General features: G+C 42.5%; 3 protein-coding genes and 1 long non-coding RNA gene across 14 annotated transcripts; all 4 read left to right on the top strand.

Moving 5' to 3' along the window:
• The first annotated feature begins 18,320 nt into the window (after positions 1 to 18,320).
• LOC118398018 (transmembrane protein 106B-like) lies at positions 18,321 to 31,228 on the top strand. Of its 4 annotated transcripts, none has more exons than XM_035792957.2 (8): positions 18,321 to 18,467; positions 22,193 to 22,417; positions 25,008 to 25,071; positions 25,215 to 25,374; positions 25,668 to 25,808; positions 28,048 to 28,097; positions 28,705 to 28,758; positions 29,070 to 31,228. In XM_035792957.2, exons 2-8 carry the CDS (start codon positions 22,234 to 22,236, stop codon positions 29,215 to 29,217), a joined length of 801 nt encoding a protein of 266 aa, XP_035648850.1. In that variant the 5' UTR covers positions 18,321 to 18,467; positions 22,193 to 22,233; the 3' UTR covers positions 29,218 to 31,228. The 4 variants fall into 4 exon arrangements, with proteins under 4 accessions (XP_035648850.1, XP_035648852.1, XP_035648853.1 ...); XM_035792959.2 differs by having other exon boundaries at positions 18,337 to 18,467; positions 22,226 to 22,417; XM_035792960.2 differs by lacking the exon at positions 18,321 to 18,467 and adding an exon at positions 18,482 to 19,570 and having other exon boundaries at positions 22,226 to 22,417.
• A 9,739-nt stretch (positions 31,229 to 40,967) lies between these two features.
• LOC118398017 (scinderin-like) lies at positions 40,968 to 60,043 on the top strand. The gene is made up of 16 exons (XM_035792956.2): positions 40,968 to 41,283; positions 44,459 to 44,613; positions 46,934 to 47,095; positions 47,720 to 47,869; positions 48,065 to 48,157; positions 48,363 to 48,495; positions 48,623 to 48,711; positions 48,883 to 49,098; positions 49,366 to 49,487; positions 49,600 to 49,690; positions 54,917 to 55,087; positions 55,331 to 55,508; positions 55,848 to 55,966; positions 56,092 to 56,169; positions 56,265 to 56,325; positions 57,731 to 60,043. The coding sequence occupies exons 1-16, from the start codon at positions 41,091 to 41,093 to the stop codon at positions 57,898 to 57,900; spliced, it is 2,181 nt and encodes a 726-aa protein (XP_035648849.1). The 5' UTR covers positions 40,968 to 41,090; the 3' UTR covers positions 57,901 to 60,043.
• On the top strand, positions 49,759 to 52,209 carry LOC127909327 (uncharacterized). Of its 8 annotated transcripts, none has more exons than XR_008070786.1 (8): positions 49,759 to 49,997; positions 50,236 to 50,413; positions 50,580 to 50,757; positions 50,867 to 50,955; positions 51,015 to 51,192; positions 51,282 to 51,459; positions 51,540 to 51,628; positions 51,712 to 52,209. It is a non-coding gene; the product is annotated as an uncharacterized LOC127909327 (long non-coding RNA). The 8 variants fall into 8 exon arrangements; XR_008070784.1 differs by having other exon boundaries at positions 50,491 to 50,757; XR_008070791.1 differs by lacking the exon at positions 50,236 to 50,413.
• A 3,751-nt stretch (positions 60,044 to 63,794) lies between the features above and the next one.
• Positions 63,795 to 67,105, top strand: LOC118398016 (ADP-ribosylation factor-like protein 4A). The gene is made up of 2 exons (XM_035792955.2): positions 63,795 to 63,970; positions 64,764 to 67,105. Exon 2 carries the CDS (start codon positions 64,873 to 64,875, stop codon positions 65,479 to 65,481), a length of 609 nt encoding a protein of 202 aa, XP_035648848.1. The 5' UTR covers positions 63,795 to 63,970; positions 64,764 to 64,872; the 3' UTR covers positions 65,482 to 67,105.
• Positions 67,106 to 71,827: the final 4,722 nt, after the last annotated feature.

Below are 71,827 nucleotides of genomic sequence, written 5' to 3'. Positions count from 1 at the left end.
GTTTCACTATTAGGGTATTGACATGTGGGTGTTTGGGTTAGGGCATGGGGGTAACAGGGCTGGGGTGTGTGGGTCACTGGGTTCAAGTGTGTGGGAAAGTGGGCTGAGTTATATAGATATTGGGGCTGAGGAATAGAGGTATATACGCAGAGCACTGTATGTTCCCATCGGTTGCAATTTTGACCGAGAATAAAATGTGCTTTATTTACATACTTATATTTATGAAAGCAACATGTTCGGGTTACGAATGGCACAGTATTTGCATAGTGGCATGTCTGGGGAAAATGTGGGAACGAATGAGTTAACAGAGGTGGCTCAGTGCCTAGGCTTTAGCTCAGCATGCAAACACAGTCTTACGCAAGAGAAGCAGGTTCAAACCTACACTGCCGTGTTCTCTGTAGGGTTGTACTGGGCGTACTGCAAGTGCAAAGATTTGACTTGAAGACACTGAGAGGAGAACGGGACTTCAGAGAATGTAGCCACTCACCATGCAAGGAAATTGATTGCATTCAGTTTAATGGCGAGGAGAGAGTGCCCAAGACAAATGACAGTAATTACTTTGGGTGGAGATATCAGCCATCTGATCAATTGAAATGTAAAATGAGGTCGTCCCGGTCAGAGGTGGGAGCTAATGCTAATTTGATTTACATCACATTTGGAACCCCAGAGTGCTTTTTGATAGGGCCACAATGACAGTTTACAGCTGCATTAGCCAACCACAACCTTTGGAGGGTAATGATTTTCTCAGTTCACCACCTGTGACGTCAATTCTACAGGGAATTGTGGGTAGTGGGGCGCTGGGTGGTCGGCTCATTTCCCATGTGACCCGTGGTGCTGATAGGAGAGACGGTGAACGGCAGCTCAATTATTAACACCACTTTATTCCCATGAGCCTTTGCAGGTCGTTCATTATCATCAATTTCACCCTCCTTATGTTAGAAACAAAATGATGACAACTGTCCTGTTTATGTAAATCTTTTATATGCCTGACCATAGAATTATGCACTAAATGTGAAGTGTTGGGTTTAGTCTTCTGTTTAATTAACAATGTCATCAAATGATCCAAAATCATCAGCTAAAACTGAACAACTGCATTACATGTCCTCCCTCTGTTACAGTGTGGTATGAGGGGTAATGTAAAAGGTATGAGGGGTAATGTAAAAGGTATGAGGGGTAATGTAAAAGGTATGAGGGGTAATGTAAAAGGTATGAGGGGTAATGTAAAAAGGTATGAGGGATAATGACTTCTTTCTCTCTCCTTCACTACTTTCACACTCTTTTACTCCATACTCTCTCTATTATGTCTGATCTAATAAGGTGGAAATGAAATCATATTTGGGCAATTTCACGCCAAGACAGTCCAAAAATATTTGTGGGTATCTTAGATTGTTCTAGGACTTTTCACAAACGATATTGTGATGAAGGATGTTTGACATGCCTTTTAAATTAGATTCAAAAATATGTATGTTTTTCAATCATGATGAAAGTGTCCATTTTAGACCAATACAATACATGCCTCCTGAAAGACCCTATGATCTGTTAACCGTACATGATACAGACAACATCTTGGTGTCATTATACTCCTAATAGTGATAAAAACTTCCTTTTTAATTTTGTACAAAATAAAATTGGGCCTAAAATAGCCACTTTCCCCCACTTTGGATTTTCAAGAAAGAAATTGTGATACAAATACAAAAAGCATGTCAAGCATACTTCCTCCCAATTAAGTTTCTATGTGAGAATTGCCAGAACAATCTGAGACATATTTTCGTCTGTCCTGGTGTGGAATTGCCCATTTTTCCATTGTTATTCCCATCAGTTTTCAATTGGCCCTGTCTGGAGACAGAAAGCCCGGCCTTACCAGATCAGTTCATATTTGTCTAAGCTAAACACGTTAAAGCACAGCGATTATTCAACCAGCCAAGATTGGATTGGGCAGCGCCCAATCATTTATTTAATTTTCATTTCAATTCCAAAAGTAAAAAATAAGCATTATCAGCATATCCTGATTTCCTGATTAGCACCATAATGTATGACTGATACGGTTATGAGAAGTGTCCTGAGAAGCCTTGATAACCCACAGTTTCAGTGTGATTTGGCTTAGGGCGTAAATCCTTCTGAGACATTCAGAGAAATGTTTCTGATTTAATAGAGGGCAGAACAGGGAGTGAGAACCTACTCTTCACTGGGTTAATCTTCAAATATTTTACCCCAGGTTTTTCCATTTTGATATTAATTCTCATAACAAATCAGAGGCCCTCATCACAATAGCGATGCCGGAGCTATTTAATGGGCGTGTGTGTGTGTCTGTTTTGGTGTCTGTGTCTGCTTCTGTCTGTATCCTTTATGACCTTTGTTGATGAGAGAGATGACTGGAGTCTCAGTCTCTCTGGTGATGTCATTATGGCCTGCCGTACAATGGCATCCTGGTCTCTTCAGTCCTTCTATAAACTACACATCCCAAAGGAAGTAGACAACAAAAGGAGTGGCCGTCACCCTCTGCCACCATGGCGACCATCTTATTCACAGCAGCATGGCACACGCACACACTCTGATGGAGCATGACAGACAGAGAGAGAAGGTCTGACAATCATTAACCTCTCCCAGCTGCTAATTACCACAACCACTATATACTTGTTATAGGAGGGGAGAAGAGGGGAAGTCAGACAAAGAAGAACTGAGCACTTGGGTAGTTAGTCCAACCTGAGCTCAAAAAGCACAGCTCACACGCACAGAGACAAAAACATGTGTACACTCTTATACACTCACACACAGAGACACAAACACACGGGCAAACCTTCCTCTGCTTCTCTCCCCTCCCCCACCATAAGGAGGGCCATTGTGTCCCTCTCTTGTGAAGGTGAGAAAATATCTGCTGCTGTGTGCATTTTCAGGTCGGGTCCACCGTTCGCTCTCCAAGGTACTGATTATACCAACCTGCTCCATCTTTATACAATCACTGCAGTTTATACAGGGAACAGCAACATCATTATATCCATTAGGTCCTTTACAATCACTGTAGCACTTTATATAGGGAACAACATTGTTAACTCCATCTTCAGCCAATACACATTCACTATCATTTTGTAAGAGGCCTGTTATGTGCCTGAGGCCAATTTAATTGATGTGTTCATCAGCAGTAATGAATAGCACCCACCCTTCTCTGATTGGAACTCTACAGTCGCTTCTCAGTGGAAATAGCGTATATCACATCCTCCATGACATCATGATGACTTGCGGCCAAACAGAACATAGCTTTTCATATGTTGTGACCAAAGATGTAGAGATAATGTACTTATTACTATTATTACTTCTATGCTAAATTGTTGTCCTCACTGCCTTGTCACTACTGAGCCATGTCACGGTAGGACACAAACCACACAGACACACTGGGGATTAGACTGTTCTTATCTCCCCTGGCCTCATCTGACTGCTGGTGGACACACACACGCTTCAACACTGTCATCACTGAGAGAGAAACAGAATATGAGATTTGGAAACACTGCTTTGCCAACCCAGCATATACAGAATCATCCAAGTGCATCAACTACTGGACAGGACTCCTCTTTCCTCCCCTATCAGGGCTCTACAGTGTGATCATTCTATTTGCATATGTGCCTAAATACCTTACTGTGCGACCTGGCATTTTTATTTAGGATACACTGAGTGCAGATGCATGAATGTCATGCTTTTACCATTACTACAAAGAAAACAGCTTGTACAACCATCCCAGATTTTGCTGTGAAGAGACATCATGTTTTTGGTCACAGGTCCAGGAATGGCTGAAAAATGCAATATTTACCTGGAGCTAACTCTTCAAATAGCTGGGTGATTTGAAAAGTCATAGTTAATCGAGCAACATTATAATAATACTCTTAGCAATTTAAAAAAAAAAGTGCAATCTGTATAAACTGAGAATAGAAAGGTTCTGAAGTTTCGTGTGACAAATATATGGCAATTAGAAATCCAAACTGGATGGTATTCAGAGATAGATGAGAGGGGTTGAGAGTAGCTGAACAGTAGGACAAAAAATATTGAATAAAGATGACTAATGTAAAATATACTGTCTGTAAAATGTATATAGTAGGCGTCTACTTCCAGCTTTTGCATAATTATTGTTGTCCATTAGTTTACTTCAATTAGGGGAGGGGTGTTAGGGTTATGAGTAAATAATAAAGGAGTAAAATATACAGTACCAGTCAAAGGTTTGGACACACCTACTCATTGCTTTATCTTGGCCAGGTTGCAGTTGTAAATGAGAACTTGTTCTCAACTAGCTTACCTGGTAAGCTAGTTGGGTTTTTTCTTTAATTTGACTATTTTCTGCATTGTAGAATAATGAAAATATCAAAACTATGAAATAACACATATGGAATAATGTAGAAACAAAAAAAAGTGTTAAACAAATCAAAACATATTATATATATTATATTATTCAAAGTAGCCACCCTTTGCCTTGATGACAGCTTGCACACTCTTGGCATTCTCTCAACCAGCTTCACCTGGAAGGCTTTTCCAATCATCACGATTGAGTTTCCATATATGCTAAGCACTTGTTGGCTGATTTTCCTTCACTCTGCGGTCCAATTCATCCCAAACATTCTCAATTGGGTTGAGGTTGGGTGATTGTGGAGGCCAGGTCATCTGATGCAGCACTCCATCACTCTACTTCTTGGTCAAATAGCCCTTACACAGCCTGGAGGTGTGTTGGGTCATTGTCCTGTTGAAAAACAAATGATAGTCCCACTAAGCGTAAACCACATGGGATGGCGTTTCGCTACAGAATGCTGTGGTAGCCATGCTGGTTAAGTGTGCCTTGAGTTTAATAAATCACTGAAAGTGTCACCAACAAAGCACCCACAAACTATCACACCTCCTCCTCCACGCTTCACGGTGGGAACCACACATGCAGTGATCATCCGTTCACCTACTCTGTGTCTCACAAAGACACGGCGTTTGGAACCAAAAATCTCAAATTTGGACTCATCAGACCAAAGGACAGATTTCCACCTGTCTAATGTTCTTTGCTCGTGTTTCTTGGCCCAATCAAGTCTCTTCTTCTTATTGGTGTCCTTTCGTTATGGTTTCTTTGTAGCAATTCGACCCTGAAGGCCTGATTCATGCAGTCTCCTCTGAACAGTTGATGTTGAGATGTGTCTGTTACTTGAACTGAAGTATGTATTTGGGCCGCAATACCTGAGGCTGGTAACTCTAATGAACTTATCCTCTGCAGCAGAGGTAACTCTCTTCCTTTCCTGTGGCAGTCCTCGTGAGAGACAGTTTCATCATAGCGCTTGATGGTTTTTGCGACTGCACTTGAAGAACTTTCAAAGTTCTTGACTGACCTTCATGTCTTAAAGTAATGGACTTTCGTTTCTCTTTGCTTATTTGAGCTGTTCATGCCATAATATGGACTTGGTCTTTTACCAAATAGGGCTATCTTCTGTATTCCACCACTACCTTGTCACAAACCAACTGATTAGCAGAAATGCATTAAGAAGGAAAGAAATTCCACAAATGGAAACAAGGCATACATGTTAATATAATAATAATAATATATGCCATTTATCAGACGCTTTTATCCAAAGCGACTTACAGTCATGTGTGCATACATTCTACGTATGGGTGGTCCCGGGGATCGAACCCACTACCCTGGCGTTACAAGCGCCATGCTCTACCAACTGAGCTACAGAAGGACCACATGTTAATTGAAATGCATTCCAGGTGACTACCTCATGAAGCTGGTTGAGAGAATGCCAAGAGTGTGCAAAGCTGACATCAAGGCGAATGGTGGTACTTTGAAGAATCTCAAATTAAAATACAGTTGAAGTCGGAAGTTTACATACACTTAGGTTGGAGTCATTAAAACTAGTTTTTCAACCACTCCACAAATTTCTTGTTAACAAACTATAGTTTTGGCAAGTCGGTTAGGAAATCTACTTTATGCATGACAAAAGAAATTGTTCCAACAATTGTTTACAGACAGAGTATTTCACTTATAATTTACCATCACAATTCCAGTGGGTGAGAAGTGTACATACACTAAGTTGACTGTGCCTTTAAACAGCTTGGAAAATTAAAGGAAATGATGTCATGGCTTTAAAAGCTTCTGATAAGCTTTTTGACATAATTTGAGTCAATTGGATGTGTACCTGTGGATGTATTTTAAGGCCTACCTTCAAACTCAGTGCCTCTTTGCTTGACATCATGGGTAAATCAAAAGAAATCAGCCAAGACCCCAGAAAAAGATTTGTGGATCTCCACAAGTCTGGTTCATCCTTGGGAGCAATTTCCAAACGCCTGAAGGTACCACGTTCATCTGTACAAACAATAGCATGCAAGTATAAACACCATGGGTCCACGCAGCCGTCATACCGCTCTGGAAGGAGACGCGTTCTGTCTCCTAGAGATGAAGCGCAAATCAATCCCAGAACAACAGCAAAGGACCTTGTGAAGATGCTGGAGGAACAGGTACAAAAGTATCTATATCCACAGTAAAACGAGTCCTATATCGACATAACCTGAAAGGCCGCTCAGCGAGGAAGAAGCCGGTTTGCAACTGCACATGGGGACAAAGATCGTACTTTTTGGAGAAATGTCCTCTGGTCTGATGAAACAAAATAGAACTGTTTGGCCATAATGTTTGGAGGAAAAGGGGGAGGCTTGCAAGCCAAAGAACATCATCCCAACCGTGAAGCACGGGGGTGGAAGCATCATGTTGTGGGGGTGTTTTGCTGCAGGAGGGACTAGTGCACTTCACAAAATAGATGGCATCATGAGAAGGAATATGATGTGTATATATTGAAGCAACATCTATTAAAATAAAGTGGTGATCCTAACTGACCTAAGACAGGGAATTTTTACTAGGATTAAATGTCAGGAATTGTGGAAAAACTGAGTTTAAATGTAGTTGGCTAAGGTGTATGTAAACTTCCAACTTCAAATGTATATTATGATTTGTTTAAGACTTTTTTGGTTACTACATGATTCAATGTGTTATTTTATAGTTTTGATGTCTTCACTATTCTACAATGTAAAAATAAAGAAAATCCCTTGAATGAGTAGGTGTGTCCAAACTTGTGACTGGTACTGTGTATATATATTTACCCCCACAAAAATATATATTGCCGATTGGAAATGATGCAGAAAATTATAAACATTGATAAGGCACTATCTATCTGCAATATTGAAGCTGATCCACCCCAAGAAATATAATACAATATAAAATACAAAAAAAGAAAACGGCTTGTAACATCAAATATTTTCCATTGTGCTCCCACATTTCGTTATGCTCTTACATTTTTCAACTTCGGCGCACAAGTGTTCCCTGTAGAAATCTACACTAACGATCTCACTACTGGAGAACTGAGCTGGAAACGGGGAGAGAGAGAATGAGAGATGGGGGAGGGGGAATCGATACACTCACAGAGCCAGTAAACTTTGTCTTGACGCTGCACAAAAAATAGATTAATGCTCCACTCCTCTCCGGGCCAGACACGGGTTAAGAGAAAATGACCTTGAACATGTTAGAAACCCACCAAATATAATGTCTAACCTTATCTTCAGCCTGGTTCACAGGGCCCCTACATTACTGAGCAATATCACCTATGCATTGTATTATCTGCTATATTAGAGTATTCCGCGGAACATACTGTACAACATAAACGGACCACACACACACACACACACATGCACAATTTAGTAGTAGACTAATTAATCATAGTCATACAGAATATGGAGGATTGACCAGCGGAGCAACCGCATGACCGCATTTCAATTGACCGACATCACGGTTGAAAACACAAGACATTCAGTACAAAAACAGTCCAGAAATGATCTGCTACTCTAGGCTAGACACAGAGTCGATGACCAGCCCCTCGCGTGTGACAGCTGGTTATTCCTCCCGTGACAAGTGTCGAGTGTTTGTATGTTATATGACAGTTGACTGTGGTGGAGGACAAGGTCATACGCTTTGTGTTTTTATACGGAGTGAGCCGTCCTGTCACATGTCGGAGTATGAAAGCTTTTTATCAGAAGAGCATGAAACACACACACATACAGTAAATATAAAATACACATCTCTGACGCTCTGATTTGGGGGAACTTACTAGTGACAACGTGGTGCTCATTCCAAACTCCAGCTGTGCCAACCATAGTGGAGAGAGTGACAGAGAGAGAGAGGGAGAGAAAGGGAAACAGAGAGAGAGAGAGAGAGGGGGGGGGAAACAGAGAGAGAGAGAGGGAAACAGAGAGAGAGAGAGGGAAACAGAGAGAGAGAGAGAGAGAGAGAGAGAGAGAGAGAGAGAGAGAGAGAGAGAGAGAGAGAGAGAGAGAGAGAGAGAGAAACAGAGAGAGAGAGAGAGAGAAAGGGAAACAGAGAGAGAGAGAGAGAGAAATGGAAAGAGAGAGAAATGGAAAGAGAGAGAGAGAGAGAAAGAGAAAGAGAGAAAGAGAGAGAGAGAGAGAAATGGAAAGAGAGAGAAACAGAGAGAGAGAGAGAGAAACAGAGAGAGAGAGAGAGAGAGAGAGAGAGAGAAACAGAGAGAGAGAGAGAGAGAGAGAGAGAAACAGAGAGAGAGAGAGAGAGAGAGAGAGAGAGAGAGAGAGAGAGAGAGAGAGAGAGAGAGAGAGAGAGAGGGAAACAGAGAGAGAGAGAGAGAGAGAGAGAGAGAGAGAGAGAGAAACAGAGAGAGAGAGAGAGAAAGGGAAACGGAGAGAGAGAGAGAGAGAGAGAGAGAAAGGGAAACAGAGAGAGAGAGAGAGAGAGAGAGAGAGAGAGAGAGAGAGAAAGGAAACAGAGAGAGAGAGAGAGAGAGAGAGAGAGAGTGAAAGGGAAACGGAGAGAGAGAGAGAGAGAGAAAAGGAAACAGAGAGAGAGAGAGAGAAAGGGAAACAGAGAGAGAGAGAGAGAGAGAGAGAGAAAGGGAAACAAAGAGAGAGAGAAAGAGAGAGAGAGAAAGGAAACAGAGAGAGAGAGAAATGGAAAGAGAGAGAAATGGAAAGAGAGAGAGAGAGAAAGGGAAACAGAGAGAGAGAGAGAGACAGAGAGAGAGAGAAAGGGACACAGAGAGAGAGAGAAAGAGAGAGAGAGAGAAAGAGAGAGAGAGAAAGGGAAACAGAGAGAGAGAGAGAGAGAAATGGAAAGAGAGAGAAATGGAAAGAGAGAGAGAGAGAGAGAGAGAGAGAGAGAGAGAGAGAGAGAGAGAGAGAGAGAGAGAGAGAGAGAGGGAAACAGAGAGAGAGAGAGAGAAAGGGAAACAGAGAGAGAGAGAGAGAGAGAAAGGGAAACAGAGAGAGAGAGAGAGAGAAAGGGAAACAGAGAGAGAGAGAAATGGAAAGAGAGAGAAATGGAAAGAGAGAGAAATGGAAAGAGAGAGAGAGAGAGAGAGAGAGAGAGAGAGAGAGAGAGAGAGAGAGAGAGAGAGAGAGAGAGAGAGAGAGAGAGAGAGAAAGGGAAACAGGGAGAGAGAGAGATAGAGAGAGAGAGAAAGGGAAACAGGGAGAGAGAGAGATAGAGAGAGAGAGAGAGAGAGAGAGAGAGAGAGAGAGAGAGAAAGGGAAACAGGGAGAGAGAGAGATAGAGAGAGAGAGAGAGAGAGAGAGAGAGAGAAAGGGAAACAGGGAGAGAGAGAGATAGAGAGAGAGAGAGAGAGAGAGAGAGAGAGAGAACAGTCGCATATATTTCTATGCTACAGTAGCTTGCATCAGCGCTTCTATTCACGTATAACATTGTCCAATGGGGCCATAAACAGGCCTTCTCTATCTTCACAGGGTCTTCTTCTTTTCTAAGCATTCTCTATAAAATCCTTATACACTGTATAAACCACATTGTTCATGGCAATCTGTGGGGGGAGCTCGGAGCTTGGCCAGAGGGTTCATCCATACCATAGAAATACAATACATGGTCCATATCATCAGAGTTGACCCTAGGGGTCAGACCAAAGCACTGATGGACTATAAGATACTAACAAGCCTCTAACACACAGCTGAGTCACTCCCCTCATTAAGAACAGGCAGTCATCCTGTCCTGCAGAAGACCAGGGCCTTTGGGTTAGACTAGAGAAGTAGTAGGGCCTGGCATGAAGCAGAACTAACCAACCATCTCAAGCATGAACAGTCTAAAATGGTTAACTTTTATTTTTTTCACTAAACATTGCTTATGACGTTGGGATTTCCATTCTTTCTCAGTTACTTGTGGGTTATAGTAGTGAGTTACATTACAGTGCTATATGACATTTGTCTTTTTTTCGTTCAGCCCACAATGCATTTTCCAAGTATGTAAATGGAGTGAAAACAAGTTATTTGACTATTCAACAGTTTAGTTTGGTCTGCATTTCTTTAATCATCACACCAACACCAGCACATCGGCCACATACATATTTATGAGCTCCAAAACATTGTGCGATCACTTTCCTTTGACTTGATCGTAATTCCAGATTCATTTAAACTGTTTTCCCTCTGTAAAGGCAAATGTAATTTAATACTTTATGGTATTACATACTAAGTGTACACGATATAGGCAATTATAACTGGTGTTTTGTATGTTTACTTAAAGGTTCAGTTTAGTATTTAACACAAATCAAATGCTTTCTTTAAAGCCAAGCTCAAGGTCATCTATAACTGCCTTATATTTAACCTTGTTTTTATTCATCATCAATTGTTTCTGAAATATTACATACACCTACAACTATATGACAGACTGGAAATTGAGGCTCGGTATAGTTTGTTCCTGGCACTGTGGCTGTGATAGGATGTGTCTACATTCGTTTGTTTTGTCCTTTTTCAACAATAAAAAAAGAATTAAACTTGTGTGATCATGTCAGCATTCCTTTTAAATCATGCAACATTGCACTTAAGACAAAATAATCCTGACCTGAAAAAAAAGGTCAGGATCCACATAAAGGCAGAACAGGCCCAACATAAAACAATGTCAGGATCCACATAAAACAATGTTAGGATCCACATAAAACAATGCCAGGATCCACATAAAACAATGTCAGGATCCACATAAAACAATGTCAGGATCCACATAAAACAATGTCAGGATCCACATAAAACAATGCCAGGATCCACATAAAACAATGTCAGGATCCACATAAAACAATGTCAGGATCCACATAAAACAATGTCAGGATCCACATAAAACAATGTCAGGATCCACATAAAACAATGTCAGGATCCACATAAAACAATGTCAGGATCCACATAAAACAATGTCAGGATCCACATAAAACAATGTCAGGATCCACATAAAAGCAGAACAGGCCCCACATAAAACAATGCCAGGATCCACATAAAAGCAGAACAGGCCCCACATAAAACAATGTCAGGATCCACATAAAACAATGTCAGGATCCACATAAAACAATGTCAGGATCCACATAAAACAATGCCAGGATCCACATAAAACAATGTCAGGATCCACATAAAACAATGCCAGGATCCACATAAAACAATGTCAGGATCCACATAAAACAATGTCAGGATCCACATAAAACAATGTCAGGATCCACATAAAACAATGTCAGGATCCACATAAAACAATGTCAGGATCCACATAAAACAATGCCAGGATCCACATAAAAGCAGAACAGGCCCCACATAAAACAATGCCAGGATCCACATAAAAGCAGAACAGGCCCCACATAAAACAATGCCAGGATCCACATAAAAGCAGAACAGGCCCCACATAAAACAATGTCAGGATCCACATAAAAGCAGAACAGGCCCCACATAAAACAACGCCAGGATCCACATAAAAGCAGAACAGGCCCCACATAAAACAATGTCAGGATCCACATAAAAGCAGAACAGGCCCCACATAAAACAATGCCAGGATCCACATAAAACAATGTCAGGATCCACATAAAACAATGTCAGGATCCACATAAAACAATGTCAGGATCCACATAAAACAATGTCAGGATCCACATAAAACAATGTCAGGATCCACATAAAACAATGTCAGGATCCACATAAAACAATGCCAGGATCCACATAAAACAATGTCAGGATCCACATAAAACAATGTCAGGATCCACATAAAACAATGTCAGGATCCACATAAAACAATGTCAGGATCCACATAAAACAATGTCAGGATCCACATAAAACAATGTCAGGATCCACATAAAACAATGTCAGGATCCACATAAAAGCAGAACAGGCCCCACATAAAACAATGCCAGGATCCACATAAAAGCAGAACAGGCCCCACATAAGACAATGCCAGGATCCACATAAAACAATGTCAGGATCCACATAAAACAATGTCAGGATCCACATAAAACAATGCCAGGATCCACATAAAACAATGTCAGGATCCACATAAAACAATGCCAGGATCCACATAAAACAATGTCAGGATCCACATAAAACAATGTCAGGATCCACATAAAACAATGTCAGGATCCACATAAAACAATGTCAGGATCCACATAAAACAATGTCAGGATCCACATAAAACAATGTCAGGATCCACATAAAAGCAGAACAGGCCCCACATAAAACAATGCCAGGATCCACATAAAAGCAGAACAGGCCCCACATAAAACAATGCCAGGATCCACATAAAAGCAGAACAGGCCCCACATAAAACAATGCCAGGATCCACATAAAAGCAGAACAGGCCCCACATAAGACAATGCCAGGATCCACATAAAAGCAGAACAGGCCCCACATAAGACAATGCCAGGATCCACATAAAAGCAGAACAGGCCCCACATAAAACAATGTCAGGATCCACATAAAAGCAGAACAGGCCCCACATAAAACAATGCCAGCTTAAATGAGAGAAACACGGATTAAATATTCTGTGACATTCTATTTGTATCATCTCAGTAATGGATAATAAAACCACAAACATGCTGTTATGTAAAGAGAGTAAATAAGGACAGGGATAAACATGACATTAAAAAAACGCAACATGACAGACTAACTAGAGACTCATTACACTACTGCTCCTAATGCAGAGGAAAACAGAGAGAACTTAATGATGACAGTGTTTAGTAGCGCTGCCACTGAACCCAGCTCAGCACACACACACACACACACACACACACACACACACACACACACACACACACACACACACACACACACACACACACACACACACACACACACACACACACACACACACACACACACACACACACACACACACACACACACACACACACTACAAAGACCCATCCGGTGGTGGGAGTGGGACAAATGAGGGCGGAGACAGCAATGCAAACAGAGATGGGGAAATTGTAATATTGGGCTCCAACACACACTGTTATAAGCGTGGCCATTAAAACCTCTTACTGGTGCATAATTGCATGTCAACTGATTACATTTGGTGTGTATAGTGCACTGCACCATAGCAGTCTGCTGCCCCCACCCCACTTCTCCTCTGTGTGTTTTAGTTAAGCCTAACTGTTTTGTACATTTCACTCCTATGAGGAATACAGACACTGTTACTAGTTTGAATATAGATTATCATATTATGTATATTATTTAAGTCGAAAATAAACATTGACTATAACACTGCAGCAACATTCAACTTGATTTGGTATGGGGGAAAGATATGCTCTTTATTATGGTGTGGCAGGCTTTATGGTAATCAATGCTGTACTATCTGGGTGATGTCAAGTGATAACAAAGGAATGAGGTCTGGTAAATATTGACATAACAGGAATTAAAAGCCACATGTTTTCAGAAGATATAGGCCTATAATATTATTGTTGCACAATCAAAACACGGATCACAGTAAATTAGCACATTAGGCAGTGGTGGGTGGATTTCAAACACTAAATACTACTGCCACCATGTGGATAGAACCAGAACTGCAGCTCAATAATTAATAAAGACATAGTTTGCAAGAATCAAATCAAATGTTATGTGTCACATACAAGTGTTTAGCAGATGTTATTGCGGGTGTAGCAAAATGCTTGTGTTTGTAGCTCTAACAGTGCAGTAATATCTAAATCCATAATTAGAATGCCCCCACAGCCTCATTGAGGATCTAGATGTTTTTTCTAACCTCTGGATTAAAACCAAATGATGATAAAACCAAACTATATTACGTATTGGATCACAAAAAACTACAACTTTTACATTACCGTGTAGTTTACCAATAAAATCTGACAGGGATGTGGACATCTCCAGAAATAAATGATCTCGCTCCAATGCATTGTTATAGAAAGTTAGGAAAAAAATAGATAAGATCTTTCTACCATGTTAAGGAAAATACCTGTCTATTTGTGGAAAAATCACCCTGATTAACTCTTTAGTCATATCCCAGTTTACCTCATTTCTTATGGTTTTGCCTACCCCTAGCGACCTGTTTTTACAAATTATATGGGCAAAAAATATTCAATTTTATTTGGAACGGCAAGCCAGACAAAATTACCACGCCTCCTCCTACCAGGTGGCGTGGCGAGAATCTGTCTCCTCACCACGCGCTCTCACCACTGGTGTCCCCCAGGGCTCTGTTCTAGGCCCTCTCTTATTCTCGCTATACACCAAGTCACTTGGCTCTGTCATAACCTCACATGGTCTCTCCTATCATTGCTATGCAGACGACACACAATTAATCTTCTCCTTTCCCCCTTCTGATGACCAGGTGGCGAATCGCATCTCTGCATGTCTGGCAGACATATCAGTGTGGATGACGGATCACCACCTCAAGCTGAACCTCAGCAAGACGGAGCTCCTCTTCCTCCCGGGGAAGGACTGCCCGTTCCATGATCTCGCCATCACGGTTGACAACTCCATTGTGTCCTCCTCCCAGAGCGCTAAGAACCTTGGCGTGATCCTGGACAACACCCTGTCGTTCTCAACTAACATCAAGGCGGTGTCCCGTTCCTGTAGGTTCATGCTCTACAACATCCGCAGAGTACGACCCTGCCTCACACAGGAAGCGGCGCAGGTCCTAATCCAGGCACTTGTCATCTCCCGTCTTGATTACTGCAACTCGCTGTTGGCTGGGCTCCTGCCTGTGCCATTAAACCCCTACAACTCATCCAGAACGCCGCAGCCCGTCTGGTGTTCAACCTTCCCAAGTTCTCTCACGTCACCCCGCTCCTCCGCTCTCTCCACTGGCTCCCAGTTGAAGCTCGCATCCGCTACAAGACCATGGTGCTTGCCTACGGAGCTGTGAGGGGAACGGCACCTCAGTACCTCCAGGCTCTGATCAGGCCCTACACCCAAACAAGGGCACTGCGTTCATCCACCTCTGGCCTGCTCGCCTCCCTACCACTGAGGAAGTACAGTTCCCGCTCAGCCCAGTCAAAACTGTTCGCTGCTCTGGCCCCCCAATGGTGGAACAAACTCCCTCACGACGCCAGGACAGCGGAGTCAATCACCACCTTCCGGAGACACCTGAAACCCCACCTCTTCAAGGAATACCTAGGATAGGGTAAGTAATCCTTCTCACCCCCCCCCCCCTAAAAAGATTTAGATGCACTATTGTAAAGTGGCTGTTCCACTGGATGTCATAAGGTGTATGCACCAATTTGTAAGTCGCTCTGGATAAGAGCGTCTGCTAAATGACTTAAATGTAAATGATGTAAATGTAAGGGCCTGTTTAAATAATGAATATGAATTTGGATGGACAGAAATGATTAAATATTAAAGCATTAGCCCTCTCACTAAAGCCATCAGTTATACTTAAATCCGAAATGGTTTTGTAGTAAATCAGTAAGAATGTCTCACCACATGTTCAAGAATGGCCTTTCTCCCTTTAAAGCATCTCCAAAATATTGTTATTTTTTAACAAGCCATAGAAAGTTGGTTGGATTTTCAGTTTAATCCACCTGAAAAGACAGAACAAATAACTCAACAAATATTGTGGTTAAACTCAAACATACTAATTTATTATTTATTTTTTGATAACATTTTTAAGAGGTATAATTCTTGTCAATTAAATAATAAATAGGACTGGTGGCGTCATATTAAAAAAGAAAGTGAAGGAATTAAGAATATATAAATATTTGGGGCGAGCAATGTCAGAGCGGCACAGACTAAGATACAGTAGGATATGATAGTATACAGTATATACATATGAGATAATTAATCCAAAAAATGTAGACATAATTAAAGTGACTAGTGTTCTATTAAAGGGAACAGTGATTCCAAGTCTATGTATATACAGTGGCTTGCAAAGGTATTCACCCGTTTGCAATTTTCCTATTTTGTTGCCTTACAACCTGGAATTAAAATATATTTTGGGGGGGGGTGTATCATAAAATTTACACAACATGCCTACCACTTCGAAGATGAAAAATATTTTTTATTGTGAAACAAACAAGAAATAAGACAAAAAAAATTAACTTGAGCGTGCATGACTATTCACCGCCTCAAAGTCAGTACTTTGTAGAGCCACCTTTTGCAGCAAGTACAGTCTCTGGGGTATGTCTCTGTAAGCTTGGCACATCTAGCCAATGGGATTTTTGCCCATTCTTCAAGGAAAAACTGCTCCAGCTCCTTCAAATTGGATGGGTTCCACTGGTGTACAGCAATCTTTAAGTAATTCCACAGATTCTCAATTGGATTGGGGTCTTCGGCCATTCCAAGACATTTAAATGTTTCCTGGTGGAAGGTCAACCTCCGTCTCAGTCTCAAATCTCTGGAAGACTTAAACAAGATTCCCTAAAGAATATCCTTGTATTTAGTGCCATCCATCATTCCTTCAATTTTGACCAGTCCCTGCCGATGAAAAACATCCCGAAAGCATGATGCTGCCACCACCATGCTTCACGGTGGGGATGGTGTTCTCGGGGTGATGGGCGGTGTTGGGTTTGTGCCAGAGATAGCGTTTTTTTTAACAAGTTATTTTTTTTAATTTCACTTCACCAATTTGGACTATTTTGTGTATGTCCATTACATGAAATCTAAATAAAAATATATTTATATTATAGGTTGTAATGCAACAAAATAGGAAAAACAGCAAGGGGGGTGAATACTTTTGCAAGGCAGTGCAGCAGCCGCTAATGTGCTAGTGATGGCTACTTAACAGTCTTCTGGCCTTGAACGAGAAGCTGTTTTTCAGTCTCTCGGCCCAGCTTTGATGCAACTGTACTGACCTCACCATCTGGATGATAGCGGGGTGAACAGGCAGTGGCTCGCGCGGTTGTTGTCCTTGATGATCTTTTTAGCCTTCCTGTGACATCGGCTGCTGTAGGTGTCCTGGAGGGCAGGTAGTTTGCCCCCGGTGATGCATTGAGCAAACCGCACCATCCTCTGGAGAGTCCTGCGGTTGCGGGTGTGCAGTTGCAGTACTAGGCGGTGATACAGCCTGACAGGATGCTCTCAATTGTGCATCGGTAAAAGCCTCAAGCTTAATGATGAGCTTGGAGGGCACTATGGTGTTGAATGCTGTGCTATAGTCAATGAACAGCATTCTTACATAGGTATTCCTCTTGTCCAGATGAGCTAGGGCAGTGTGCAGTTCGATGGCGATTGCATAGTCTGCGGATCTATTGGGGCGGTAAGCATATTGAAGTGGGTCTAGGGTGGCAGGTAAGGTGGAGGTGATATGATCCTTGACTAGTCTTTCAAAGCAATTCATGATGACAGAAATGAGTAGTACAGGGTTGATGGTCATGCAGTTCAGTTAACCTTTGCTTTCTTGGGTACAGGAACAATGGTGGACATCTTGAAGCATGGGGGACAATGGAATGGGATAGGGGGAGTGAATATGTCCGTAAACACTCCATCCAGCCGTCAGGGCCAGCAGCCTTGCAAGGGTTAACAAGCAAGACGTCAGTGTCCGAGAGGTGGCTGGTATTCCCTTTGTCGTCCGTGGTCTGTAGACCCTTCCATATATGTCTGGTGTCTGAGCCTATGAATTGCGATTCCACTTTGCCTCTATACTGACGTTTTGCCTGGTTATGAACATTTAAAATCAGTAGGTCTACAATTGTAGCGACAATTGAAAATAATTAGCTGATTTGAGGCCATGTATTAGTCATAGGAATGCCTGAAATAGCATAGTACTGCTTTTTAACATTATTAGCTCAAAACGTAACAAGGACATGTAGAAGTACTTTCTTCTACTTTATATATTTTTAAATTTTAGTGCGAGGACCAATCGACATGTCAAATTAGTCGCGGTTTAAAAAAAAAACGACTTTGCAACGCGAAGTTATGGATTTGTATTGTTTGTTGTAGGCGTTGACCGGATCATGGCAAGAAGGGATCCAGCTTTTGTCAAATAACGTCAGCTTTGACTTTTCGTAGCAGGTTATGATAATTAACGTTGCTGGTTAGGGTTAGCTACAACGCATTAACTTGACAAAAACGGGATCCCTTCTAACTATATCCCGTTGTCCGAGGTGACTAAAACTTTTATTTATTTTCTGACGACTCATCAGCTGACAAAGACGTCCTCATCTGAAACGTACTGCGCATGTCAGGTTGGTTGACAACAATAACTGCATGACCTGAAAGGATTGCTAGGAAAAACAACTCGTTTTCTGGTAAGACGGACAATAATAATTTCACTTCACCGTAGAATAAATAGTTAGTATGCTGTTGAATATATTTTATTCCAGCGCATAAAGCAAACAAGACTGACCTGCTTTGCTGATGCTAGCTAGCAGCGGGTTGGACGTTCCAACAGGAATCTGTTCCAAAAATTAAATAACAAGGTTGTATAGCGGCAGAATAAGATACCGGGTAGGAAGTGGGCTATTTCATTACGTTTTTCACTCGCCACGTTTATTCCGAAAAAATGTCTGTCATTACTTTGGTAGCCTATGGACAAACATTAAAAATGGGCTACGTTGATGCCTATTCGGCAGCTAGTTAGTTAGGCGAATTGAGCATGCTACTTTATATAACGTTATGCGTTTTTTGCTGGCAACCTTGTACTTTACCAAGTTTTTGGAACAGATTCCTGTTGGAACGTTCCACACATTATACCCACCCGCTAACAGCTGCTATCGTTGGCTAGCCTCATAACGTTATCCTTTTGCTTCCTTTTTTTGCTAGCTAGTTAGCCAGTTTGTTATGATAGTTGATTTACTAGCTAACTTAGTTTACAAACCAGTCGAAAGTCAACTGACATTCTTGCTAACTGATGAGTAATTTTAATTAATGGCAATGCCATATAACTAGCTAGTTAGCATAATTGGCACGATGAGTGGACCAGTGAATTAAACAAAGATTAACTTGCCCGTTTGTTAACCAAATCATGTTAGCTAGCTTATCTAGCTATAGAACCTGTAGCTAGCTATAGACCTTGTTATTTGGCGATTTCTTGTTGATTTGAAGAAGCCAGCCTGCCAATGTTACCAAATCAATGTCTAGATAGCTAACTAACTTCTATTTCTGTCTCAGTTTGTCAAATGCCGATTGATGTGTAGCAGTTAGCTACGAGCACAGCTTTGGTTGGCTAACCCTCCTGGAGAGCTACTGCTGGCTGTACAGTAAAGGCTTTCTTTTATCTAGCCCTGTTCTAATACGCATCCAGTAAGACAACATATAGGGATGAAGGCCGTCACTTAGTTAACGAACACGTTTGAAAACATTTATTTTGGGACTTACCTTTCCCAACAAAGTACTCTTGAAGAAAACAAAGGTAAAGTATATGATTTAAAATGCTTTTATTATCGTGGCATTTCGGTATGTGTATGTACAGTAGAAGTTGGAAGTTTACATACACTTATGTTGGAGTCATTAAAACTCGTTTTTCAACCACTCCACACATTTCTTGTTAAACTATAGTTTTGGCAAGTCGGTTAGGACATCTACATTGTGCATGGCACAATCATTTTTCCAACAATTGTTTACAGACAGACTATTTCACTTATAATTCACTCTATCACAATTCCAGTGGGTCAGATGTTTACATACACTAAGTTGTGCCTTGAAACAGACTGTGCCTTTAAATAGCTTGGTAAATTCCAGAAAATGATGTCATGGCTTTAGAAGCTTCTGAGAGGCTAATTGAGATAATTTGAGTCAATTGGGGGTGTACCTGTGGATGTATTTCAAGGCCTACCTTCAAATTCAGTGCCTTTTGCTTGACACCATGGGAAAATCAAAAGAAATCAGCCAAGACATCAGAAAAAAATTGCACACCTTCACAAGTCTGGTTCATCCTTGGGAGCAATTTCCAAATGCCTGAAGGTACCATGTTCATCTGTACAAACTATAGTCCCCTGGTCTGATGCAACAAAAATAGAACTGTTTGGCCATAATGACCATCGTTATGGTTGGAGGGAAAAGGGGGAGTCTTGCAAGCTGAAGAATACCATCCCAACTGTGAAGCACAGGGGTGCTTTGCTGCAGGAGGGACTGCAGGCGGCACATCACAAAATGGATGGCATCAGGTAGGAAAATGATGTGGATATATTGAAGCAACACCTCAAGACATCAGCCAGAAAGTTAAAGCTTGGTTGCAAATGGGTCTTCCAAATGGACAATGACCCCCAAGCAAAGTTGTGGCAAAATGGCTTAAGGACAATAAAGTCAAGGTATTGGAGTTACCATAACAAAGCACTGACCTCAATCCTATAGAACATTTGTGGGCAGAACTGAAAAAGCATGTGCCTGACTGAGTTACACCAGCTCTGTCAGGTGGAATGGGCCAAAATTCACCCAACTTATTGTGGGAAGCTTGTGGAAGGCTATCCAAAACGTTTGACCCAAGTTAAACAATTTTTAAAGGCAATGCTACCAAATACACTCAATTAGTATGTAAACTTCTGACCCAGTAGGAATTTGATGAAAGAAATATATCAAATAAATCGCGCTCTACTATTATTCTGGCATTTCACATTCTTAAAATAAAGTGGTGACCTAAAACGGAATGTGTGGTGACCTAACTGACCTAAACAGGGATTTTTTACTATGATTAAATGTCAGGAATTGTGAAACTGAGTTTAAATGTATTTGGCTAAGGTGTATGTAAACTTCCGACTTCAACTGTATGTGTGTATATAAACGCAGCAAAAAAAGAAACGTCCCATTTTCAGGACCCTGTTTCAAAGATAATTAGTAAAAATCCAATAACTTCACAGATCTTAATTGTAAAGGGTTTAAACACGGTTTCCCATGCTTGTTCAATGAACCATAAACAATTAATGAACATGCACCTGTGGGACGGTCGTTAAGACACTAATGGCTTACAGAAGGTAGGCAATTCAAGTCACAGTTATGAAAAATTAGGACACTAAAGAGGCCTTTCTACTGACTCTGGAAAAACACCAAAAGATACCCAGGGTCCCTGCTCATCTGTCTGAATGTGCCTTAGGCATGCTGCAAGGAGGCATGAGGACTGCAGATGTGGCCAGGGCAATAAATTGCAACGGCTGTACTGTGAAACGCCTGAGACAAGACGGACAGCTGAGCTTCCTCGCAGTGGCAGACCATGTATAACAACACCTGCACAGGATCGGTACATCCAAACATCACACCTGTGGGACAGGTACAGGATGGCAACAACTGCCTGAGTTACACCAGGAACGCACAATCCCTCCATCAGTGCTCAGACTGTCCGGAATAGGTTGAGAGAGGCTGGACTGAGGGCTTGTAGGTCTGTTAAGGCATGTCCTCACCAGACATCACCGGCACAAACCAACCGTCGCTGGATCAGACAGGACTGGCAAGAAGTGCTCTTCACTAACGAGTGAATTGTCAAATTAATGTTTATCATCGAAGGAATGAGCATTACACCGAGGCCTGTACACTGGAGCTGGATCGAGGTGGAGTGTCCGTCATCGTCTGTGGCGGTGTGTCACAGCATCATCGGACTGAGCTTGTTGTCATTGCAGGCCATCTCAACACTGTGCGTTACAGGGAAGACGGCATCCTCCCTTGTGGTATCCTTCCTGTAGCCCCCCCCCCCCAGAAATGTCTGGGAACTTACAGGTGCTTTGGTAGAAGAGTGGGGTAACATCTCACAGCAAAAACTGGCAAATCTGGTGCAGTCCATGAGGAGGAGATGCACTGCAGTACTTAATGCAACTGGTGGCCACACCAGATACTGACTGTTACTTTTTACTCCCCCTTTGTTCAGGGACACATTATTCCATTTCTGTTGGTCACATGTCTGTGGAACTTGTTCAGTTTGTCTCAGTTGTTGAATTTTGTTATGTTCATACAAATATTTACATGTTAACTTTTCTGAAAATACCACTGTTGACAGTGAGAGGACTTTTATTTTTTTTGCTGTGTGTGTTTTTCTCAAACATGACAGACAAACGCCAACCAGTAACCTCTGACCCTCCAGCTGTCACCATGGGGAAAGCCCTCTCCCTCCTGCCCAAGCAGACATGCCATGAAGACTCCCAGGACAGCCTGACCACCACCCAGGAGGATGATGGGAAGAGAGAGGATGTGTCCCAGTTCCCCTACGTAGAGTTCACAGGCCGCGACAGCGTCACATGTCCCAGCTGCCAGGGCACTGGGAGGATACCTAGAGGTGAGTAACACACACCTATGTAGAGTTCACTGGCAGGGACAGCATCACATGTCCCAGCTGTCAGGGTACAGACCGGATACCTGGAGGTAAACAGGATTTAAGATGCTATACCATTTGAATGAATATGACTGGGTAAGAGTTTTGTTCTGTTCAGTGTCACAGTCAGACTGCAGTTGATGATGTGTGTGATAAAACCACAAAGGTGCTCTCTTGTGGATAATGGATAGTGTGACTGAATCGCACTGTGAGCTTGAGGGAACCAATGACTGAATTTGGCCTGTAAACTCACTGTAATCAAGCTGTGTTGTTTGTGGTTCATGATTTTTTTTATTCCCGGAGCCTGGTGAATTTCCCCTCTGAGGGATAATGTTGTACAGTATTGCCTAGGGATGTGAATCTCTTCTTTCAAGCACGACTCAATAAGTATCTAGATAAATACATTAGCTCTGTCACAATACAGGAACGACACTTTTAGTCTGAAACGATTCGGTTTGATACGTGGAACGAATCAATTCAGTCAAATTAAAATCTGATCCTGATCAAGTTGGACCTCCTTGAGCTGGATCTGTCTGAGATTACTTCTCTGAGGTGTGTGTGTGTGTGTGTGTGTCAGCGATTGAGTTATATGGTGTGCAGGCAGTTGAGCTGAGCCATAGGGCAGACTGAGCATTTAGGCCTTTTGTCCTCCACTTTGTATCTGAAATCCCCATCGACTGATTAACTTGTCATTTTATCAGATCAAAAATGTGTTGAGAAAGTAATATGTTTATATTTATGTGTAGAACTTAGCTATGACTAGCTACAATTTTTTGGTAGGACAAAACGTCCCGATATCAATACATATCTGCCGATTTATAGCCTACTGTTTTTACAGTGAGGAAAAAGTGAAATTTTCCCACACTAAGTTCTCATAAATTGCCATTGTGCTCCAAATGTTAATTTGTGACATTGTGACAATAATGAGATCATTAGATGGGCTGCAAGTATTTCGGTGCAATTTTCGGGCCGATATATCTATCTTTCAGTAAAAGGCCAATATCAACCGATGATATCGGTGAAACTACATATCGATCGAGCCCTAAGTTTATAGTCTATCATTTGGTGGTTCAAACCAACTGCTCGAACAGGCTGTCTCCACTGGTGGGTGTGATGTGACATGCTGTAATATCCTCAAACAAGTGTATGAATATCTTGTTCCAAAGTTCAAATACTTTTCTGTTTTGTGTGACACAAATATGGGTACCGCGTGGGGTTTTGTAGCCTAGGGAGAAACTGTCAGGGCAGTAAGGCTGTTGGAACTTGTACTCCCTCTCCCTTTGACTGTCATAATGCCAAGAATCATTATATACCTATATTCACAACAGTCATAAATTATTTCACAATTTAATGAAACCAATCTTATGGATAATAAACTATTTGAGATTTTATTTTCCCTCCCTAGGCGACACAGGTGCCAATAGCATAGGAGAAAAATCGACCAACACCTAGGAACACCACATGATGAAACACAGACCAAAACCCACACACAGATTCTGGCACAACATGAACACAAACATGCACAATTATTAATAACCCCTGGGTTTTATAGGAAAAACACTGCAGCTGTGAAGTCACGCCTTCATGTCTGCATGACAAATAACTTGACTGTGCTACTTCACAGCTCTGTTCTCCTCCCTGAAGCACATGTATATTTGGTACCAGGCTAGCTCTGAGGTTTTGCTGTGTGTTTTACTGCTGTCCTGTAATTACCTCTTCTTTAAGCCTCCCAACATTAATTATCAAGTAAACAGCTTTTAATTTATTTATCGAATATCGGTGGAATTATAGGCCGGTTTCGAACAATTGGTAAAATAGCCTTATTTGCCAAAAATCATTTCACCGATATTAATCAGTCAGGTTCTTGCTATGAATGAATATAGCACAGCTTCAGATTTCATTAGAACTTTACAGAGGAGAGCTGCTCTTCTCCCGCTCTTACTATAGGCCTACAGTACAGCTCACAAAAATGCTTGGTGTCCTTGTTATGAAATTACAACTTCATGTAAAAATGACCAAATGCGCTGACTGTTAAAAGCAAAACAATTGTATGGTGAACCTGGCAATTGAAAATGTCACCCAACTAATAAAGCCTATGATTTTACATTGCCAAAGCCATTTTACAATATTTTGAATGCTGAAGGTGCTGCACAGATATTAGAGGCTCTCGTTGGTGCGAGCAGCTGAGCTCTGTACAGTTATCTGACTTGGAGGTCAATGACTGACATGCTTATTTAAATAGCTACTGAAGGAGAGGCCGCATCAATTCAGGCACAAAAGATTTAGGTAGTTTCGTATAGGGAAATAATATGTTATGAATTGCCGGTTCACTGTTTTTTACTCATAACATTTTAAAAGATTTTCTGACTGATTCACGCCACATTTGGATCAGTTTAGGGTCCTGCGAACCCGATGCACTCGTATCTTAGGCATCGGTCCCTGGTTCAATGGTTTATCAGTGAATTGTTACATCCCTAGTGTTGCTGTTGTGTTGTGCTGTAGTTGTGTCCGATGATTAGCCTAAGTGTTGTAAATGTTTCCTTGCATTATGCAGGCCAAGAGAACCAGCTCGTAGCATTGATCCCATACAGTGACCAGAGACTCAGGCCCAGGAGAACGTAAGTGGAATGTCGTGGTTGGGTTGGTATCTCTAGGCTAAACGTAGCTGTTCCTTTCTTGTTATAATGTTTGTCGTACCCTGCCATTGTCAAACTGCTATTTAACTTCTGACCCTGCCTTTTGTTCTCCTGCCTCTCCACAGAAAGCTGTATGTGATGTCCTCGGTGGCTGTGTGTCTGCTGCTGTCCAGCCTGGCTGTCTTCTTCCTGTTCCCTCGTACCATAGACGTCTCCTACGTGGGCGTCAAGTCGATCTTCGTCAGCTATGACGAGGACAAGAGGATTGTCTATCTCAACGTGACGGTGAGCCTCTCCTCTGGTCTAACCACATGATGATTTGGGTCATGTTGTGGACAGTCACAGGAGGAGACTGCTTTTCCTTATCAACCTGTACTATCCTAAAGTTGGCCATGTTTGGGCAAATGAGTTTGGTCACAAATGTTGCAGGACTCTAGGTATTCTGCCATCCCCTGTCATTTTGTATTAACTCCTAAACTGTTCCTGGTTTGCCGCTGGCTAACTCTGGCTTCAAACTGCTCAGTGTGTGTGTTGCTCTGAGGGTAAAATTATAAGGTATTCTTTCTTCTTCCTTCCAGAACACTCTGAACATCACCAATAACAACTACTACAGTGTAGAGGTGTCCAACGTCACAGCCCAGGTCCAGTTCTCCAAGACAGTGATTGGGAAGTCCCGCATCAATAACATCACTGCTATCAGTCCTCTGGGCATGGAGCAGGTACACAACTCTGTAATAGCATGACAACAGGGCGTTATCGGCGCACTAGCAACAATGTAAAAGTTGTGGTAAAAACTCTGTAATAGCATGGCAACAGGGCGTTATTGGCGCACTAGCAACAATGTAAAAGTTGTGGTAAAAACTCTGTAATAGCATGGCAACAGGGCGTTAACAGTGCACTAGCAACAATGTAAAAGTTGTGGTAACAACTCTGTAATAGCATGGCAACAGGGCGTTAACAGTGCACTAGCAACAATGTAAAAGTTGTGGTAACAATTCTGTAATAGCATGGCAACAGGGCGTTATCAGTGCACTAGCAACAATGTAAAAGTTGTGGTAACAACTCTGTAATAGCATGGCAACAGGGCGTTAACAGTGCACTAGCAACAATGTAAAAGTTGTGGTAACAACTCTGTAATAGCATGGCAACAGGGCGTTAACAGTGCACTTGCACTAGCAACAATGTAAAAGTTGTGGTAAAAACTCTGTAATAGCATGGCAACAGGGCGTTAACAGTGCACTAGCAACAATGTAAAAGTTGTGGTAACAACTCTGTAATAGCATGGCAACAGGGCGTTAACAGTGCACTAGCAACAATGTAAAAGTTGTGGTAACAACTCTGTAATAGCATGGCAACAGGGCGTAAACAGTGCACTAGCAACAATGTAAAAGTTGTGGTAACAACTCTGTAATAGCATGGCAACAGGGCGTTAACAGCGCACTAGCAACAATGTAAAAGTTGTGGTAACAACTCTGTAATAGCATGGCAACAGGGCGTTAACAGTGCACTAGCAACAATGTAAAAGTTGTGGTAACAACTCTGTAATAGCATGGCAACAGGGCGTTATCGGCGCACTAGCAACAATGTAAAAGTTGTGGTAAAAACTCTGTAATAGCATGGCAACAGGGCGTTATTGGCGCACTAGCAACAATGTAAAAGTTGTGGTAAAAACTCTGTAATAGCATGGCAACAGGGCGTTAACAGTGCACTAGCAACAATGTAAAAGTTGTGGTAACAACTCTGTAATAGCATGGCAACAGGGCGTTAACAGTGCACTAGCAACAATGTAAAAGTTGTGGTAACAATTCTGTAATAGCATGGCAACAGGGCGTTAACAGTGCACTAGCAACAATGTAAAAGTTGTGGTAACAACTCTGTAATAGCATGGCAACAGGGCGTTAACAGTGCACTTGCACTAGCAACAATGTAAAAGTTGTGGTAACAACTCTGTAATAGCATGGCAACAGGGCGTTAACAGTGCACTAGCAACAATGTAAAAGTTGTGGTAACAACTCTGTAATAGCATGGCAACAGGGCGTTATCGGCGCACTAGCAACAATGTAAAAGTTGTGGTAAAAACTCTGTAATAGCATGGCAACAGGGCGTTATTGGCGCACTAGCAACAATGTAAAAGTTGTGGTAAAAACTCTGTAATAGCATGGCAACAGGGCGTTAACAGTGCACTAGCAACAATGTAAAAGTTGTGGTAACAACTCTGTAATAGCATGGCAACAGGGCGTTAACAGTGCACTAGCAACAATGTAAAAGTTGTGGTAACAATTCTGTAATAGCATGGCAACAGGGCGTTAACAGTGCACTAGCAACAATGTAAAAGTTGTGGTAACAACTCTGTAATAGCATGGCAACAGGGCGTTAACAGTGCACTTGCACTAGCAACAATGTAAAAGTTGTGGTAACAACTCTGTAATAGCATGGCAACAGGGCGTTAACGGCGCACTAGCAACAATGTAAAAGTTGTGGTAAAAACTCTGTAATAGCATGGCAACAGGGCGTTAACAGTGCACTAGCAACAATGTAAAAGTTGTGGTAACAACTCTGTAATAGCATGGCAACAGGGCGTTAACAGTGCACTAGCAACAATGTAAAAGTTGTGGTAACAACTCTGTAATAGCATGGCAACAGGGCGTTAACAGTGCACTTGCACTAGCAACAATGTAAAAGTTGTGGTAACAACTCTGTAATAGCATAGCAACAGGGCGTTAACGGCGCACTAGCAACAATGTAAAAGTTGTGGTAACAACTCTCATCATTATTGGACATGCAACAGAAAGTCCTGTTTCACTAAATTCAAGAGCCAACAAGCCATAGCTGTTTTTAGTGGACTCAGACCCCTATTCCTGGTCCTAAATTGCTCAACTTGTCACATTATGTATTTTGGCACTTCAAATACTTCCTCCTAGTCACCTTTTTGATCATAACCCTGTGTGTTGTTCCCAGGTTGACTACATGGTTCCCACCATTCTAGCAGATGATATGAGCTACATGTAGTAAGTACAGCACACCCCAGCACAGCACACCCCAGCACAGCACATAGCTTTTTGAGAACACGGAACCTGATAAAGACCTCATGGTCGAGACTTTTTTTCAATAAATCCTATGTGAGGACAGATTGCAGCCTGCTTTTAGTTTTTGCTTAACCTTGTCCCCAGGCTCATATAGAGCCTGAAAACAGTGTGGAACAAAGTCAGACTTGAAAGGGGCATGTTGTAGTTGAGGCGGGAGAGGGACAGCCTGCCATTGCTGGATTAAATTAATTTGGACATATAAACTGTATATGTGAAAACAAATTCTTAGATGCATACTTTCTGATTTCCCTACTCCCTTCGTTCATTGTTTAGCCTATCACTTGTGCTGCTCCTGCTTTAAAATCCACAACATGGAGGGGAGGTTCAAGGGTTACGCTAGATGGTGATGGACTGAGACATCAGCCAATGAAAATCCAGCGGGACCTTTTCCCGCTCTTGCCATAGTCTCCATTCAAGTCCATTTCTGAAACCCAATGAAACCAGACGGTTCGACAGAGTAAAAGCCGGCTGGTGGACAAATGTAACTTTTTGCTCATCTGACTGATGTGTCTGTTCTTCTGTGTCCTAGTGACTACTGCAGCCTGCAGACCATAAAGGTGCACAACATCGTTGTCATGATGCAGTAAGTACCTCCCTTTTATCATTCTCACAGGACCACGAAGACTGGCTCCCATGTCATACGTAGTAATGTACTCCGAACAGTTAGTCAACCTTGTTCTGTGTGGTTAATGACCTCCCTTTATTAATAAGGAACTTTTCTGATACCGTCCTCTATTCATACAGAATGGAAATGGACCTAATCCCATATCCAACCAATATCCTCTTTTGTATTTTTCTATATTAACTGGATGTGATCACATCCCTGCTTGTTATTGTCCTAAAGGGTACAAAAAAAGCCATTTGCATTAAATGAAATCCTCTTGTTGTTTTCAGAGTGACGGTGACGACGATGTACTTTGGCCACATGGAGCAGGTCACGCAGGAGATGTACCAGTATGTAGACTGTGGAGGTAACACCACCACTCTGAGGGGGGCGCAGCCCAAGGTGTCTAATGCCCCAATACCCCCTTGCCCTACCTGACCTGGAAAAGTTCCTTGGAAGCTAGTCTGACATCAGCGATCTTGCAGAACTACTGGTTGTTTAGGCTTGTGCTCCAACCCTTCTCTAACACAGCTGGTCAATTGAAGGTGGTATGTTCGAGCAGGGATACGTGTTTGCACCCAGTAGTTCTCCAGGAGGAGAGTTGGCCACCCCAGCCATAGATGGATCACTGTGTTTCTCCCTCCACCACCCCTCTACCGATGAAGACCCCACTGTAGATGTCATGTAATTCTGTGTTCGCTCACCATTGTGTTGGGAGTATATGCCAGGTGTGCGGTGGGGGGGGGGATGTGTCTACTGACAAAAATATTTGTTTTTAATGTCTAAACACTAAGTACCATACTATTTCAGTACCAAACCATTATGCACTTTATTAATGCATTTAACATTCAACTTCTCATTGTGTTCATGGAAAATGTTACAAAGCCACTCCACACTCCTCCAAACCACTTGAGCTGCTGTAGATGTCTGAACTAATAATCCTCAAACTATGGATGAGGATGACCTCAGACTTCTCTCAGTAAGCTGGTCTCAAATCTGTATCTCTATGATAGTCGAAGGAGTTGAACCAACAGATCTGGGACCAGTCGACTATTCTCAAAGCCGGACCTCACGTAACACATTAATAATGTGCATTATTATGACAGGTGAATCTAGTGTATTATTTAATTCTGCTGAAAAGTCAGAGGCACAGTGAGCCAAGTCTGAAATGACACCTATGACTATAGAACACGCTACTAGGCCTCTAGCCAAAGGTAGTGCGCTATATAGGTTTCTCAAACTAAACTCCGGACATCGAAGCCAGTTCCACTGCGCTTTGTTCATGGTTCCCTTCTAATCTGGGACTGATTTTAGACCTGGAACACCAGGTGTGTGCAATTGAATTATCAGGTAGAACAGAAAAGTAACAGGCTCTGGACCTCGTAGAGAGAGTTGAATACCCCTGGTATAGGGGATTGGGTGCTGTTTGGGGTGATGTCAGAATGTGGCATTTCTCATATGTATAATCTTGTAATGACCGGGCTCTCCTCTAGAGGGCTCTCTGTACAATCTTGATTTGGACCAGTTGTTTACTAATATTACCCTCTGTTGGGTGATCCAACTGTGTTAATGTGTGATCTATTGATTGAATTAAAAGGCTTATGTCCCTAAAATGGAGTCATTTAAAGAAATTAAGATGTTAAAAGTTCCTTCTACCAGTCTGTTCCCAATTGTTACAATAACAAGATTGATTGATAGTGATTCATTATCAGTAATTGACCTCTTCCTTCTGAGTTCGTGCCTACGAGGGACTGGAATAATATTTTGTGATACCAACCTACTGCTGACTTGAATTTGACCAACTTAGTTTTTACACGCATGAAGCGGATAACCTGCAAGGGATTTTGATAAATGACTTCCCTGCATATCAAACTCAGTTGGAGAGTTTAGAACTACCTAGATTTAATGACCACGTTTGTAATATGATTCCTACCCACATTGCGGAAAACCTTTTTGAAATGTACAACTCAAATAGAAACGACCCTCTGTCATAGAAATATACCTTGAATTTCTTTATGAATTATCATACTTAGTAGTTTGCCGTTATCTAATTAGCAGTTTCCTGGGTTATCGTAGAGCACAACATTTAACATGTGTACAGTCGTTTGTTCCTAATCAATTAATATTGTATGGAAGAGTGGATCAGCTTTTGAATGAATGGTAAGATTGAGTGAAGACTTGCAGTACTACTGACACATCAACTAGAAAAGTGGTTTATCTGATTTAGGTTGTTCTTTCCTAATGTCTACTTCTGCTGTGGGGTGCTGACATTTATTTTGATTCATGGTATTTGACAATGTAAATACAAGCAATTTTTTTTAATGTAGTTGATGTTTTTATTATTTGCTTTTCATCATGATACATTCAAAATGGGTGATCACGATTTGTCCTACCTAGTTTAGTTGCGTGGTTACCCTTTCTGAAAGCGTGAATAAAGTTTGACATCTCATTTGTCTTTCTTGTATTTTCTTCTGTCTTTGTTCATGCCTTTTTATTTAACCAACCTCAGAGGAACTGGTAAGAAATGGAACACTCACGTGCAAATTGGCACATGAATCAGTGTGACATCACAATGCACTCATGAACCCATAGATTTGCAGTAATACTGGAATTCTGACTGCATGTTTGCAAAACTTGTCTCCTGAGCAGAAGTGAACTCACACAATGTTACCGTGGGGACAGTTGACAGCCAGTGGGGACAGTTTTTACATCATAAACACCATATGTGACGTCAAACACCTGTCTGCATAAATAGCCTGTTTCGGCGGCATTTGGTACATTTAATTTCCCTCGGTGGCTGAAGGTACGTTGGTAACCATGCACTTTCAGCCCAATTTGGAAGAGGATCTTTCTTTTGCCTTACAGCTAGATCATGGTAAGTTGATATTACTGATGACATGTTGATGCAAACTTGTATTGTAAATTACTTGTACAGATGAGCTGTAACATGGCTGTAGCCTCAAGGTTGTTTGGCTTGACAGCAATGGAGCAAGAGTACCAATAGATCCTGGACCAGGCTAGTAACCAGGGTTTGAATCACTGGGCAAACAGGGAAATTTGGAGGAATTTGCATCTAGAGAGTAGCTGGCTTAAATGTAATATGTTCTATACCCAGGACTATTGTGCCCTGGGGCAAAGCACTTACCGCCAGCTGTCCCTATGCTGCTCCCAGCCTGTGGTGCGTGTGTCAGGTTGGGTCCTTTGCTTTGACAGCGGATATGAAAAGAATGTTTCTGCGAATAGTATTGTATATTACACATATTGTAGTTTATTTTTGCATTTTGTGTATGCAGGATCAGCAGTGACATTACTTGTGAACAATGCTGCCCCTTACAGTGCAGGTGGGGTATACCAGATGTACCACGCAGCACCATCGGCCTCCTGGCACGGTCTTCCTGTATACCAAGGTTCCCCACCTCACCAGCTGGCCTTGATCACTTCAGAGACACACAGGGAGACTATTCCTATGGGTCCTGTTGAAACACCTGAGACAAGCCAGCATCAGGACTTTTTAGACTTGAGCCAGAGTTCAGAGTCTCCTGAGCCACTCAAGAGGAAGAGAAAGAAGAAGAAGAAGCATGCTGCACCTAAACAGAGGAACCCACATGGCAGATTTGATTGGACCAGCCAAGAACACAGCACTACAGAGAAGTACAAGAGGATAATGTCACTGCTGAGGAAAGACGGGGTAGAGGTGGTGGATGAGACAGGGACTAAGGGACTAACAGACACTGACAGTGAGTCTGACCAACATGTGCATCAAATGAGGAGAAAGAGAGCAGTGAGTAAAGGAAAAAAACAGAGCATCAAAGTGAAAAAAGCAACAGTGAAAAGTAGGAGCCAAAACCAGGCTAACCGACTAAACCGAGACGATGGCGATTTTCAGCAATCTGACATATTTTCATCTCTGCTGGAGACACATGCCGTTGGGCCTGCACTGGAGCGGTTATTCTACCTACCAGCAGAGGGCAATGATGAGGAAGACCTGCTCACCGAAGTGTTGGAAGAGCTCTCAGGGGTTCCAAGATACCCAGACCTCTCAGAGGAAGTTTTGAGCAACATGACCCTTTCAGAATATGCCACTCTCATGAACATGTTCCCCCATCCGCAGCTTCCGCCCTTACCCGTACCCTCCTTCCTCCTTCTGCGACCTGACGTCGGCCCAGTCTATAGAGAGACTCCAGAGTTACTCACACCATCTACCCACTGCGACTGGGTCACCCATGGCAACCCCAGTGATGCCAGCTACACCAGTACAGTTGGCCATTTTGAGGCCCACCATCCTGCCTCTCCAGAACCTCAGCAGCCAGGTGATTCCGACTACACCAATACCTACAGCCGTTTTGGCAACCCTTTAGCTATAACTCCAGAACCCCTGCAGCCAGGTGACTATACCAACACAGGCAACCATTTGGAAGACCAATACATTGCCTTGCCTGACAATGTGGTTAGCCAATTTTTGGAGTCTGACTATATTTCCCCTGAGCCTGCCTCCTCCCCAGAGCCAGAGCTTCAGCCTTTAGTGCTGAGTGTAGAGAGGGAGCCAATGAAGAGAGAGGCCCAGAGACTGAGGCAGCAGACAGCCAGGATGACGTTATATTGCCTGGAGCACAACCCACTGGCCGACAGAGAGGACTTCACACTGGAGCGCTACCTGGACATGTTCACTGACGGAAACACAGTGACTGTGACTACGGAACAATAACTCCAGGAAATTGTATTGGGATTTTTCACCAATAAACATTTTGAATAAAGGCAACGCTCTGCTGTTGTTAATTCTAATCTAACGTACATTTGTTTGCACTTAATAAAATCTGTTGTAGAGAATATAATAGAATATCATCATAATAGATTAGCTAGTGTACATACCGTCACACTGTTAGTCATTTTGATATCTCCATGTCTCAGGGAGATGAAATGTAGTTGGTGGATTTACGATTGATATCAGGCAGCAATGATGATAACATATCAAGATAAGATATCAGTGCTTGACGTGGACTGAAATAGGTGCCGGTACTCATTTTGCTTGCTGCTACTGTTTGTATTTAGGTGCAGGAGCTCCACAATACTTTTTAACTAATATTCTAGAAGAGGAATAGGGGCTCAAGCATTAGAAAATGTGAGATGTAGGAACTCCGGTAAGCTCCTACCCAAGTCGAGCACCGAGTGTTATGCCTATTCAATGGGTAAGATTCAGTATGGTGATGTTTGGAATTTAGCTGGTATTTATGATGTCGTAGCTGTTCTTTACAAAAGAAGGAATTAAACCTCTCAAAGATCCAATTCCCAGCAGATGTTGATGTTCCTCTCTACGTTGAAACAGTGCCAGTAAGAAGTTATTGAATTCCAGTAAATGATTGATTAATAATGAGCCATCTAAAATACTTGTAATAGATGACACGACTGAGAACATGTTTGTTTAACTGCACGTAATCACTAACTAGTGGAGTGGTCACAGCCTGTCTTTGTCTCTAACACAGACTTTTACTGCGTGTAATATCTGTCGTTAAATGAAGACCAAGGTGCAGCGTGGCGTACATTTTCCTTTTAATTATAAATGTTCCACCAAAAACGATAAACAACTCAACGAACGTAAAGCTAGGAGTGCAAACACATGCAACAACCAAAGACAAGATTCCACAACTCCCGGCCGCAAACCTGAACCTATAGGGGAGGGTCCAGGTGGGCATCTACCCTCGGTGGCGGCTCCGGTTCGGGACGTAGCTCCCGCTCCCTACGCTGATCCCTCCGCTTCTGGGGAACCGGACCGTGGATCGTTGCTGGAGGAACCGGACCGTGAATCGCCGCCGGAGGTTCAGAACCGGGAAGCGGAGGCTCCGTGACCCTGATTTTCACTGCAAACTCCGGGCCATGGATTATCACTGGAGGCTCCGGGCCATGGATTATCACTGGAGGCTTTGGGCCATGGATTATCACTGGAGGCTTCGTGCCATGGATTATCACTAGAGGCTTCGTACGTGGAGCCGGAATAGGTCTCACTGGACTGAGGAGACGTACTGGAAACCTGGTATGTGGAGCTGCCACAGGTCTTACCAGGCTGGGGAGACATACTGGAGGCCTGGTACGTGGAACCGGAACAGGTCTCACCAGACTGGTGAGATGCACTGGAAGCCTGGTGCGTGGAGCAGACACCAAATACACTGGGCCGTGGAGGCGCACTGGAGGTCTCGAGCATGGAGCTGGCACAACCCGTACTGGCTGGATGCCCACTTCCACCTGGCAAATGCAGGGCGCTGGCACAGAGCGCAACGGCCTGTGAATGCTCACAGGAGACACCGTGCGCATCACCGCATAACACGGTGCCTGACCAGCCACACGCTCTCCACGGTAAGCACCAAGAGTTTTGCTCAGGTCTAAACCCTACCTCCGCCAATTTCCCCGTGTGCCCCCCCAAAAAAAATATTTTGGAGCTGCCTCTCGGGCTTCCATTGTTGTTCTAATTCCTCGTATAGTCACCGTTCCTCTCTAGCTGCCACCCTCTGCTCCCTTGAACAGCGTACTCTCCAACCCGCGTCCAGGGTCCTTCTCCATTCAGGATTTCCTCCCATGTCAATTCATCCTGGTCACATTGCTTGGTCCGTTTTTGGTGGGATCTTCTGTAATATCCGTCGTTAAATGAAGACCAAGGTGCAGCGTGGTGGGCGTACATTTTCCTTTTAATTATAAATGTTCCACTAAAAACAATAAACAACTCAACGAACATAAAGCTATGGAGTGCAAACACATGCAACAACCAAAGACAAGATCCCACATCTGAAGGTGGGAAAAAAGGGCTGCCTAAGTATGATCCCCAATCAGAGTCAACGATAGACAGCTGCCTCTAATTGGGAACCATACTCGGCCAACAAAGAAATATAAACATAGATTTCCCACCCTAGTCACACCCTGACCGACCAAATAGAGAATTTAAAGGATCTCTAAGGTCAGGGCGTGACACTGCGCTACATTTGAAGGTACTACTTCTTGTAAACTTCCCCTAAATGGCCTACCTTGACATAAACATTGTAGCCTACCCCACCATTGTAAAGAACATGCTATGAGAAAATAACAATGTAAAACTGAAGAGCGAATTGTTAAAGTGACACTGATGTTTTGGTGTATAATGCAGATAGGGTAACAAGATAATTGACACCCATAGCTTGCACTTTGATATCGGATCCACACCAAAAACAGGATAGCACATGACACTGTGGTTTGAAATATTGTTTATGGTCCTAAGCAACAGCACTGTTTGCTCTATTTTTTCTGAGATAGCTAGTATATTTTCCCTGTCCATCTTTGATATGCCTGTAGAGAATGTTATGTTCAACTATACATAGAAAAATTGCCCAAATAACATATGTTCATGTTTATATTTTTCAATATTCATAAATTAATGTATGAACATTGTTATTGAAATCAAAATGCTACTCTTAGAGCAAGCGATAAATCTTCATATGACACCAAATTTTGATTTGTAGCACTTACATATCAAATATTATGGAGACTTAAAGGAGGCCAAAATGTCATAAATATGCCAACTTTGATTATGTCTCAACTATGCTTTTAGATACAAATATCAACTATATGTCAACAATCCTTCCTCCAAAGGACCATTCTACACATGACCAAAAGTATGTGGACAACTGATCGTCGAATATCTCATTCCAAAATAATGGGCATTGGTCCCCCCTTTGCTGTTGAAACAGCCTCCATGTTTCTGGGAAGGCTTTCCACTAGATGTTGGAACATTTCTGCGGGCACTTGCTTCCATTCAGCCACAAGACCATTAATGAGGTCGGGCACTGATGTTGAGCGATGAGGCCTGGCTCACAGTCAGCGTTCCAATTCATCCCAAAGATGTCCAATGGGGTTGAGGTCAATGCTCTGTGCAGGCCATTCAAGTTCTTCCACACATATCTCGACAAATCATTTCTGTATGGACCTTGCTTTGTGCACCGGGGCATTGTCATGCTGAAACAGGAAAGGGCCGTCCCCAAACTGTTGCCACAAAGTTGGAAGCACAGAATCGTCTAGAATGTCATTGTATGCTGTAGCGTTAAGATTTCCCTTCAATGGCCTAGCCTGAACCATGAAAAACAGCCCCAGATCATTATTCCTCCTCCTCCAAACTTTATAGTGGCTCAGTTGGTAGAGCATGGCGCTTGTAACGCCAGGGTAGTGGGTTCGATTCCCGGGACCACCCATACGTAGAATGTATGCACACATGACTGTAAGTCGCTTTGGATAAAAGCGTCAGCTAAATGGCATATATTATTATTATATTATAGTTGGCTCAATCGATTCGGGCAGGTAGTGATTTCCTGTCATTGTCCAAATCCAGGTTTGTCTTTTGGACTGCCAGATAGTGAGGCGTGATCCATCACTCCAGAGAACACGTTTCCACTGCTCCAGAGTCCAATGGCGCCGAGCTTTACACCACCTCAGCTGACGCTTGGCATTGCGCATTGTGATCTTGGGCTTGTGTGTGGCTGCTTGGCCATGGAAACCCATTTCATAGAGCTTCCAACAAACAGTTATTGTGCTGATGTTGCTTCCAGAGGCAGTTTGGAACTCAGTAGTGAGTGTTGCAGCTGAGGACAGACGATTTTGATGCGCTTCAGCACTCGGCAAGAAGTTGACAAACAGCCTTGTTGGAAAGGTGGCATCCTGTGACGGTGCCACGTTGAAAGTCACTGAGTTCTTCAGTAAGGCCACTCTACTGACAATGTGTGTCCATGGAGATTATTATGGCTGTGTGTTCGATTTAATAAACCTGTCATCAATGGGTGTGGCTGAAATAGCCAAATCCACTCATTTGAAGGGGTGTCCACATACTTTTTTATAATGTATTTATTAAGTGTTGTAAATTCCCCAAATCATGATTTTTTTTTATCCTGGTTTTGTGAGCAATCACACTACTGCATCCACCCTCACAGCTGGCCATGTCCCTTAGTTGATGATGTGGTTGTTACTGACAAGAAGCACATGGCTGAGCTCTTTAATCACCACTTCATTAAGTCAGGATTTCTATTTGACTCAGCCATGCCTCCTTGCCCATCCAACATTTCAAGCTGATCCTAATTGTTATAGACCTATTTCTGTTTTTCCCTGTTTATCAAAAGTGTTGGAAAAACGTGTCAATAATCAACTGACTGGCTTTATTGATGTCTATAGTATTCTCGCTGGTATTCAATCTGGTTTCCGCTCAGGTTATGGATGTGTCACTGCAACCTTAAAGGTCCTCAATTATGTCACCAATGTCTTTGATTGTAAGCAATGTTGTGCTGCTATTTTTATTGACTTGGCCAAAGCTTTTGACACGGTAGACCATTCCATTCTTGTGATGGGCTTAAGGAGTATTGGTGTCTCTGAGCCTGCTTGGCCTGGTTTGCTAACCACCTCTCTCAAAGAGTGCAGTGTATAATGTCAGAAAATATACTGTCTCTGCCACTGCCAATCACCAAGGGAGTACCCCAAGGCTCGGCCCTAGGCCCCACGCTCCTCTCAATTTACATGAACAACATAGCTCAGGCAGTAGGAAGCTCTCTCATTCATTTATATGCAGATGATACAGTCTTATACTCAGCTGGTCCCTCCCCAGATTTTGTGGTAAATGCTCTACAACAAAGCTTTCTTCGTGTCCAAAACCTTGTCTACCCATAACCTTGTTCTGAACACCTCCAAAACAAAGGATATGTGGTTTGGTAAGAAGAATGTCCTTCTCCCCACAGGTGTGATTACTACATCTGAAGGTTTAAAGCTTGAGGTAGTCACCTTATACAAGTACTTTGGAGTATGGCTAGACAGTACACTTCTCACAGCACATATCAAAGCTGCAGGCTAAAGTTAAATCTAGACTTGGTTTCCTCTATCGTAATTGCTCCTCTTTCACCCCAGCTGCCAAACTAACACTGATTCATATGACCATCCTACCCATGCTAGATTACGTCATTTATAGATTGCAGGTAAGGTTACTCTCTAGTGGCTAGATGTTCTTTACCATTCGTCCATCAGATTTGCCACCAATGCTCCTTATAGGACACATCACTGCACTCTATACTCCTCTGTAAACTCTCTGTATACATGTCGCAAGACCCGTTCTGCCAGTCGCATTCTGTTAATGGTCCCCAAAGCACACACATCCCTGGGTTGCTCCTCTTTTCAGTTCACTGCAGCTAGCGACTGGAACGAGCTGCAACAAACACTCAAAACTGGACAGTTTTATCTCAATCTTTTTGATCAATGACTCAATCATGGACACTCTTACTGACAGTTGTATCTGCTTTGCGTGGTGTATTGTTGTCTCTAGCTTCTTGCCCTTTGTGTTGTTGTCTGTGCCCAATAATGTTTGTACCATGTTTTGTGCTGCTACCATGTTGTGTTACTACCATGTTGTTGTCATGTTGTGTTGCTACCATGCTGTGTTGTCATGTGTTGCTGATTTGCTATGTTATTGTCTTAGGTCTCTCTTTATGTAGTGTTGTGTTGTCTCTCTTGTCGTGATGTGTTTTGTCCTATATTTATATATATCTTTTATTTTTAATCCCAGCCCCCATCCCCGCAGGAGGCTTTTTTGCCTTTTGGTAGTTTATTTTGGTCATTTATTTAAAAAAAGGTTAAATAAAATAAAAAATCTAAATAAATCCATGATAAAGGATCCATCTCTTGACTGTCTCCTCCTCTTCTATCGCTCACCATCTCTTGACTGTCTCCTCCTCTTCTATCGCTCACCATCTCTTGACTGTCTCCTCCTCTTCTATCGCTCACCATCTCTTGACTGTCTCCCCCTCTTCTATCGCTCACCATCTCTTGACTGTCTCCTCCTCTTCTATCGCTCACCATCTCTTGACTGTCTCCTCCTCTTCTATCGCTCACCATCTCTTGACTGTCTCCTCCTCTTCTATCGCTCACCATCTCTTGACTGTCTTCCTCCTCTTCTATCGCTCACCATCTCTTGACTGTCTCCTCCTCTTCTATCGCTCACCATCTCTTGACTGTCTCCTCCTCTTCTATCGCTCACCATCTCTTGACTGTCTCCTCCTCTTCTATCGCTCACCATCTCTTGACTGTCTCCTCCTCTTCTATCGCTCACCATCTCTTGACTGTCTCCTCCTCTTCTATCGCTCACATTAATAGTCACTAAGTGGAAACTGGTCACAGGCTTCACCGATATGAAAATAAAATTACTTTTAGGGGAAAAAAACAATACTCGAAACAGATTTGTTACACAACATTAACAGATCGGTCTTGTAATCGAACACTTACGTAGTAGTTAGTAGTGAGTAGTTGTACTACACACTATCATAGTATTTCAAGACTTGTGAGGAAAATGCTTGCGAAATGTGTTGGAATGGAGCAGGTATGGCTGGTAAATCTATACGTTTCGAATACCATTGCAAACACCTTGAACTCCCCTAAGCCATAACCTTCAGAGACCAGTCTAATATTAAACAACTGATCCAATTGTGGGGATTTTTTTTCTGGTTCTCTATATTCATAAGTGCAGCGACAAATAACCACACACTGCTGAGCAGTGTTGAAACTACAAGATACACATCTTGTCACACCCTGACCATAGTTTGCTTTGTATGTTTATAGGTTTTGTTTGGTCAGGGTGTGATCTGAGTGGGCATTCTATGTTGTGTGTCTAGTTTGTCTGTTTCTGTGTTTGGCCTGATATGGTTCTCAATCAGAGGCAGGTGTTAGTCATTGTCTCTGATTGGGAGCCATATTTAGGTAGCCTGTTTTGTCATTGTGGGTTGTGGGTGATTGTCTATGTTAGTTGCTTGTGTTAGTGCAGGTCTCATTATAGCTTCACGGTCGTTTATTGTGTTGTATAGTTTGTATTCAGTGTTCAGTGCTTTCTTTAATTAAAAAATCATCATGAACACACCACGCTGCATTTTGGTCCGCTCCTTACGACGGTCGTGACACATCTCTATCGATCTGAATGCAAGTTATTTAAAGCCTAATATTATGATGTGATACATTTATTAGAGCAGCACCTTAACTGGAAACACTGAGTATGAATAGAGACAGTAATATGCATGTATAGTAAAAACAAGTGTAAACCACACACATACTGTGTTTGTGTGTGTGTGTACTTTGGCAGCATCTAAGACACACCCACCCCTTCTCAGCCTCCAACTTATAGCCCTGCACACTGCTGCTATTGACTCACTCCTCCCCATGACCAAACAGAGAACAGAGCAGCACTCCGAGCTCCTCTCTCACCCTACGCTCATCTCACCACACCTGGGATCCACATCTAGCCGTCCCTCTTCTGCTATCAGACAACCAAAGGAACCATGGTGCTCTACCACAGGGAGTTTGACAAGGCAGGCAAGGCAGCCGGTCTCCAGATATGGAGGATAGAGAAGATGGAGCTGGTCCCTGTGCCTGAGAACCTGCACGGGAACTTCTATGTTGGGGACGCGTATGTGGTCCTCCACACTGTCAAACAGCGGGATAGCTGCTTCTACGATCTGCACTACTGGCTGGGTGAGAGAGTGTGTGTGTGTGTGTGCTTTAGTGAGTGTTTCCTCAGGCTGTTCAGCAGGATGTCACATGCTGGATGATTTGTTACTGACGGAGGCTTATCAAACATTGGAGATGAATGTGAACATATTTTAGGTAGTGCCTCATAGATGTTAACGTTTTATATCTACAGGCTGAAATCAACGGCATCATTTTATCATAATATTGTCATTAACATTAATAAATACATTGGCAAAAGAAAACAACTTATCATCAAAGGCCACACGGTTCTAACAGTGTTATAACACAGTTTGTGTTAGGATCATCATAGGATCATATCTGTGTCGATGTATTCATATAGGAGAAGAACAGCACATACAAGACAGAACAAGAGAGATGGTTTGGCTTGTATTGGAGAAGGAATGGTGACACCACAAATTCAGATATAGGATGCTAACGATGTTGAGAAAGATGGTTGAGAAATGGATACAATAATCACTATGTGGTTTTCAGTTAAATGTTTCAGTTAATACTCCGTGCCCATTCACACTCTGAATGGCACACATACGTAATCCATATCTCAATTGTCTCGAGACTAAAATATCCTTCTTTAACCTGTCTCCTCCCCTCCATCTACACTGATTGAAGTGGATTTAACAAGTGACATCAATAAGGGATCATAGCTTTCATTTGGATTCACCTGGCCTGTCTATGTCAAGGAAGAAGAGGTGTTCCTAATGTTTCATACACTCAGTGTATGTGTTGTATGTGTTATTGTCCCCCATAGTAGTGCCACTGTCATTTCACAATTGTGTGAGCCCTCAAGGTGCTGTTGTCTGTTACTGTAGACAGAAGAAAGTCAACCAATTTTGTCATCAGCTGAGCTAAAAACAAAAAAAAGGTTTAGCCTGAAGTAGGAAACAAAAGTGATTATCTGGTTAAAGGCCAGGCGAGTTGCCATATCCTGACGCTTCCTGGACAATTCTCAGATTTTAAGATTCTGAGATAAGGTCATTCCAGGTAGAGGTCGTAAACTATATCAGTCATCTTTGCACACATCATGGGACGGTGATGTTTTCCCTTCCTATCAGGACTATAGCCACTCTGGAAAACAATCAAGGCGTTTCATGAACCTTTGAGTAAGTACTCTGTTCAACTGTCTCAGAGTACACACTACCTGAAAGTACTGTCAGATTAAGGTAGATTATTGTAGAAACATGATGTTGTACAGCTGTTGTGGTGGAGCTATGGAACCATGCAAGTCAAGTCTACTGATCTGTAACACTAGCTTCCTTCCTTGACACATCTCTCTCTCTTTCTCTCTCTCTCCTCCTCTCTCTTTCCCCACTCACCAACTCCCATCTGAATACGAACATCAATAGCACCACTAAAATGTTAGGTTGTCCTTCCTCTACTCCCGCATCCCCCCATCATGATCATGAATCATTAACCAGTAACGATAGGTTTCCTTGCCATTTTGCTTGCTGCTATGGGCTTTAATTTCTTCCTCATTATGACTTGGTATGACATGGACTGTTAACCAGGAGGCCTTCAAGGTATCCCGAACAGGATGCCAGATCCTGGGATTAAACCTCTGTAGTGGTGTTTATTTTGTATTTAACTAGTCAGTTAAGAACAAATTCTTATTTACAATGACGGGCTACCAAAAGGCAAAAGTCCTCCTGCAAGGACGGGGCTGGGATTCATAATAAAAAATATAGGACTAAACGCACATCACGACAAGAGAGACACCACAACACTACATAAAGAGGGACCTGACAGCGCATGCAACACATGACAACACAACATGGTACAGTAGCAACACCACATGACAACAACTTGGTAGCAACACAACATGGCAGCAGCACAACATGGTACAGTAGCAGCACAAAATATGGTACAAACATTATTGGGCACAGACAACAGCACAAAGGTCAAGAAGGTAGAGACAATAATACATAACGCAAAGCAGATACAACTGTCGGTAAGAGTGTCCATGATTGAAGAAAGTGTTTGTTGCAGCTCGTTCCAGTCGCTAGCTGCAGTGAACTGAAAAGAGGAGCGACCCAAGGATGTGTGTGGGTTTTGAATGTGGAGGATGAGGGTTGCAGTAGATATCTCAGATAGGGGGGAGTGAGGCCTAAGAGGGCTTTATAAATGCGCATCAACCAGTGGGTCTTGCGACAGGTATACAGAGATGACCAATTTACAGAGGAGTATAGAGTGCAGTGATGTGTCCTATAAGGAGCATTGGTGGCAAATCTGATGGACGAATGGTAAAGAACATCTAGCCGCTCGAGAGTAACCTTGTTCCTATAAATGACATCTCTATCTTCGAGCATGGGTAGGATGGTCATATGAATCAGGGTTAGTTTGGCAGCTGGGGTGAAAGAGGAGCAATTACAATAGAGGAAACCACGTCTAGATTTAACTTTAGCCTGCAGCTTTGATATGTTTTTATTTTATCATTACTAAGAACAAATTCTTATTTTCAAAGACGGCCTAGGAACAGTGCCTGTTCAGGGGCAGAAGGACAGATTTGTACCTTGTCAGCTCGGGGATTTGAACTTGCAACCTTTCGGTTACTAGTCCAATGCTCTAACCACTAGGCTACCCTGCCGCCCCATGTGCTAAGAGAAGGACAGTGTACCATCTAGCCATACTCCCAAGTACTTGTATGAGGTGACTACCTCAAGCTTTAAACCCTCAGATGTAATAATCACACCTGTGGGGCATTCTTCTTACCAAACCACATTACCTTTTTTTGGAGGTGTTCAGAACAAGGTTATAAGGGTAGAGAAAGCTTTTTGGACACTGAGAAAGCTTTGTTGTAGAGTGTTTCACACAAAATCCTGGGAGGGGCCAGCTGAGTATAATACTGTATCGTCTGCATATAAATGGATGAGAGAGCATCCTACTGCCTGAACTACAGTATGTTGTTGTAATGTATGGGTGGTGTGCAGCCACCCATACATTTACAATGGCAACATGCAAAGCTGGTAGACTCTGTTGCAGAGTGAAAATGCATTACAGTACTAAAATAGAGCATACTATGAGCATTAGAGTCATAACATCAACCAGGCAGTTTGTGCTGAAGTTGTGCTAAATTTCCTCTGTCTAAACTTGAATAGTCTCTCATTTCATACTAACATTTATCACATTGTATTTAAATGCTGTACCACTCATGCTCTCTCCTCAGGTAAGGAGTGCAGCCAGGACGAGAGCACGGCGGCGGCCATCTTTACTGTTCAGCTGGATGATTTCCTAGGAGGGAAGCCTGTCCAGTACCGAGAACTGCAGGGGTTCGAGTCCACTGCCTTCACACGATACTTCAAGGGAGGCATCACATACAAAGTACGATATTGTTTTACTGATGCATTTTATTTCACTAATATTATATTTGTTCCTTTATCTGTGTTACTGCTATTTACTACTAGAATATATGGTGTTATACTGAACCAGAACGCACACTTATTTTTTAGCAGTGAACATTCATTCCATTTGCCACATTTTACATGTCAGACCCTGGGCATCATATGCTGAAGGTGTGCTATTACATATATATATATATATATATATTTCACCTTTATTTAACCAGGTAGGCTAGTTGAGAACAAGTTCTCATTTGCAACTGCGACCTGGCCAAGATAAAGCATAGCAGTGTGTGCAGACAACACAGAGTTACACATGGAGTAAACAATTAACAAGTCAATAACACAGTAGAGAAAAAAGGGGAGTCTATATACATTGTGTGCAAAAGGCATGAGGAGGTAGGCAAATAATTACAATTTTGCAGATTAACACTGGAGTGATAAATGATCAGATGGTCATGTACAGGTAGAGATATTGGTGTGCAAAAGAGCAGAAAAGTACATAAATAAAAACAGTATGGGGATGAGGTAGGTGAAAATGGGTGGGCTATTTACCAATAGACTATGTACAGCTGCAACGATCGGTTAGCTGCTCAGATAGCAGATGTTTGAAGTTGGTGACTTCAGCGATTTTTGCAATTCGTTCCAGTCACAGGCAGCAGAGTACTGGAACGAAAGGCGGCCAAATTAGATGTTGGCTTTGTTGTAATCACTTGTTGCAACGTTTTGTTTGACCCTGACCATGGGCAGCAACAGTGACTCATGGGATGGAAAAGGTGCTTGGTGTAGAGGGAAAAGGAGCTTGGTGTAGAGGGAAAGGGAGCTTGGTGTAGAGGGAAAAGGAGCTTGGTGTAGAGGGAAAAGGAGCTTGGTGTAGAGGAAAAAGGAGCTTGGTGTAGAGGGAAAAGGAGCTTGGTGTAGAGGGAAAAGGAGCTTGGTGTAGAGGGAAAAGGAGCTTGGTGTAGAGGGAAAAGGAGCTTGGTGTAGAGGGAAAAGGAGCTTGGTGTAGAGGGAAAAGGAGCTTGGTGTAGAGGGAAAAGGAGCTTGGTGTAGAGGGAAAAGGAGCTTGGTGTAGAGGGAAAAGGAGCTTGGTGTAGAGGGAAAAGGAGCTTGGTGTAGAGGGAAAAGGAGCTTGGTGTAGAGGGAAAAGGAGCTTGGTGTAGAGGGAAAAGGAGCTTGGTGTGGAGGGAAAAGGAGCTTGGTGTAGAGGGAAAAGGAGCTTGGTGTAGAGGGAAAAGGAGCTTGGTGCTTAGAGAGGGAAAAGGAGCTTGGTGTAGAGGGAAAAGGAGCTTGGTGTAGGGAAAAGGAGCTTGGTGGGAAAAGGAGCTTGGTGTAGAGGGAAAAGGAGCTTGGTGTAGAGGGAAAAGGAGCTTGGTGTGGAGGGAAAAGGAGCTTGGTGTAGAGGGAAAAGGAGCTTGGTGTAGAGGGGAAAAGGAGCTTGGTGTAGAGGGAAAAGGAGCTTGGTGTAGAGGGAAAAGGAGCTTGGTGTAGAGGGAAAAGGAGCTTGGTGTAGAGGGAAAAGGAGCTTGGTGTAGAGGGAAAAGCTTGGTGTAGAGGGAAAAGGAGCTTGGTGTGGAGGGAAAAGGAGCTTGGTGTGGAGGGAAAAGGAGCTTGGTGTAGAGGGAAAAGGAAAAGCTTGGTGTAGAGGGAAAGCTTGGTGTAGAGGAGCTTGGTGTAGAGGGAAAAGGAGCTTGGTGTGGAGGGAAAAGGAGCTTGGTGTAGAGGGAAAAGGAGCTTGGTGTAGAGGGAAAAGGAGCTTGGTGTAGAGGGAAAAGGAGCTTGGTGTGGAGGGAAAAGGAGCTTGGTGTAGAGGGAAAAGGAGCTTGGTGTAGAGGGAAAAGGAGCTTGGTGTAGAGGGAAAAGGAGCTTGGTGTAGAGGGAAAAGGAGCTTGGTGTAGAGGGAAAAGGAGCTTGGTGTAGAGGGAAAAGGAAAACAGTTCTGTGTTCCACACGTTGTTTGTTTTCTTGGTCCTGAACATTTCGTGGTTTTCCGTAATATTGCCTAATCGCTAGAAGGAAAATACTTGACACACTACCCTTGTTCAACCTCATTGGGTACTTATAGGCCTTGACATTTCCTTTTGTATGTTGTTTCAGGGATGTTTGTGTTGGGTACTACGTAACTGTGTACCTTGTTTTGTATGTGATGTATAATACGTATGTACATCTGCGTCTTGAACTGCTTGCTTTTAAACTGAGCAAGACATATTCCCTCTTGAGGGCAATAAAGTATTCTATCCTAATCTACTCTTTTCTATTCTACTCTATTTTATTCTATTCTATTCTATCCTGTTCTATTCTAGGCCGGAGGCGTGGCCTCTGGGTTCCATCACGTGGTCACCAACGACCTGTCAGCTCTGAGACTATTCCACATCAAAGGTCGCCGTGTCGTCAGGGCAACCGAGGTCACCCTCAACTGGTCCAGCTTCAACAGAGGGGACTGCTTCATCGTGGACCTGGGAGCAGTATGTTTTAATTGATTGATCTACCGATTGACTGATTAAGTCATTGATGGATCGGTAGATTGTACTCTGGCCTCCCTCTATGTGAGAGTTTACCATATAGATATAGAACATGTATCAATGATATAGTGTCTATGGAAGTAACACTGCCTCTGCCAAGAGGTCCAGACTTTCATGGCACATATGGTAGTGCCCTCAGTGGCCCTGTAACAGCAGTTAATTTGTTTGACTGTCACTATCCTGAGAAATCTGACTCATTGCCTAAACTTTTACTGTGTAAGCAAACTTCAAATTCTGCTGAAACACAAACATTGTCCGTTCGGCTTGAGTTCTTATTAAATCCACAAACATATGAAGGCCTGTGGTATGTTGACTTAAGGTGGGTATCAAGATCATTTGATATACAAGGTATTCTACCTAATTAAATTCGAAAGCTATTCTCTTCTGTTTGAATATTGCCAGAAGCAGTGACCCTGTGGTGACCCAACAGTGACCCACTGGTTTTGAACCGGGTGTAGAGGATTGTGTTAGTTAGCCCTCGAAGCTAAAGCCTTTATGCACCTGGAACTTCATAAAGTGTGCAACAGCCCTCTTTCCAACTGAACCATATCTGTTACCTGTCTCTAGGTTATCTACCAGTGGTGCGGTTCAGAGTGCAACAAGTTTGAGCTCCTGAAGGCAGCACAGGTGGCTGCCGGTATCCGTGACAATGAGAGGAATGGCCGAGCAAAACTGGTTGTCGTGGAGGAAGGGAGAGAGCCGTCTACGTTAACTGAGGTGACAGATGTTCATTCAACACAACATTTAACTTTCATTCCGTAGTCTAGTGTTTGCACTCTTGAATTTAAATTAGCTGCAAAACTGTATGACAGTTAAGTAATCTACTTTTGTGTGCCATCATTTCGCTATCTCCATTGTCAATGTTATCTTCGTGGTTTTTGTCTTTGTGTTTTTACCTGTCAACCCTAACAGGTACTCGGCAACAAGCCAAATCTACCAGAAGGTGATGACAATGACGATATGGTGGCAGATATCTCCAACAGGAAGATGGCCAAACTCTACATGGTATGGTCACACTCTTACACACACACACACACACACACACACACACACACACACACACACACACACACACACACACACACACACACACACACACACACACACACACACACACACACACACCACACACACACACACACACACACACACACACACACACACACACACACACACACATTCAAAGTCATCTCGTTGTTGTTCCTTCCAGGTATCTGATGCATCCGGAGCGATGCAGGTGACCCTGGTCTCAGAGGAGAACCCGTTCTCTCAGAGCCATCTGCTGTCTGACGAGTGCTTCATCCTGGACCACGGGAAGAGCAGGATGATCTTCATCTGGAAAGGTACGTATTTAAACTGCTGAACATTTTTATCTTGACAAATCATCTATATTCATCCCTCATCCTTTTATACCTCCCACCTTTTATGTACCTCTTCTTCTGCATGAATCATCCAACATCACCCATAAAGGCCGTAACGCCAACCCCAGTGAGAGGAAGACTGCCATGAAGACTGCTGAGGGCTTCATCAAGCAGATGGGCTACCCACCTAACACACAGGTTCATGCTCGTTATCATCCATCTAGCATCAGTCATAATTGCTATGTTTGAATCATTTGGTTGAATCAACTCGTGACTCAAATATCATGTCAGTTCACGTCCTGCTGATCGGGACTGAAGGGGAGTTGATCTCCAACCCTGACGTTCATAGGAACAACTCTTTATCTCCAGATCCAGGTACTTCCAGAGGGTGGGGAGACTCCTATCTTCAAACAGTTCTTCCAGGGGTGGAGGGATAAGAACCAGAGTGAGGGGTTTGGAAAAGTATTTGTGACCGAGAGGATTGCTAAGATACATCAGGTGGAGTTCGATGCCTCCAAGCTCCATGAGTCCCAAAGCATGGCAGCCCAGCATAACATGGTGGACGACGGCACAGGGGACACTCAGGTACAGGACCAAGTGTTACCACCCCAAGACGTGGTTAGCCCACTGAGCTAAGGTCTAAGCTATAGGTCGGGACACTAACACAGGCCTTCAGGTATCAGGCAAGCTTCCTCATTACGCAAGTGTTACAAGGAGTGAATAAGCATATATCCTAATACATGCTAATGTACAAATGAGTCAGGTGTTTTATTCCACTGACAATCCCAATCACATAGATTGTTAAACAAATGATAGTAGAATAACCAGCCAGATGCATGTTTCATGTTCCAGATCTTCAGAGTGGAGAGCAGTGGTCGAGTCCCAGTTGACCCAAAGACGTATGGTCAGTTCTATGGAGGAGACTGTTACATCATCCTCTATGCATATAAGAGAGGACAGATCATCTACACCTGGTGAGTCTGGTAGACCTGTACTTATATTTTCAATTAGATTGATTGGTTGGTTGGTTGATTGGTTGGATGGGTGGGTGGATGGATGGATTGATCCCAATACTTCCTGTGGCAGGCAGGGGGCTAGCAGCACTCTAGATGAGCTCACAGCTTCAGCCTTCCTAACTGTGGAGCTGGATCGCTCTCTGGGAGGGAACGCAGTTCAGGTAGGACTAACCCAAATTAAGATGAGCATCTCTTATTGTTCAATGTCTATGAATGTCCAATGGAAATGTGTGTTCTGCTTTATCCCAACCCCTCTGAAAGACACCCACACACACACTGAGGCTGAAGAGGTTGGAGCAGATCGCCTCGTTGGAAATGTGTGTTCTGCTTTATCCCAACCCCTCTGAAAGACACCCACACACACACTGAGGCTGAAGAGGTTGGAGCAGATCGCCTCGTTGGAAATGTGTGTTCTGCTTTATCCCAACCCCTCTGAAAGACACCCACACACACACTGAGGCTGAAGAGGTTGGAGCAGACGTTGGAAATGTGTGTTCTGCTTTATCCCAACCCCTCTGAAAGACACCCACACACACACTGAGGCACGTTGGAAATGTGTGTTCTGCTTTATCCCAACCCCTCTGAAAGACACCCACACACACACTGAGGCTGAAGAGGTTGGAGCAGATCGCCACGTTGGAAATGTGTGTTCTGCTATATCCCAACCCCTCTGAAAGACACCCACACACACACTGAGGCTGAAGAGGTTGGAGCAGATCGCCTCGTTGGAAATGTGTGTTCTGCTTTATCCCAACCCCTCTGAAAGACACCCACACACACACTGAGGCTGAAGAGGTTGGAGCAGATCGCCTCGTTGGAAATGTGTGTTCTGCTTTATCCCAACCCCTCTGAAAGACACCCACACACACACTGAGGCTGAAGAGGTTGGGCAGCAGAAATGTGTGTTCTGCTTTATCCCAACCCCTCTGAAAGACACCCCACACACACTGAGGCTGAAGAGGTTGGAGCAGATCGCCACGTTGGAAATGTGTGTTCTGCTTTATCCCAACCCCTCTGAAAGACACCCACACACACACTGAGGCTGAAGAGGTTGGAGCAGATCGCCTCGTTGGAAATGTGTGTTCTGCTTTATCCCAACCCCTCTGAAAGACACCCACACACACACTGAGGCTGAAGAGGTTGGAGCAGATCGCCTCGTTGGAAATGTGTGTTCTGCTTTATCCCAACCCCTCTGAAAGACACCCACACACACACTGAGGCTGAAGAGGTTGGAGCAGATCGCCTCGTTGGAAATGTGTGTTCTGAAAGACACCCACACACACACAGGCCCACGTTGGAAATGTGTGTTCTGCTTTATCCCAACTGAGGCTGAAGAGGTTGGAGCAGATCGCCTCGTTGGAAATGTGTGTTCTGCTTTATCCCAACCCCTCTGAAAGACACCCACACACACACTGAGGCTGAAGAGGTTGGAGCAGACTGAAATGTGTGTTCTGCTTTATCCCAACCCCTCTGAAAGACTGAGAGGTTGGAGCAGATCGCCTCGTTGGAAATGTGTGTTCTGCTTTATCCCAACCCCTCTGAAAGACACCCACACACACACTGAGGCTGAAGAGGTTGGAGCAGATCGCCTCGTTGGAAATGTGTGTTCTGCTTTATCCCAACCCCTCTGAAAGACACCCACACACACACTGAGGCTGAAGAGGTTGGAGCAGATCGCCTCGTTGGAAATGTGTGTTCTGCTTTATCCCACCCCCTCTGAAAGACACCCCCACACACACTGAGGCTGAAGAGGTTGGAGCAGATCGCCTCGTTGGAAATGTGTGTTCTGCTTTATCCCAACCCCTCTGAAAGACACCCACACACACACTGAGGCTGAAGAGGTTGGAGCAGATCGCCTCGTTGGAAATGTGTGTTCTGCTTTATCCCAACCCCTCTGAAAGACACCCACACACACACTGAGGCTGAAGAGGTTGGAGCTCTCGTTGAAATGTGTGTTCTGCTTTATCCCAACCCCTCTGAAAGACACCCACACACACTGAGGCTGAAGAGGTTGGAGCAGATCGCCTCGTTGGAAATGTGTGTTCTGCTTTATCCCAACCCCTCTGAAAGACACCCACACACACACTGAGGCTGAAGAGGTTGGAGCAACCTCGTTGGAAATGTGTGTTCTGCTTTATCCCAACCCCTCTGAAAGACACCCACACACACTGAGGCTGAAGAGGTTGGAGCAGATCGCCTCGTTGGAAATGTGTGTTCTGCTTTATCCCAACCCCTCTGAAAGACACCCACACACACACTGAGGCTGAAGAGGTTGGAGCAGATCGCCTCGTTGGAAATGTGTGTTCTGCTTTATCCCAACCCCTCTGAAAGACACCCACACACACACTGAGGCTGAAGAGGTTGGAGCAGATCGCCTCGTTGGAAATGTGTGTTCTGCTTTATCCCAACCCCTCTGAAAGACACCCACACACACACTGAGGCTGAAGAGGTTGGAGCAGATCGCCTCGTTGGAAATGTGTGTTCTGCTTTATCCCAACCCCTCTGAAAGACACCCACACACACACTGAGGCTGAAGAGGTTGGAGCAGATCGCCTCGTTGGAAATGTGTGTTCTGCTTTATCCCAACCCCTCTGAAAGACACCCACACACACACTGAGGCTGAAGAGGTTGGAGCAGATCGCCTCGTTGGAAATGTGTCAAAACTGTATAAAGTTTGTAAATGGATGTTTTTTATATCACAGTAGTAAAGTGTGATACTAGAGGATGTTATTCTCTCCAGTCTACTGTGTAATAAATCCCCTAATTTGACTGCCGTATCAGGGTTTACTTTCCATGCCTTCGGGGCAGAACGGAATCTTTTCTCTGTATGTGAAATTGGCATCCCTTAATCTGATTCAATGATTTATGACCAACAGGTAGCACAGGGTGCTGCTTGTAGAGAGACACTGGGAGATTCTCAATTGGTTTTACTAACTCCCTTGTCCCCTCCATTTTTTGAAAAAGTTGAAAGGTAATCAAGAGGAGGGGAGGAAAGGAAATGTGGAAACAAATTCACTTGTATGAAATGAGACTCTCCTTCTCCACTCGTGCATCATCAAGCAAACCAAGAGAGTAGGACTGTAAGGTTCTATGATTCTGAGATGTTTGGTTTTAAAGTTCCAACCACTCATTTGTTTGCATGGTATCAGCTATTTTTATCTTGTATTATTTTAAACTTAATTACATGAATTGGAGGAATTTACAGTGCTACTGTTGAAGTCGGAAGTTTACATAAACCTTAGCCAAATACATTTAAACTCAGTTTTTCAACATTCCTGACATTAAATCCGAGTAAAAATTCTGTCTTAGGTCAGTTAAGATCACAACTTTATTTTAAGAATGTGAAATGCCAGAATAATAGTAGAGAGAATGATTTATTTCAGCATTTATTTATTTCATCACATTCCCAGTGGATCAGAAGTTTACATACACTCAATTCATATTTGGTAGCATTGCCTTTAAATTGTTTAACTTGGGTCAAACGTTTCGGGTAGCCTTCCACAATAAATTGAATTTTGCCCCCTTCCTCCTGACAGAGTTGGTGTAACTGAGTCAGGTTTGTAGGCCTCCCTGCTCGCACACGCTTTTTCAGTTCTGCCCACAAATTTTCTATAGGATTGAGGTCAGGGATTTGTGATTGTCACTCCAATACCTTGAATTTGTTGTCCTTAAGCCATTTTGTCACAACTTTGCTTGCAAGTATGCTTGGGGTCCATTTGGAAGACCCCTTTGCGACCAAGCTTTAACTTCCTGACTGATGTCTTGAGATGTTGCTTCAATATATCCACTTCCATTTTCCTACCTTATGATGCCATCTATTTTGTGAAGTGCCTCCTGCAGTCCCTCCTGCAGCAAAGCACCACCACAACATGATGCTGACACGCCGTGCTTCACGGTTGGGATGGTGTTCTTCGGCTTGCAAGCCTCCCCCTTTTTCCTCCAAACATAACGATGGTCATTATGGCCAAACAGTTCTAATTCAATTTCATCAGACCAGAGGACATTTCCCCAAAAAGTACGATCTTTGTGCACATGTGCAGTTGCAAACTGTAGTCTGGCTTTTTTATGGCGGTTTTGGAGCAGTGGCTTCTTCCTTGCTCAGTGGCCTTTCAGGTTATGTCGATATAGGACTCGTTTTACTGTGGATATAGATGCTTTTGTACCTGTTTCCTCTAACATCTTCACAAGGTCCTTTGCTGTTGTTCTGGGATTGATTTGCACTTTTCACACCAAAGTACCTTCACCTCTAGGAGACAGAATATATCTCCTTCCTGAGCAGTATGACGGCTGCGTGGTCCCATGGTGTTTATACTTGCATACTATTGTTTGTACAGATGAACGTGGTACCTTCAGGTGTTTGGAAATTGCTCCCAAGGATGAACCAGACTTGCAGAGGTCTACAATTATTTTTCTGTGGTCTTGGCTGATTTCTTTTGATTTTCCCATGATGTCAAGCAAAGAGGCACTGAGTTTGAAGGTTGTGCTTGAAATACATCCACAGGTACACCTCCTATTGACTCAAATGATGTCAATCAGAAGCTTCTAAAGCCATGACATCATATTCTGGAATTTTCCAAGTTGTTTAAAGGCACAGTCAACTTAGTGTATGTAAACTTAGTGTATGTAAACTGGAATTGTGATACACAGTAGATTATAAGTGAAATAATCTGTCTGCAAACAATTGTCGGAAAAATGACTTGTGTCATGCACAAAGAAATTTGTTGAGTGGTTGAAAAACGAGTTCTAGTGACTCCAACCTAAGTGTATGTAAACTTCCGACTTCAACTGAATATTCTGTAGATAAACATTGAACAGAACAAGGCTATGTCAATAGCTGAATTTGGACAAAAATACAGATGGAACCTTTTAGCCCAAACTTTCAAAATTATGTTTACAGGGGAGGATTCCCAAAATAAATGTGTAAAGTGATACAACAAATGCAGCTAGTTGTGGCAGACATTGTATAGATAAACATTAAGTAGAGTATTGTTTTTAAATGTCTGCATGCTTTTCTCCATCAAGAAAACAACAGCTGATTCAAAGGGGTGTGGCATATTGTAAAACACTGTGCTAGATGCCGTGAGGATGCTCTTGTGCATCCTCTGTCAAAGAAGGTAATTGAGGAGTGGAGCAGACGCCTTCGTTTGCCTACTAACGAATTGACCACTTATCAGTTTCTGGGTCATGGAGGAGAGAGGACGGAGGACGGAGGAGTCCAGGAGAGGACGTTCTTTTTGGCCAAATGAGAATCTCCCATGTGTTATAGTGCCCCCTAATGACTGTCTGTACAACATAGGTCTCTACCTTGCCCTCCAGCTATGGCTTCGCTATCCATGACCTCCTGTACCAAATTGCATATGCGTTAATAATCTATTTTGGTTTCCTAGGTGAGAGTGTCCCAAGGTAAAGAGCCTGCCCATCTCCTGAGTCTGTTCAAAGACAAGCCCCTCATCGTGTACAAGAGTGGTACCTCACGCATCGGAGGCCAGGCACCTGCGGCCCCCACACGCCTGTTCCAGGTCCGACGTAACCTGGGCACCATCACACGCATCGCAGAGGTTAGAATGTTCTCCCACACAGACACACACCTCTGGTTGTTTCATTGGCAGTGATGGAAGGTAAACACACATATATGGAGTTTACACACATGTTTCTGAAAAGGGTTTATGCACCGATAATGCTAAATGACATTTATGATGCTCGTTTGTCATTTCCTGTCATCTAGATGGAGGTCAGCATTTCCTCAGCTTTTATTCTCGCCACTAGATCCTAGTTGCCTTGTTTGTTGTGTGTTGTGGTAGGTGGAGGCGGAGGCTGGCAGCCTGAACTCTAACGATGCCTACCTGCTGAAGATGCCCGCGGGGCAGAGCTACCTGTGGGTGGGTAAGGGCGCCATCGAGGACGAGGAGCGGGGAGCCCGGTACCTGAGTCAGGTGCTGAAGTGTCAGACACAACGCGTCGTAGAGGGACAGGAACCAGGTGAGAACACAGATTCCTTGGCCTGGGCCCATATTCAGAAAGCGTCTCAGGGGAGGAGTACTAATCCAGTACCAGTTTTCCTTTTAACTCATAATAAGTAAGAGTATATGGACAGGGTCCTGCTATTGGATCAGAACTGATGCTCTGAGAAGCTTTATGAATATGGGCCCTGATATGGCACCATGATAATGATGTGGGATGTAGTACTCAGGAGAGTCACCAGGGGGAACACTGAGACAAGGAAAGTTTTGAGGCAGATTGAGGATTTTAGTCCTAAAATGAATATTACCAGTTCAAGATGCACAGAAACTCAAGCAGATGTGTTATGTTTGGTTGTAGCGGACCTCTGGGCAGCGTTAGGGGGGAAGAAGGAGTACCAGACATCAGAGAGACTGGAGAGTAGCCGCACTCAACAACCTCGCCTGTTCGCCTGCTCCAACAAGACTGGCAGGTTCATAGTGAGTACCACACACACATGCTCACCCACACACACACGCACGCACACACACAAACACACAAACACACAAACACACACACACGCAAATAGATAGCGAGCTAGATAGATTATAAATGCTGTCTACAGATTGAGGAGGTTCCAGGAGAGTTCAGTCAGGAGGACCTGGCAGAGGATGACGTGATGCTGTTGGATGTCTGGGATCAGGTATGGAGCTTGTTACCCTTCCCCAAATTAAAATGTTCAGCCCATTTTTACCTCTATGGAGGTTGAATTATATTGATGTTAATGTTTTGTGATAGGTGTTTATCTGGATTGGCAAAGATGCCAATGAAGTTGAGAAAACTGAATCTGTAAAATCTGGTGAGTTTTGGTCTTTGTCTTATGTGTGTGTATATGGTAGTTAATTTTTTGTATAGTAAGTTTAATGTGTAGTTTTATATGTCGCCTCTTCACTGTTGACGTTGAGACTGGTGTTTTGCGGGTACTATTTAATGAAGCTGCCAGTTGAGGACTTGTGAGGCATCTGTTTCTCAAACTAGACACTCTAATGTACGTGTCCTCTTGCTCAGTTGTGAACCGGGGCTTCCTGCTCCTCTTTCTATTCTGTTTAGAGCCAGTTCTGTTATGTGAAGGGAGTAGTACACAGCGTTGTACGAGATCTTCAGTTTCTTGGCAATTTCTCACATGGAATAGCCTTCATTTCTCAGAACAAGAATAGACTGACGAGTTTCAGAAGAAAGTTCTTTGTTTCTGGCCATTTTGAGCCTGCAATCGAACCCACAAATGCTGATGCTCCAGATACTCAACTAGTCTAAAGAAGGCCAGTTTTATTGCTTCTTTAATCAGAACAACAGTTTTCAGCTGTGCTAACATAATTGCAAAAGGGTTTTCTAATTATAAATTAGCCTTTTCAAATGATAAACTTGGATTAGCTAACACCACGTGTCATTGGAACACAGGAGTGATGGTTGCTGATAACGGGCCTCTGTTTGCCTATGTAGATATTCCATTAAAAATCAGCGGTTTCCAGCTACAATAGTCATTTACAACATTAACAATGTCTACACTGTATTTCTGATCAATGTTGATATTTTAATGGACAAAAAAAACATGTTTTTCTTTCAAAAGCAAGGATATTTCTAAGTGACCCCAAACTTTTGAACGGTAGTGTGCATATATATATCAGTATTTCCCTAATAATATACACTGAGTGTACAAAACATTAATGCTCTTTCCATGACAAAGACTGATCAAGTAAATCCAGGTGAAAGCTATGATCCCTTATTGATATCACTTGTTAAATCTTCTTCAATCAGTGGAGATGAGCATTGAGATATGGATTGTGTATGTGTGCCATTCAGAGTGGCAAGACGTAAGATTTAATTGCCTTTGAACTTGATATAGTAGTAGGCACGCACATTGGTTTGTGTCGAGAACTGCAATGCTGCTGGGTTTTTCACACTCAACAGTTTCCTGTGTGTATCGAGAAAGGTCCACCACCCAAAGGACATCCAGCCAACTTGATACAACTGTGGGAAGCATTGGAGTCAACAAGAGCCAGCATCTCTGTGGAAAGCTTTTGACTCCTTGTACAGTCCATGCCCCTATGAACCGAGACTGTTCTGAGGGCAAAGGGAAGGGCAACTCAATATTAGGAAGGTGTTCCTGTCTGTTTTGTACACTCAGAAAAGAGTGTGTTCCCACTTCAAATACACAATGGTTTATCCCATTGATTGACAGTGTCTATGTGCTCCCTTCCTTACAGCCAAGACATACATAGAGACGGATCCGGGGGTTCGGGATAAGAGGACCGCCATAGTGGTGGTGAAGCAGGGTCATGAACCCCCCACCTTCACAGGGTGGTTCCTGGGCTGGGACACGGCACGCTGGGACTCACACAACGTGGCCAGGACCATGAAGACACTGCAGATTTAGCATAAATGAATCCCAACAGTTATAACACTGTAATAACACAGTTTAGACATTTATAACATCCACTCTGTATTCAGCCAAGGGTTTCCAGATACGAGTGTGAAATGAGGGTTAACTAGCCATTCATGGGACTAGTGTTGGGCTAAGGAAGCGCAAAGTACTTTACTTTTAGGCCTGCTATGTATCATTTTATTTGTATTTGTTTGCTTTACTTTTAGGCCTGCTATGTGTCATTTTATTTGTATCTGTTTGCTTTACTTTTAGGCCTGCTATGTGTCATTTTATTTGTTTGCTTTACTTTTAGGCCTGCTATATGTCATTTTATTTGTATTTGTTTGCTTTACTTTTAGGCCTGCTATATGTCATTTTATTTGTATCTGTTTGCTGTACTTTTAGGCCTGCTATGTGACATTTTATTTGTATTTGTTTGCTTTACTTTTAGGCCTGCTATATGTCATTTGATTTGTATTTGTTTGCTTTACTTTTAGGCCTGCTATATGTCATTTTATTTGTATTTGTTTGCTTTACTTTTAGGCCTGCTATATGTCATTTTATTTGTATTTGTTTGCTGTAATTTTAGGCCTGCTATGTGTCATTTTATTTGTTTGCTTTACTTTTAGGCCTGCTATATGTCATTTTATTTGTATTTGTTTGCTGTAATTTTAGGCCTGCTATGTGTCATTTTATTTGTTTGCTTTACTTTTAGGCCTGCTATGTATCATTTTATTTGTATTTGTTTGCTTTACTTTTAGGCCTGCTATGTGTCATTTTATTTGTATCTGTTTGCTTTACTTTTAGGCCTGCTATGTGTCATTTTATTTGTTTGCTTTACTTTTAGGCCTGCTATATGTCATTTTATTTGTATTTGTTTGCTGTAATTTTAGGCCTGCTATGTGTCATTTTATTTGTTTGCTTTACTTTTAGGCCTGCTATGTGTCATTTTATTTGTTTGCTTTACTTTTAGGCCTGCTATATGTCATTTTATTTGTATTTGTTTGCTTTACTTTTAGGCCTGCTATGTGTCATTGTATTTGTATTTGTTTGCTTTACTTTTAGGCCTGCTATATGTCATTTTATTTGTATTTGTTTGCTTTACTTTTAGGCCTGCTATATGTCATTTTATTTGTATTTGTTTGCTTTACTTTTAGGCCTGCTATGTGTCATTTTATTTGTATTTGTTTGCTTTACTTTTAGGCCTGCTATGTGTCATTTTATTTGTATTTGTTTGCTTTACTTTTAGGCCTGCTATATGTCATTTTATTTGTATTTGTTTGCTTTACTTTTAGGCCTGCTATATGTCATTTTATTTGTATTTGTTTGCTTTACTTTTAGGCCTGCTATATGTCATTTTATTTGTATTTGTTTGCTTTACTTTTAGGCCTGCTATATGTCATTTTATTTGTATTTGTTTGCTTTACTTTTAGGCCTGCTATGTGTCATTTTATTTGTATTTGTTTGCTTTACTTTTAGGCCTGCTATATGTCATTTTATTTGTATTTGTTTGCTGTACTTTTAGGCCTGCTATGTGTCATTTTATTTGTATTTGTTTGCTTTACTTTTAGGCCTGCTATATGTCATTTTATTTGTATTTGTTTGCTTTACTTTTAGGCCTGCTATGTGTCATTTTATTTGTTTGCTTTACTTTTAGGCCTGCTATATGTCATTTTATTTGTATTTGTTTGCTTTACTTTTAGGCCTGCTATGTGTCATTGTATTTGTATTTGTTTGCTTTACTTTTAGGCCTGCTATGTGTCATTGTATTTGTATTTGTTTGCTTTACTTTTAGGCCTGCTATGTGTCATTTTATTTGACATTTGAGTCATTTAGCAGATGCTCTTATCCAAAGCAACATACTGTAGCGAGTGAATACGTTATTTTCTTTCTTTCTTGCCGGTCCCCCGTGGGAATCAAACCCACAACCCTGGCGTTGCAAGCACCATGCTCTACCAGTTGAGCACACGGGACATCGTCTGCTTGGACATCTTTGTTTGTTTGTTTGTTTGTTTTTTTTTTTTTCTTGTTACAAAGATGAAACCCGAAAATATATGATATATTATGTTGATTTGAATGCAGGTCTTTACATTTGGACTTCTGTAACTGTCTGGAAATAAATGTTGCTATTTGCTTTTTTTTATGATAGAAAATGCGTAAAGCCTGCTGAGAGTTTCTGAAGTTGTTCTCAAATCTAGCCTAGCCTCACGAGCTTATGTGAAGGATTTGATCATCAGTCTGGTAATTACGAGGCTAAAAGTCTAACCCAGGGGATCCCAACATTTTTTGGCCCACAACACCATTTTGATATCTGAATATTCTTGTGACCCCAACCGTGTGAAAAAACAGCCAATGTTAACTTTTCTTATTTGACTCTGTGGCAGACAATTGAAAAACATTCTAACAGTATTTCTGATTGTCTTCTCAACTCACCATAACATACTTTTAATGGGAGGCTATGACAGTCAATTGCAAATTAGTCTGACATATAATGTCTCTAACATCACCATCACTAATGAGATGGGTGTGCTAGATGAATGTCTCGTGGTCAAGCTCAGACTGTGTTAATCCCCGCTGACGCATCCAACCTGGGTCGATATTTGGTTTTAATGCAGATGAGAGCATGGTTTGCTTTTGAAAGACTCTAAAGGACTATCATGTCAGGACTACCTGACATGATGACTCCTTGCTGTCCCCAGTCCACCTGACCGTGCTGCTGCTCCAGTTTCAACTGTTCTGCCTTATTATTATACGACCATGCTGGTCATTTATGAACATTTGAACATCTTGGCCATGTTCTGTTATAATCTCCACCCGGCACAGCCAGAAGAGGACTGGCCACCCCACATAGCCTGGTTCCTCTCTAGGTTTCTTCCTAGGTTTTGGCCTTTCTAGGGAGTTTTTCCTAGCCACCGTGCTTCTACACCTGCATTGCTTGCTGTTTGGGGTTTTAGGTTAGGTTTCTGTACAGCACTTTGAGATATCAGCTGATGTACGAAGGGCTATATAAATAAATTTGATTTGATTTGATTTAAATCAATCAATTCAATGTATTTATAAAGCCCTTCTTACATCAGCTGATGTCACAAAGTGCTGTACAGAAACCCAGCCTAAAACCCCAAACAGCAAGCAATGCACGGTGGCTTGGAAAAACTCCCCAAAAAGGAGCTGCTCCGGTTCGTTGCTCTAAAGAGTTCTTTCCTCTGAATCCACTGATTTGGTCACTCATCTGTAGAAGGTTTTTCTATTTCCCCTGTATGCTTGTGTTCAGTTTAGCAAAATGTCTCTTAAATAGGCAAAGACACACATTAAATCCATTGTGAATGACAACATTTCCTCTCTCAATGCGAAAACCCCCTTCGATAACCACCAAGCCTCTGTGTGATATAAGACATTGTCATTGTCAGATCCCATATCTCCACATGGGGCGGCAGTGTAGCCTAGTGGTTAGAGCGTTGGACCGGAAGGTTGTGAGTTCAAACCCCCGAGCTGACAAGGTACAAATCTGTCGCTCTACCCCTGAACAGGCAGTTAACCCACTGTTCCCAGGCCGTCATTGAAAATAAGAATATGTTCTTAACTGACTTGCCTGGTTAAAAAAAAAGGTTAAAAAAAAATAAAAATAGTTTTGTGAACAGGCGTGATCGCCATGGATGTGGTTTGATGTAGTTTCCAATCTAAGTTACCTGCCGCAGTGCCTTCAGCCTTATTCTAAAATTGATTCAATAAAACATTTTCCTCAGCAATCTACACACAATACCCCATAATGACATAAGTGAAAACAGGTTTTTAGAAATGTTTGGAAATGTATTAAAAACAGAAAACAGAAAAACCTCATTTACATAAGTATTCAGACGCTATGCTATGAACCTCTATATTGAGCTCAGGTGCATCCTGTTTCCATTGATCATCCTTGAGATGTTTCTATAACTGGATTGGAATCCGCCTGTGGTAAATTCAATTGATTGGACAAGATTTGAACTCTTTGGCCTGAATGCCAAGCATCACGTCTGGAGGAAACCTGTCACCATTCCTACGGTGAAGCATGGTGGTGGCAGCATCATGCTGTGGAGATGTTTTTCAGCAGCAGGGACAAGGAGACTAGTCAGGATCGAGGCAAAGATGAACGGAGCAAAGTACAGAGAGATCCTTGATGAAAACCTGCTCCAGAGCACTCAGGACCTCAGACTGGGGCAAAGGTTGACCTTCCAGCAGGACAATGACCCTAAGCACAAAGCAAAGACAATGCAGGAGTGGCTTCTGGACAAGTCTCTGAATGTCATTGAGTGGCCCAACCAGAGCCCCGACTTGAACATCTCTGGAGAGACCTGGAAATAGCTGTGCAGCGACGCTCCCCATCCAACCTGACAGAGCTTGAGAGAATCTGCAGAGAAGAACGGGAGAAACTCCCCAAATACAGGTGTGCCAAGCTTGTAGGGTCGTAACCAAGAAGACTCAAGGCTGTAATCGCTGCCAAAGGTGCTTCAACAAAGTACTGTGTAAAGGGTCTGAATACTTATGTAAATATGATATTTCAGTTTATTTATTTGAATTTGCATGAATTTCAAAAAAACTGTTTTTGCTTTGACATTATGGGGTATTGTGTGTAGACTGATGAGGGGAGAAAACAATGTAATCAATTTTAGAATAAGGCTGTAACGTAACAAAATGTGGAAAAATTGAAGGGGTCTCATTACTTTCCGAATGCACTGTTAGCTGGGGAGTTTCCTCTTGATTGCATAAATTCTTTGTTTGACAGCGTTATCTGACTTTGCCAATTGTTTTCACCATGTCAGTTGCAGGCGGTAATATCAGTCTCTGTAATAGTGTATGGTTTCGTAGCGGAGCGGACCAAGACATTCACCATGGGAATGGCTAAGTGCCTTGGTCAAGTGCGACCTTTTTTCCATGATCTGTGGGTGCACTGTGGCTGAATTTTATCTTTTAGATTTTAATCATTTTAATAAAGATTTTTAAGGTTAACCACATTACAATGATTTTGAGATATAAGGACAATATTATAATTAATATATGTATTTTTTTTCTCCAGATTTTTAAAATTCTCCTATGACCCCATTTTCATATCAGGCGACCCCTAGTGTGGATAGCATGTCAAATTAACTTGTAATTCATATCTGACAATATTATAGAACTTGAAAACGTCCCTTTTGATCACTTTACGATATTGAAAGAGGGACATAGGCTTTCCAATGGGGGATATCAGTTTCACTAGTAAATTGAGTGCACCATCCTACTGGACACATATGTCAATTCAACATCTATTCCACGTTGGTTCAATGTCAAATTACGTGGAAACAATGTTGACTCAACCAGTGTGTGACCTGTGGGATTTCACTGCATTCTCATTTCAAAGGTCAATTTCCCGCCATTCCAGTGTCTGGTGTCTGAGGAGCCTAATTTCAGATAGAACTATTGAAACCGCTAAGAGATCAGACCAGATCTGAGAGACCACCCAAACCACTGTAAATGTGTTATTGATGGTCCTCGCCTCCTTAAATAAAGAAATCACCCTGCTCTATGATCTTGCATGATTGCTTTTTTACTCACATTGCACATATATTCGGATCTAATTATAAAATTATTTTAAAAAATCGTCATACATTGGCCTATCTTTATTTTAAAATATAAAGTTAGGCAGAACACATGTTTAAAAAATATATATCTAGATCTTCATATTCTTCATATTCGTGACGTTTGTTGCAATCAAAGAATCTTGAAAGTGAAAAATGAGCTCAATCACCAGCCACACGTGTAGCCTATAGATGAGTTCCAGATAAGAGACAGGCACGGCTCTCCACCAATCGTACAAGGAGAAAATGCTCCACCAATCGGACAAGGAGAAAACGGAGCGCGCTGGGACGTTAACCACCCAGAGCTCGCGCTAGAAACATTCTGGGTTGAACCTGGGGTGCGGGAATGGAATAGAGAGGGAGTCCGTCTACTTTTATCTTTCAGTAGTCGTGTGATCGTGATAGTGAGCAAGAGAGAGGAGATCATACAGGAAACCCTGCAACGATTTCGCTTTCATGTTTTGGAAAGTCCATATGCCTACATCATAAAGGTAGGTGTGCAGTCTACAAATTATATATATTTTTTTCCATGCATGGAGATTATGCACAGTACAATACTATACCCAACCCATCGTCGGCAGTTTTTCATGACGGCTTGTCTTCCTAGACTGCCTGTTATTGAGTGCAAGATGATTGAGTAGCAAACTAGCAATAGCCTACTAATATATCAGAGCATTCGATTCATATTTTTTGTTCTCATAGCACTTGTTGGCATAACACCTGTCTGCTTGTCAAGTCATTTGTTTTACCATTAGTGGTAGTAGGCTGATGTTGTCGTGTAACAGCTTCTTGATGGCCAGCAAGTCAGTCTTGTGTAGCCTAAATAATTCTCTCAATTTAGGATTTGGCAGAATAATGCCATTCCATGCTCTTGTGCTAACGGCAATGATCATCAACCCCGAAGACAGTTCAAATAGGATTTTGGTTGGGAGCGCGCCGGCGTACTTGTCATTCAATGTCGATAGCCTACTGCCTATGAATGAGAATTAGCGTATGAAATCCACCGAGCTCCGAGCGCTACTCAATAGGCTACATGTGCAAATAGTCTCCTCTTATTCATCTCCTACGTCCCGAAATATTAGATGTAAAGCCGTAAGAAAGAGGGTGAGAGAGTGAGTATATTCACTTACAATGAGAAAAATAATTAAGAGACTGTATAGGCCTAGGCTATATTCACTTACAGTTTAAAGCCCCTCCAATTATAAAGCAGTAGACTGCTGTTCGTTTGGTTGTTGAGTGCTTTTCACAGCTGCTTACATTGTATCCTCTCTCCTTTATTTCCAGGTGAATGCTGCAGCACAGCCCCCTCTGAAGGGAATGAGAAGCCTTGTGATTATTTGTTGACGCAGCACCAGCTCGACACTCCCCTGTCTCCCTCAACGTGAATAACAAGATGGGGAATGGATTATCAGACCAGTTCTTCCCCAGCCTTCCTTCCTTCCAGGCCCTCCATATTGTCATCCTGGGTCTGGACTGCGCTGGGAAGACCACTGTCCTCTACCGCCTTCGCTTCAATGAGTTTGTGAACACGGTCCCCACTAAGGGATTCAACACAGAGAAGATCAAAGTGTCCCTGAGCGCGGGCGGAAAGTCCTGGCGGAAAGCGGCGTTCCACTTCTGGGACGTGGGCGGTCAGGAGAAGCTCCGCCCCCTGTGGCGCTCTTACACGCGGTGTGCTGACGGAATTGTGTTCGTGGTGGATTCCGTCGACATCGAGCGCCTAGAGGAAGCCAAGACGGAGCTCCATAAGATCACGAGGTTAGCGGAGAACCAGGGGGTGCCGGTTCTAGTGGTGGCCAACAAGCAGGACCTGAGGAACTCTCTGCCGCTTCACGAGATGGAGCGCTCTCTGGCGCTAGGGGAGCTGGGTAATGGAACGCCCTGGCACCTGCAGCCCGCCTGCGCTATCATAGGGGAGGGGCTACAGGAAGGTTTGGAGAAGCTCCACGCCATGATCAACAAACGGAAGAAGACACAGAAAGCTCAACAGAAGAAGAGATGATCTGAATTAGTCGCGCACACACACAACTGCCATCTTGTTGGAGCTACACAAGGACTTAAGCTAACAATGGTGGTGGATGGGGACTCACCTGTTGTGGTGTTAACCATGAGCAGGACACGTGGTGTTGACTGTAGCATGATGTACTACAGTACCCACAATGCTCAGTGTCTCGTGGAGCCCTCAGTGATGGGTCCGCTGCTTGCCTGCCTGTCTGTTGGCTGAGTTGTATTAGTCATATGGAATGGGACTAAGTCTGTTCAGGGCTGTTGTCACTGTCCTCACTGGAACTGATGGAATAGATTTTCAAGGACTTTGGATGGCAACTATCCTGGCTGGCACAGCATCACAGGACAGTGGACACTAATGTATGTTTAAAGGAAGTGTTATTCTATACCATGAGGCACACAGGGGTTCTCAGAGACAAAACAATCAAAACACTGTTGAAGTGTCAGAAGTCAAATGTATTGTGTTCTGTCTACACTCTTAAGTGTTACAAATGTATGTAGCCTGCTTTTCAATCAGTTTGAAGCATGAAAACACATTGAAATGATCGGTTTACCAAAGCCTGTGTTGACAATGAGATTACATGTGGAAAACACAAAGGACAATCAAGTTGCAGTCAGTCACTTGTTAGTGTGACCTCAAAGTTAGTCTTACAATCAGTCAGTATTCTGTCTCCATGTTGCTCAATGGAAGTCGAGAGGGTCTAGATAGACGAGTTTAGCATAAGCTTGATGATTCACTGAGAAGAGAATACAGAGATGGATGTTTTTAAACGATATGTAACAACCTTATTGTTTCATCAGTGATAAATGATAAGAATCTACAGCAGTTGGGCTATTTTAATGTGACTATCATTTGGGTTAGGTGGGAGGTAGGGGTAAAAAAAACAGCTGTCAGGCAGTGTGGTTGTCTTGTGTAATTCTGTTGATTTGACATGCTGGTTGGCTCAGCATACCCTGAATATTCTTTCCTGGCTTGGCTATCTGTCTGATCTGGACCCTGTACTCCAAGTGTCAGGCATCTGTCAGATCCAGTCCTAGTACCAGCCTAAGACTGGGTGCAAGGACCAAAGTAGAATGAGGGTATCTGGAACGCACCCAACATTTTAGATAGATGGCGAAGTAGGGCTGGATCTATAGATTTAGCCCTTATTGGCTATCTACCTAAAACTTTGGGTGCGTTCCAGATACTCATTCTACTTAGGTCTTTGCAGTTTATAGGATTGTTATATCATGTTGATGTGGTTCCTAAGACATGAAATAGTTCCGCAGATGTAAAGATCTGATCAGATCTCAGACTTGTGCAGAGTTTGTGTACCTGGAACGCACCCATGGACTTCCATGTTGATAGACAGTCAAATAAAGGCACTTTATTGGTCTGTTTTCTGACCTTAGAACTTGCATCAGATTTTTGTATGAGGTTTATTATGATACTTAAAGAAGTGAATTGTTGATATTGCTTCGAAGGAAGCGTTAAAATATATTGCTATGCTGTTACCACATTGGAATGTCAGTTGTCCCCCTGTTTACTGTGTGTGAGGGGTGCTCATATTTATGTATTTGTTTGTATAAATGTGTTCACCTTGAATAAAGCAACAATTAAACACTAACATGATATTGAACAGTTTTAGTTTTTTTTCTCATCAAAAGTGGTAAATTAATTTCCTAGATGGCATCAGACATTGGGTAACAGGTTTGAATACTATTTTCAGAGGACAAATATTTACGTTGCGTTTCTGTCCTAGCTTATCAGCAGTTATATGGCATTTACACTGCATCAGGTGTTGGGGGCAAATAACATGTCCACTCACTATTTCCTCATGCAATAGGTTCCTGCCCTCATGTTCAGTGTAGAAACGGAGAATAACAAACTAGAGCGGCTGCACTGCAATCAGAATCAAGTGCGTTCATTACACCGTCTACTTTACTGTTTAGACACACTATTTCACTTTTCACCAACCTGATCTCACTGCCTACGCCCCAAACCCCCTGAATTCAGTGGTGAATCAAATTCAGGTTCAACAGCCTCTCACTGTTAGCTAGAATTGAGGCTGGTGTTCTAAGGCTCATGAATATTCCTGAGAAACACAAGGAAAAGCCTCATTTACATAATGGACAGGGTTCTAGTGGTGGGATTTTAAGCTGGGCACAAAACTGGATCAGGTGGTCTTGGGATCGAGGCTACTTACAGAACAGAAGAAACAGTATAACACGTTCTCATTACCAGCTGTTGAAATGTCTTGTCTTATCTGGGGCTGGTTTCAATGGTGTTGGTGACTGTGTTTGGAGAAGAGACAAGCGGACAGTTCTAGCCCGGGAGAACCTGACCTCCTCAGAACAATAACAGACTAATAGAGGGGGGCATTGGTCAGAGATGACCCAGTAAGGAGTGATCTCTCTGTAAGGGTTTCCCCTGTTAAGCCCTTTCCTGGTTATTGGATGGATGGAGGTGAGGGCACACACACATGCGCAGGCACGCCCACAGGTACACACACACAAACATATACACACACAAACAGCGGCTCCAGGTCACCGAGGTATCTATCTGACAGGTATGGATAATGGAGGTGAAACTGAAAATGGCTCACAGTTAATTGTTTCAGAGATAAAAAATTCTAACTTTTATTTTACTCGGCAAGTCAGTTTAGAACAAATTCTAATTTACAATGACGGCCTACACCAGCCAAACCCGGACGCCACTGGGCCAATTGTGTGCCGCACTGTAATGAAATATGCAAACAAATTCTCTCTGTATGCATGTTCTCTCACTGCATGTTTGTCTACAGAAAACCTGGTCCTGCACCAACATTTTAAAGAATTTAGTATTAATTTAATGGAGGAGTAAAATGAACATTTTTGCAACTAAATAAGCAGCAGGGAACATAAATAATATTGATTTGGCTTTGTAAAGCTCCATACTACTCTGCTGTAAACGTTGGGATGAAACATTTCAATACTACACCTAACCAAGTTTTACTTCCTAATACATGTGTAAATGACTGAACGACCGGCTAGGGCCTTGCCATGTCAATGGTGGCACACACTTTCTGTGACATCCCTTCTCCAGGCGAAATGGCCGTTTGCCCAGTGCCCATGTCAATGTTTCCATCATAGTGACGTCAGACAGGTCTGTGTGGCACCAGAGGTTAAGGCCTCTCTGTTCCCATGGACAGGGGTACACACATACACACACACACACACACAGGGTTGGGTGGGTTACTTTCTAAAAGTAATCTGTTACAGTTACTAGTTACCTGTCCAGAATTGTAATCAGTAATGTATCTTTTGGATTACCCAAACTCAGTAAAGTAATCTGATTACATTCAGTTACTTTTAGATTACTTTCCCTTTAAGGGGTGTTAGAAGAAGACAAAAACGCATATTACCAATTGAACGACATCTATTGCAGGATAAATCAATGTTAAAGTTTTCATAGCTGGCCATATATGGATGTTCAATTTTACTTTATGGGTTGGTAATGTAGGCTTCTTCAAACCCATCGCTTTCTACTTCTACTACATGTAATAATACGATTCAATTATATCTTTACATTAAAAACCAAAGTCTATCAGAATTCCAGTCATTCCAATAAATGTTTTACCCCTTGATCTTCAAGAATAGTACATGGAAATATGGAAGTATAGATTAACCAAATTGTTTTACCTGAACATAACCCAAAACATAGGACTTAATAGCCAGCTGTGGTGTAAAATATACTTTAAAGTACTACTTAAGTCGTTTTTTGGGGTATCTGTACTTTACTTTACTATTTATATATTTGACAACTTTTACTTTTACTTCACTACTTTCCTAAATAAACTAATGTACTTTTTACTCCATACATTTTCCCTGACATGCAAAAGTACATTTTGCATGGCAAGCAGGACAGGAAAATGGTCCAATTCACACACTTATCAAGATAACCTCCCTGGTCATCCCTACTGCCTCTGATTTGGTAGACTCACTAAACACAAATGCTTTGTTTGTAAGTTATGTGTTGGAGTGTGCCCCTGGCTGTCCGTAAATAGATAAAAACTAGAAAAGGTTTATTTAATATAGGGAATTTGAAATGATTTATTCTTTTACTTTTACTTTCAATACTTAAGTATATTTTAGCAATTACATTTACTTTTGATACTAAAGTATATAAAACAAATATACTTTTTCTCAAGTAATACTTTACTGGGTGACTTTCACCTTGAGTAATTTTCTATTAAGGTATCTTTACTTTTACTCAAGTACAACAATTGGTTACTTTTTCCACCACTGTTAGCTGCCCTACTCAAAGCAAAACAAATCAGGTTTGATTTATCACATGGTCCGAATACAACAGGTGTTGACCTTACCGTTAAATGCTTACTTACAAGCCCTTAACCAACAATGAGTTCAAGAAAGAGTGAAGAAAATATTTGCTAAATAAACGAAAGTAAGTAGCAGCAGTGTGTGTGTGTGTGGGGGGGTCAATGTAAATAGTACGGTGGCCATTTGATTCATTGTTCAGCAGTCTTATGGCTTGCGGATAGAAGCTGTTAAGGAGCCTTTTGGTCCTAGACTTGGAGCTCCGGTACCTCTTGCCAGGCGGTAGCAGAGAGAACAGTCTATGACTTGAGTGACTGGAGTCTTTGACAATTTTTGGGGCATTCCTCTGACACCGCCTAGTATATAGGTCCTGGATGTCAGGAAGCTTGGCCCCAGTGATGTACTGGGCAGTACGCACTCCCCTCTGTAGTGCCTTACTCTATTGTTTATGATTTTGTCATCATGGTGGACTGATTGGGCTCAATGATTTGAGTTGAAAAATAAATGCTAAGCTCATGGAATGGCATACTTTGAGCACTACTGAAAAGGGCTATTTACATGTGAAAAATGAATGCCATATGCTGCATTTGCTGTAGGCCTATTGTTTACCTTTTTGTTGGTGACATTTAGATATCTTGATAATATGCAGCTACTTAAAGGGCAAATCCACAGATGAAACAATAATAAAATGGTCACCCGCCTCTATTTTGGTAAAAAGCTGAGGGATGGGCCTTGAGAAATGTAACCACTCTCAGATGAATAGACAGAGCTATGGATGTAAGGACTGACCATCCATGATATCAAAAGTATTGTTTTAACCATGTTATGAGGCTTTACAGTGTTTGTTTACATTTACAATGTTTACAAACATTGGAGAAAAACAAGCTTATATTTTGGGTTCTCATGGAGTGTGACAGTTGAACATTTATAAGTTATATTCTTTCAGAATTAATGGATATGCATACAGTTGAAGTCGGAAGTTTACATACACCTTAGCCAAATTAAATTAAACTCAGTTTTTCACATTCCCTGACATTTAATCTTAGGAAGAATTCCCTATCTTCGGTCAGTTAGGATCACCACTTTATTTTAAGAATTTCAAATGTCAGAATAAGAGTAGAGAGAATGATTTATTTAAATTTCATTTCTTTCATCACATTTCCAGTGGGTCAGGAGTTTACATACACTCAATTAGTATTTGGTAGCATTGCCTTTAATAAATTGTTTAACCTGGGTCAAACTTTTTGGGTAGCCTTCCACAAGCTTCCCACAATATATTGGGTGTATTTTGGCAAAATCCTCCTAACACAGCTGGTGTAACTGAGTCAGGTTTGTAGGCCTCCTTGCTCGCACACGCTTTTACAGTTCTGCCCACAAATTTTCTAAGGTTTGAGGTCAGGGCTTTGTGTTGTCCTTAAGCCAGTTTGCCACACCTTTGAAAGTATGCTTGGGGTCATTGTCCCTTTGGAAGTATGCTTGGGGTCATTGTCCCTTTGGAAGTATGCTTGGGGTCATTGTCCCTTTGGAAGTATGCTTGGGGTCATTGTCCCTTCGGAAGACCCATTTGCGACCAAGCTTTAACTTCCTGACAAGTGCCTTGAGATGTTGCTTCAATATATCCACATCATTTTCCATACTCATGATGCAATCTATTTTGTGAAGTCCCTCCTGTAGCAAAGCACCCCCACAACATGATGCTGCCACCCCCGTGCTTTATGGTTGGGATGGTGATCTTCGGCTTGCAAGCCTCCCCGTTTTTTCCTCCAAACATAACGATGGTCATGATGGCCAAACAGTTCTATTTTTGTTTCATCAGACCAGAGGACATTTCTCCAAAAAATACGATCTTTGTCCCCATGTGCAGTTGCAAACCTTATACTGTCTTTTTTATGGCGGTTTTGGAGCAGTGGCTTCTTCCTTGCTGAGCGGCCTTTCAGGTTATGTCGATATAGGACTCGTTTTACTGTGGATATAAATACTTTTAAACCTGTTTCCTCCTGCATCTTCACAAGGTCCTTTGCTGTTTTTCTGGGATTGATTTGCAC

This window comes from Oncorhynchus keta, chromosome 19, assembly GCF_023373465.1.
Source record: "Oncorhynchus keta strain PuntledgeMale-10-30-2019 chromosome 19, Oket_V2, whole genome shotgun sequence".
NCBI classification, from domain to species: Eukaryota; Metazoa; Chordata; class Actinopteri; order Salmoniformes; family Salmonidae; genus Oncorhynchus; species Oncorhynchus keta.
The sequence above is the reverse complement of the archived record's forward strand: the minus strand, read 5'-3'. Positions and strand labels throughout refer to the sequence as shown.

Bases quoted from the DNA above. Each gene is read 5' to 3' on its own strand.
- LOC118398016 (XM_035792955.2), top strand. From the start codon at position 64,873: ATGGGGAATGGATTATCAGACCAGTTCTTCCCCAGCCTTCCTTCCTTC.
- LOC118398017 (XM_035792956.2), top strand. From the start codon at position 41,091: ATGGTGCTCTACCACAGGGAGTTTGACAAGGCAGGCAAGGCAGCCGGT. The intron at 41,284-44,458 runs GTGAGAGAGTGT...CTCTCTCCTCAG, and splicing joins CGATCTGCACTACTGGCTGG to GTAAGGAGTGCAGCCAGGAC. The intron at 48,712-48,882 runs GTTCATGCTCGT...CTTTATCTCCAG, and splicing joins GCTACCCACCTAACACACAG to ATCCAGGTACTTCCAGAGGG.
- LOC118398018 (XM_035792957.2), top strand. From the start codon at position 22,234: ATGGGGAAAGCCCTCTCCCTCCTGCCCAAGCAGACATGCCATGAAGAC. The intron at 22,418-25,007 runs GTGAGTAACACA...TGCATTATGCAG, and splicing joins CACTGGGAGGATACCTAGAG to GCCAAGAGAACCAGCTCGTA. The intron at 28,759-29,069 runs GTAAGTACCTCC...TGTTGTTTTCAG, and splicing joins AACATCGTTGTCATGATGCA to AGTGACGGTGACGACGATGT.